Source organism: Populus nigra, chromosome 6, assembly GCF_951802175.1.
Source record: "Populus nigra chromosome 6, ddPopNigr1.1, whole genome shotgun sequence".
In the NCBI taxonomy this organism is placed as follows: domain Eukaryota; kingdom Viridiplantae; phylum Streptophyta; class Magnoliopsida; order Malpighiales; family Salicaceae; genus Populus; species Populus nigra.
Genome location: NC_084857.1, coordinates 12,024,010 through 12,094,511, shown reverse-complemented (window position 1 = coordinate 12,094,511; position 70,502 = coordinate 12,024,010). Strand labels below are relative to the sequence as shown.

Below are 70,502 nucleotides of genomic sequence, written 5' to 3'. Positions count from 1 at the left end.
CAATAGAACGTTATAAGGCTCGACTAGTAGCGAAAAACTACACTTAAGAAGAGGGAATTGATTATGAAGATACATTCTCACCAGTTGTGAGGATTACTTCAATTCGCCTCATTTTAGCTATAGTCGCACATATAGACCTAGAGTTATATCAAATGGACGTTAGAACTGCGTTTCTCAATGGAGAACTAAATGAGGAGATCTATATGGATTAACCTTTAGGATTTGAGACTAAAGGATAAGAGCGCAAAGTTTGCAAGCTTAAAAGATCTATATATGGTCTTAAGCAAGCCTCTAGACAATGGAATGTTAAGTTTCATCAAGCTATCCTTAAGGATGGTTTTACAATGATGGAAGAAGATCATTGCATGTATTTAAAACGTTCTAACAATAGTTTTATAATATTGTCTTTATATGTTGACGACATCTTGATAGCTAGAAATAACAAAGAGATGATTGATACTACTAAAAAGTGGTTATCATCAAACTTTAAAATGAAAGACATGGGTGATGCCAGCTATGTACTTGGTGTGAAAATCATAAGAGATCGCACTAAAAGGCTTTTAGGTTTAACTCAAGAGACTTACATCAAAAAGATGTTAGAGCGCTATCACATGCAAGATAGCAAACCAATGGACACCCCTGTTGATAAAAGTTTGAGCCTAAGCTATGATATGTGTCCCAAGACTATAGAAGAAAAGGAGAAAATGTCCAGAGTACCTTATGCTAGTGTTGTCGGTAGTTTGATGTATGCAATGATATGCACACGTCCCGATATATGTTATGCCGTTGGATTGGTTAGCCGATATCAATCAAACCCTGGTCAGAAACACTGGATGGCAGTCAAAAGAATTCTACGATATCTGAAAGGAACTTCAAATTACATGTTATGTTACCAAGGAAAGAAAGATTTACGATTGATTGGTTTCTCTGATGCTGGTTAGAGAGGAGATGTCGACCAATCCAAATCAACTTCAGGATGTGCTTTCTTGCTTAATGATAGTGCAATACTATGGAGAAGCAATAAACAATCCTGCATAGCCTTATCTACCATGGAGGCTGAGTATGTAACTTGTTCTGCAGCAACACAAGATGTTGTTTGGTTAAAAAATTTCCTGTATCATTTGAAAATTGTCAAATCAGCATCAGACCCAGTGACAATTTACTATGATAACACTGCTGCAATAACTGTGGTCAAAGATCAAAAATACCATGGAAAGACCAAACACATCAAGATGAGATATCACTACATTAGAGAAGCAATTACTGAATAAGATGTGATCCTAAAACACATTTCTACAAATTATATGGTTGCAGATCCACTCCAATAGCAAGGGATGCATTTGTTAGACATGTGAGATCCCTTAGCTTATGTAGAATGTAATTAGTTTCAAGGATCATACGATAGCTTACAGTGATTGAGTAATGAATAAATGCCATTAGAATACCATTTTATTCATTATTTGTTTCATAAATTATATTGAGTATCGTATAGTACAATTTGTTAAAGTATGTCGATAGACTTTGATTGGCTCACTCACATGAGCAATCACCTCTAACACTTGTAAGGTGAGTAGAGATGAGACTATTTGAGTTTTAATGCTCAATAAGCGACTTGAGCGCAGTGGGAGCAATTTTTAACTCAAAGTGATTATTAAAAAGTCACCTTGGCTGGGACCAGGATGAGGTTCTTAAATAAAAGAATCGACATGAATGAATTCCCGCCATTCATGTGTCTATTATGATTGAAGCCGAGTATGAAATTATTCATCTGCCACTAATGAAAAATGAGCAAATGAGAATTTCTAATTTGAAGTCTATGTTTTTAGCAACAAGACTAAGACTCGTATAGTGTATTTCCTCTAACAAGAAGAGCAACGACATACACTCTTTGTTTTAAGAAAAGAAAAGAATAAGCTCCACTATAACATGTATTTCATACTACTTGTGCTAGCGACCATTACAGGAATAAAGAATGGATCCTTGCTTCTTTATTATATGAGTCCTGAAGATCATATCTAAGATCTCAAAATCTTACCCTTTGTTACTTTTGACTATATCATGAGGTGATGTATTAATGATTGCTACTTTAAGAGTATATCCTATGGTCATGGAATGATTCGACTTAAAGGAATACTCTTAAGAAAGCGAGTTAATTCAGATTTGATTGATATGAGAGTGAAAGAAAAAGTAATTTTAGTTCTACACCTGTTACTTGTATTCACCGGCCGGGATCATATCACTTGAATAGATTTGATATGATTTAGAATACTTGTAATTGTAAGGATGGATTGAATATGAAATTCTTGAGGGATTGAATTATATTCAGTTATGTGTAACTAAAAATGCTTGGGGTATATTAGTACACTTTAAGGAATAATTAATTATGAGGTTGATGTCTCCTATATGGCCTGAATTAGGTTTATATATTGGAGCTCCTTTCACTGTGTGCTTCAGGTCGCACGGTCCGTTCGTCAAATATGAAATTCTTGTGCAAGTTTGAAGAATAATGTATTAGAGAGATTCAGTCCTTCATAGGTGAGTGGGAGATGTTGGTTATTGGGTTAGGCCTGGTCCATCCATGATGGATGGGCCTGGTCCAATTTATTAGAGAGTTACTAAAGAAAATAACCGCCTCCTCTAATCATATATAAAGGGACATAACCCATAAAGAAATAACAAGTTTTTCATTATTGAAAGAACATAGTTCTCTTTTTCTCTTCTCTCATCTTAACTCTCTGTATTAACTTGATAAGATTTACAAAGACGTTCGTACTGTATAATATCACTTTGGTTCTAGTAATTAAAGTGACACTGAAATAATTGATCCAAGAATGAAAAAACGAATTCTCACAATTAAGTTTTCCTTTCTGATCTACAAAGATTGTGTCATATATTTCCAGTAAGGTGATCTGGATGTTAGCACAAGGAAAATAGGTACAAAACTAGGGTCGCTCAGAGTGCCAAGAATTCCCCTGCAGAACACTTGAACGTCTACCACTAGCAGCTCTCACGTACTCTTCAACATCACAAATTCTAAAGCCTGTGAAGATGGCGCGGTGGTGAGTAGCAGACAGGTCACATCCCCACGAGAAGGAAACATCCCTAACCCTTGCTGTGTCCAATTGCCCCATCAACATCTCCCAACCCCATTCTTGATCGTTTTCTTTCTAACCCTTCTCTCTTTATAATTATCCCCGTCTTAGCCACTCCCAGCCACGTCTTCCCTAAACACTCTCTCACTAAGAAACATACGCTTTTTATCTTTTGATCGTCGGCTTGAGTGAAGATCATATTAGAATACAAGAAACGAGCAGTCCTTGTTCTCTTGATTTTTAATGCCCCAAACAACTCCTCATCTAGTCAAGAAAGTGACTCCCACTTGAGATAATCTTGAATGTAAGAAGAACACTCCAATTCACAATGCAGTACTGGCCTAAGTTGCGAGCTAGCTAGCTAGTGTATTTTTAAGGGGGTCCTGACACACGCCACGACCTAACCAAGTGAAAACATCATGTATCTAACTTAAGTGGTCCGGTGGTCATTTCTTGGCCACAATATTCCAGATACAGCCACGGGGAACAATAAGATATTTGGTTTTTTGCTTAAAATATCTCTGTACCTGCCCAAATTCCCTTACATGCCTTTTTTACTTGGTAAAGTTGTTAAATCACGAGTCTTGTTCTCGCGGGCTTGATGCCAGACTGTTTGGAAACGCATGGCAGCTTTTATTTTTAAAAAATTAATTTTCTTATTAAAAATTAATTTTTTTAATATTTTGGATCATTTTAATAGTTAATATTAAAAATAATTTTTTAAAAATAAAAAAATATTATTTTGATGTATTTCAACATGAAAAATACTTTAAAAAACAACTGCAATCATACTTTTAGACATACTCTATATATTACTGATCCTTATATATAACATTAAAAGTAGTATCAAATTAAGGTTGATCGATAATTTAACATGGAATAAAAATTAAGTCACTGCCTCATCATTTTGAAATTAAGCTACTAACTACCTGTCTCAAAAGAGTTCCTGTGTGCAGTATTGGTCAAAGGGTGCGTGTCTACTAACCTGGCGGCATTTGTTTTAGGGTTCCACATGTTCTTAAGAAAAGGTCTTCGAAATGATTAATTAACATTTTGATATAGCTTTGCGAGACACAAATCATATTATACTAATAGTGCATATGTAAATAACTTGATCAGACGAATTATGATCATGCATTGATCTAGTTTTTCTTCATCATTTCAATATGGTCTGGCCCTACAGATGCAATATATGAGGATCTTCCCTCGCAATAATAATATTCCAGATGTTGGCGAACCTGAGACATTGAATACCATGGTGGGGGCTGACCGGTTCTCTTTGCTTGGAATGTTCAGTAAAAAATTAGCCTGGCCAGCCTGCCAGACCAATTACTTGATTTTCTCTTTCTCTGGCCTAACCAACGCGGTTTTATGTCAATGATCGATAGCTAACACTTTTCTATATAAACAATCTGATATAATTGATTACAGGAAAAAAATCAAGTCAGCAAAAGCTGTAGTGTTTTTTTCTTTTCTTTTCTTTTCTATGCACAGCTTGAGGTAACTGGTGATGATATGTTTACAGTCCCGGAATGATTACAGAGATAGGACAAGATAAACGAATTCCATCCTGTTAAGTGAACGGAAATCGAGAAGCGGATACCAAATCCACTTGCGGTTGACAAAAAGGATCACAGAGCTTTTTTAAAGGAGATAAAGCGAATCAATTTCTTGGTTACAGAACTTTTACGCTACCTAAATGGATCCTTTTTTCTTATTCTATTCAACATGTTCTTACTTATTTTACATTATTTTTATTTTGCTTCATCATGGCTCAATGCCACCTTGCAGACATGCGGTTTCTCTAAAGATTTGAATATACACGGGATCGATCTTTAATACACAAATGTCGGCTTTTACTTGTTTAGCTACCATTTTACGGACTGTATTTCTTATATTGAAATGGGTTTTAATTAGGTTATCATCACTGGCTTAAGTGATTCCACAATATTGCATAGTTACAACAATAATAAATATAGCAGAAAATCAAGGAAGTCCATCATATACGTTCTTCCAAGGGAGTTGGGACGAACTTCCAGCATCAGCTGGTAGATCAGTATTTGCATGCATGCAGACCCAACATCAAAGATAAGCTCAAAGAGACAACTAGATAAAATATATAAAAAAATACTTTCCTTTTAATATATATATATATATATATATATATATATATATATATAAAGAGCAAAAGTGACATATACCTTGATAATGTACGGAGCCCAAATTTGGACCATGAACTAATGGTGAATAATGGTTCGAAGGCCCTGCCCAAGGGACCCATGTTGCCCATCATATTTCTCGCAATAAATCCAATATCTGGAAACTAAATATTCTGCTGCTAATCTAGTTTTTATATGCTGCTAATTGACCTTTTCATTTTTCCTTAATCGATCACTATATATAGCCGACAACCCTGACATGACGAGACCAGAGTTTCATAGGGTCAGCACTGTTGTGCCCAGTGGCGGAGCCAGGGGAGGCTGGCAGGGCCGGGTCCTGCAAGAAAATTTTTTTTAATTTTTTTTTTTTGTAAAATAATTAAAATTGTATTTTTTAAAAAATATTTATTTTAATTTAACCTCTTTATTTTTTTTCTTCTTGCTCCGCCCTGGTTGTGCCAGTGATTATCCTGTCCGTGCCAACTCAGTAACTTGTTTTTATAATTCGTATGGTAAACAAGCTACTATTTCTTCTTCCTCCTATTATTTATTTATTTATTTATTATCTAAACTCTGAAGGCTAGTAAGTTACTTCTCTTCTTGTTCGCTGATTCCACAGCTAGCATATCCTTTTGAGTTAGATTTTCTTCTGTTTTTTTTAGTGTTCGTAACTCTTACAATAAATACTCCTCCTTTTCTGCTGAAGCCTGATTTTCTTCTTTTTTTCCTTGAAAATAAAAGGGATCCAAAAAACCAAATAATAAAAGACTATTGAGCTGACACTCCTTCTCTACCTAACATTACTCGAAATACGTAGCTGATCCCATTCACTGCTTCTTACTGATTTTGATTGCCTTTCGCTTTCATTGTTTTCTAAAGTTATCAGCAACAGTCAGACTTTTCATTTCATGTCTGTCAAATATTTGATCGAATAATGACTCGAAATTGAATCCTTCAACCTTTTTTTATCGTACATGGTAAGATCAATTATGAGCCTCGTAGTGGCATTTAAGCCCACTTGTATACTTCTGAAGCCCATTTGAAACCCTCCTGGTTAAACCTTTGATGTTTTTTGAGTTTTTTTATTCAATTAAATAGGTTGTTTTTACTCCAAATAACAATCCAAGTGCCCTATCTTTCCTTTGTATGTATTGGTAAAATAATATTTTGGGCAATTCCAGATGAGAGCTTCGACATAATTCATTATTCATTCTGTTTTTATTGAAGTCTGAAAATAGGAGTAGAATTAAAAGAAAACATAAGATTTTATCTGCACTGCTTAAACAGATTCTTAAACTCCATTGTTTTTTTTTTTGTGTGTGGTATATATATTTTCCATTGTTACCGATAAAAGGGTTTCGATATCAAACTTGGAGAGGACAAATGAAGAGCAAAATAGGTCCAATACATGGACGATCATTCATATTTCATGGTGTTGTTGCTTGGCAGCTTCATTTGGGTCCTACTGTCTCCGGCCATTGTTAACAAGGGAAGCCATCCTATGAATGGTCTTTGATAGACAGACGTGGCTTCTCCTGCTACAAGCATTCCTGGTCTATCTTCGAAGTAAGAAACACAGACAGATAACTTCGACGGGCTAGCGAGATCATCTAATTTTCTGTCAATTGATCAGACCTAACAACCAGGCAAGCCTACCTCCTCCTCCTCCTCTTATTCTGATTCTGATTCTGATCATCTGATCCATCCCACCAGACATAAGCACACGTGTACCTGCTTATTAGGCTTCCTATCAACTTTACTCGGTGCTTGAAATCTTCTTGTCTGAAACTTGCCTTAATGTCACGTTGGGAATTTTGGATTCTAACTTCCCATTCCCGACCACAATGTCACGTTGCGAAGATTATCCAAAGAAAATCATTTATCTCGATTATTGTATGTATAAAAAGCTAGGTTGATGTACGTACATTTATCAAAATACGATAAGTGTATGTATCTTTGTCCAACTCTTGTGTATAAAAACTAAATTCCTCTCTACTCGAATATTTTCAAGTAAGATGAGTTGGTTAGATTTGAGTATCACCTTTGTCAAAATCAACTTTGATAAATTTGTATCACAATTATCAAAATAATAATCAAATTTAAAATTCCGATGACACATGATTTATTAATAAAATACTAAACAATATGGTTAAAATATTCTAACCACACCAATAAAATATTATTAATTAAAATAGTGTTTTGTGTTTCTTTTTAAATTTTACCTTTCAATAACTTAATTGTTTTTTTTTTAATTTTATCATTCAATATTAAATTGTTTTAAAAATTATACTTAATAATTTATTTCAATTTATTTTTATGGGGTTATTCTGATCTTTTTACCTTAATCATGGTTTAGCAGGTTGATCCTATTTATTTTTTTATACTCTTTTAGTTGAATAATTTTTTAATTGGGTTTCATAATTTTTTTTTATTTGCTTTATATGAGGTTATTCTAATCTTATGACCTGGATATTTATTTTTTTAGTCATTTTTTAATTGAATATTTTTTTTAATTGCATCCTTCAACAACGGAATATTTGTTTTTTAATATTGAGTTGATTAAGAATTGACTTTCAAAATTCATCTTGATTTATTTTCTATAAAACTATCATAGTTTCATGATTTAGATGACAAATTTAGCAAGTTAACCTGAGTTAATCTAATATATTATCATATCAATAGTTTTTTAAAAAAATATCATTCAATATATTACCATATTACCGTATTAATATTTTTTAAAAATAATAATTAATAGGTATCATATTTAATTTTATAATTAAAAATATTGAAAATGATATTATTTATTTTAAATTTTAAATTTAATAAAAAAATTTAAAAAACCTCTCAAAAATCATTGATGACTTTTTAATTCATTGATGATTTTGTTGATAGATATAGCAAGGAAATATTTGATTGGATAAAATTCACTGTATATATATTTGTCAGCGTACATCATCATCAAGGTGCCTCATGCGATTAATGTTTGACAGACGTATTTAGAGGGCGAGGTGGGTGGGATATTGAGCAAGCCATTAAACACAAGGTTTTGGTCCAACAATGATTATGGTGAAATACACGAGTTGAGGTGGACATCCGAAATATTAAATATTTGCAAGGAAAACAAAGGTGGACCCTTTTTCTAGTGCAAATGGGGTCCTTCGGGGGTTAGAGGTGAATGTACAAGAGTTCGAAATTAATAAGAGAAAGCCCACGGATTTAATGCAGGGAAAGGTGCCTGCCCAATTTTATTTTTCTCAACTTCTCCTCCCGTCGTCGGTGGGGGACCTGTGGGTTTCTCATGAGTTGGATGACTATTTCTATTTCCAATATGTGGTGGCTTGTTTGGGACCAGTAGTACTATACTCTAGCTAAGCTGTACTGTCGTTTTGCCGACGTTGAGTTCATAGGTATTCTCGAAGCTAAGAAATTCTTTCCACCTCTTCAAGCTTTCACCTGGTCTGGTTACTCTTGGACATTGACTACAGCCCATAATGCTTGTTAGAGTCCATACATATTCATGCTTAATTATTAATCTGTTTCGTTTTTTCGAGGATAATTAAGCAGCACCGATTATGCTACACTAAAAGAGCAAAGATCGTCCATCACCGACTTGCTAAGAGAGCATAAAATCAAGCAATCCAGTCCATGCCATCCTGTAGCCTGGCCTGGCGTGTCTGTTTCATTGTAACCACAAGATACATGTATTATAATCACGACACTGGAGAATATGCAAGGAGGACAGTACATGCGTGTTACTATAAAATCGACGAATACAAACAGAAATACCGATGCCATTCTATAATCTGCCCTGGCGTGTTTGTTTCATTGTGGCATATTCCTAGTACCACTTTGTTATATCTAAAATATATCTGCGTAGATGAGGAAACGCCTTGATCGTGGACGTACGAAGATGGAATACTGATGAGCACAATGCACCACTGGTTGCTCTCGTATATGTCCTTAATAGGACATAGAACTAGAACGCTTGCAGCTGGTTGTTCCTTCTACGAATCAAGTTTTTTATGTGCATGCATGTGCAGTCTTATTCTTTTCATTTAGCTAGGTACAAGGAAGTTTCACTGGGTATGATTATAACATATAAGCCCAGGTCCCAGGCACTCAATCTGCTTTGATTGATTTGGAAATTTCGTTTTTAAGAAGTTGCAAGTTCTAATCCTCGGATTTTAGTTGCATCGTCACAGTATCGGAAAGTCATGTTTCCATAAAAGAAAAATGCACAGAACACGTTTAGCAGATCAAAATTATTGGTTTTGGCTGGTATAAATGATCGTGCTTGATCACTGGTTGCTGCAATGAATTTTTGTATGTATTTCACGGGAATTTCTCATTTTTCAATGATATTGTATAGTAGCCAAGTGGAAACCCGAGAAAGTCTTAAAGGCTGCACCTACATTATAATAAACACAGTGTTTGTTTAGCGGAAGAGACTATATATTTTAAGAAATTTGAAGAGGGAAAGTCTTGTCTTAAGGAGGAGGAATCTATTGTTGTCATGTTCAATGCATCTATGCTAATGCAACAAGCAGCAGTACCAGTAAAATCATCTTGTCCGGTCCGCAGTAGGCTCGTATATAGCAAACTCATGTGTTGTGTTTCTTTAAAAAAAAAAAAAAACAAATTAAACATGCAGGCAGCAAAAACGCTAATTTTAAATTTTTCAGGATTCTTAAATAGTTTAGGGTTATATGGGGTTTTAACGAAAATTAATACTTTCTTCCAGGTTTTGATAAACTCTTCAAAATTAAATTCTTATGAATCATCATAAACTATTAAATTATCTAGGTATCAATTTTTTCTTCTAGCTTTTGATTACTTCTTTAATATTGAGTTGTCGCAAATCACAAGTTATCTAATTGTTCAGGTTCTAACGATATTCTACACGAATTACCAGGTTAAAAATTTCCTAAACTTTTTTATAAGAGAGGGATTGTTATGTATTAATTACATCTTAGTCTTCAATTTCTAAAACTCATTTATAATCGGGTTGTAAATATTAACCACTCCACTTTAATTTCTTACCAATAATTATTAATATGTGTGATCCATTAAATTCATAATAAGTTAGTCTAAATACAAAGCATAATCGTAATTAAAATAAGATTAAATAAATTAAATAATTTAAGTTCTTCTCAATTCTATGAATTAATTGATTTATATTTAAATATTAAGTGTGATGTCTAGAAAGAAATCACAATTTCTCAAGTATTAGAAAAGTTATATTTAATTTAACTTGACCTTTTAGTAACTAATTTTTCAATATAACTATTATTATTTTATCTAAAATGTTTTAATTTAGAAATTTGAGCATGATATGCATTTGTTCTATTATATCATATTTGTTCTCAACATAATAATTATAGATTATTTGAACAAGATTGATTTTTTTTTCAAATCTCATTCCACATTACATAAGAATTTTATAATTAATATTATTTAAGAACATATAAAATATTTATTTTCTAATTTACATGGGTAATGAATTGCCTCTTGATTATTAAAATATCTTTATATAGTTTATATTATATCCAATATCTTTATATTCATTACCCTCAATTAAAGCAACAAGTAATAAAAAAACATAATATTTTTTATATAATATAATTTAGTGATATGAATAAAAAAACATAATATTTTTTATATAATATAATTTAGTGATATGAAGTGAAATAATTACTGACACAGTTGTATGCGAGTCTTTCAACATAAAAGGTTATAATTATTTTATAAAATTTATTTTACAAAATACTTTTATTAAAGAGACTTTATCTCTACTGGTGAACCTGTTAATCATTAAAGATAAAAGGTTCTTTTATAAAATTATAAATAAAATATATTTATCACTCAAATAAAGTAAAAGTCAAGTATATCTGTTTGTAGCATGGACACTAACAACAACATATGAGTTCGGTACAAATTCAATCATGCCTAACTTGAGAAGTTCAAAATGGTGATGATCACGAATCTCGTGTAAAAAGTGAAAGATGTTTTTTTCTTTCTTGTTAAAAATCGCTCTCTAAGCAACTGCACCGGGGTCCAAGACCATGACTTGTAATAAAGCTGAAGGCTAATGGTTAGGTATTTAAAAAAAATAAAAATAAAAAACACTGACAAAACAATTATGCTAGATTGGATGTGTTATAGTTATTTTTTAAAATATATTTTATTTAAAAATATATTAAAATTATTTTTTTATTAAAAAAAAACATTAACATGAACGTATTAAAATAATCTAAAAATATTAATTTAAAATAAATAAAATAAAATTTTCATAAATATTTTTAAAATACAAAATCATACATCAATAAATCTCGATACCGATCACTGCCACTCGTCTATTTTCTAACAACCAGACATGAATCAGAATCCGTGGGCACCCCATATTGTTGTAAGGGTCCATGTCATAAGTACTCAGTCAAAGTTTGCCGGCCTGGGGCCCTTCTCCATTTCATTGATAAGTCATATCATACACATATCCAACCTCGAAAAATTGTGCGGATTAAATACTTCAAAATAGACCCGAACTAGTTTATTATTATTTTTATTTTAAAAAACTAATATTAAACTATAAAATAAAAAAAATAAAAACTATAATAATGATCCTAATAGTAGTAGTAATAATAATATTATAGTAATATTATTATTAAATGATGTTTTACTTTTAAGAAAAACAAAGTCATTTTACCTTGCATAAATATGATAGAAAAATAATAAAATTCCTGAAAAACTATTAAATAAAAACTATTAAATAATAAATTAACCGAGAAAAAATATAATTTTACTTTAAAAAAACAATATTTAAAAAGTTTTTTCAAGAATAAAATAATTATTGTACTGTTACAGTCTACAAAAATATATGATTCTTCTGTTGGGCATTGCTATCCAGGCAGTTACTCCTCTTGATTGTCCACGTGCCGAACACAGAGTCGATCTGGTACCACTAGATAGTGCAAGCTATCAAACAGCTTTCATATTTATTGGTCAATGGTCCTGCACCACAGAATTTAGCGAATTTTGTACAGATTACATTGATGTTGCTGTCCAAATCAAGACAGTAGACACTTTCCAGCTCAAACATTTGTACTGGCTTATTAATGATTCCTGAATATAATAAGATCTTTCGAGGTTTGAAAATGTTTTTGGGATAATTACTAAAAAAACAAATTATCTTTTCTTTTTTTTATGATCGATCCAGGTCCATTTCTCAATCCACGTGGTAGACCATATTGAGGAACTTTGGATATATTTCAATTGTTTTTTTTAATATATATATATATATATAAACATATACTCAAATAATAATAATAATAATGCATGCATTTATATCAAATAATAATAATAACAACAACAATAATAATAAAACAGTTATACACATATGCCCAAATACATCAACATACTATGCGTCAATATATAATTAAAATTAAATACCTTAAAGTCATTATGTTTAGAGTCAAACTAGTTATTTAACGCGCGTTTCATCACGGATAGAATAATATTTTTTGAAAAAAAAATAATATGAAAACTTTTTAAATTTTTTTTTACAATAAAAATTCAAATTAAAAATTAAAAAAAATTTATGCATGAATTTAATTAAATAAATCAAGAACCATCTATGTTAATAAAAACAAAAAAAGGTGTTGATACATCTATTCAATTTGCATGGCTGCAAGTAGTATAATTGTTTTCTCCTAACAAAAATGAATTAACGTGTAGGTGTTATTATCATGTTTTTTTATAGAAAGTAAAAAATATAACTGTGAATCAAAAAATCAATGCTTACATATAATGAAATATAGTGAAAATCATATATGTTAATAAAGACGTGTAAAATTTCAAGCTTATTTTTAACATAGTAAAAAAAAAAGGACAATATTGCAATTGCTACATTGAAACATTATTTCTTTAATCTTTTATAAGGATTTTTTGAAAAACAAAAGGTGTAAGGAACAAAAATAAAAAAAATTACAAAAAAATAAAGACAAGAACAAAAAGAATTGTATAAAATAGCTAAGTGTAAAGAGATAAATATTCAAAGTGTAAAGAATAAAAATAATATTATTTACAAAAAAGAGGAAAAACTAAAAAAAGATTACAAAAAATGAAGATAAGGAAAAAAAGGTGATGAATAGGCCAATTGTAAAATGATAAAAATATCAAGTATAAATAGAAAATAAATATAAGAAAAACTTGTTTTCTAAAAAAAAGAAAATTACAGATATTCCACCACTATTGTACCTGCTGCAATGAAAAATTTGGAGAAAATTTCAATCATGCCATTTTCTACCGTAAAAGTGTGTTTTCTTTTAGTATATACTAAATTATTGGCCCGTGCTACGTTGTTTGTCAGGTCAAATTTTTTTTTAACATAAAAAATATATTTAAGCATTACTAATGTTTTTTCTACTGGAAAAAAAAACTATGTGGAAATTGATCCGATGTTACTCAGTCGTCTTGGTGGGTCTAAACTCCAAAGACAATTTAAATGACTAGTAAAAACATAGTCCGAGTCAAAAATAAATATTTAAGATTAGATTCTTTTAATAAATATTAAGATGACAACATATTGGATCGATTTTGGTCAACTCAAGTTAACATATCAAATTGTATACCGAGTCATGAAATCATGATAACCCCATATAAATCAAATCAAAACAAATTAAGAAACTTAATTTCTAATAAACCTCATATTAAAGGATGGATCTGAAAAAAAAAAAAAACAAAAAAAAAAACAACCCAAGTCAACTCGGGTTAACCAACCAAACTCACATCTCGAGTCATGAAACCAAGATAACCTAATAGAAAAAAAAAACTGAAATAACTTATGAAGCTTAATTCTCTATCAACCCAATGTTGAAAGATAAATTTGTAAAAAAAAATGATAAAAAAAGATACAAGAAATGACTCGAGTCAACCACGTTTAACTCGCCAAACCCATAACCCAAGTTATGAGATAGAGATAACCTCATAGTAAGTATACCAAAACAAATCATGAAGCTTAATTCCTAATCAACACAATATTGAAAGATGAAATTGAAAAGGAAAAAAAACATCAATTAGAAAAAGGAAAAAACATTGAGCTAACTTGTTAAACCCACAGATTAGGTCATAAGTCTGGAATAACCTCATAAAAGATTATTTCAAAAAGTTTATCCCACATTGAAAAGGTATTTTTTTTTAAGTTGAAGTATTTAAACCAATTTAATTTTTAATCTCACATTGAAAAAACACAATTTTTTTTTTGTAAATATAAAAGATATATACTAATAAACTTTCAATTCCACATTGAAAAAATATATATATTTTTTTGTATTTATATAGTAAATATTGATATGAACTAGTAACCAACAAATAAAGAGTAATAGGCTTACGCGCATAAAGTTGGGCCGAGTAAGAAAAAAACCTTTGATTCCCTTCCTAGCACACACGAGGCAATGCTTACCTTTCATCTTCGATAGTAATCTATTTTTTGACCCTAAAATTGAAACCACATTGTTTTAGATGCTTTGTTCTAGGGAGCATACACCAAAAAAAAAAAATTATGTGACTTCTTAAAATTTTGAATTTTTTTGCTTAAAAATATATTTTTTAATGTTTTTGAATTATTTTAATATGCTGATATTAAAAATAAATTTTAAAAAATAAAAAATATTATTAAATATATTTCTATATAAAAAAATATTCAAAAAATAATTATTATCATATTATTAAACACGCTCTTACAATTTTTAAAGCATATATTAATATATCTTTTAATTAACCTGGTTATACAAACTTTAATGCCATGTTTTTCTCAACAATTGTCTCTAGGCTTTGAAGGCAAACCTATATTAAACCACATTACTTGCAATACTTGTCCATTACAACAATAAATTACGTATGTCGAAGGATCTTCTGTAGCCTAGCCACTTAATTGTGAGAACTTCGTTTCCTGACAAAGAACAAATAAAGAGCTTATCCATGTATATAGTATGGTCTAATTAATTAGCAAACACACACACACACACACACAAATACTTGAACTTTATAAAAAAAAAAGAGCATAAAAAATTGCTTTCACTTGTAATTCAAATTTCAAGGAACAAAGAAAAAATTGGAAGAAGACAAAAAATCAAGATGACAATTATTGAACAACATTTTAAGGCGCACGGGTGGTGCAGCAGCAGGAATGGACCCTGATGTTGGTAATCTGCAGAGCTTGGAAATGATCATCCTACGCACAGATTCAGACCAGTGGACCGAGTGGGACTCACCCCTCCGAGCCCAAACGGGGAAGCTGCTATTATGCTGCACCCTGGAATTCTACACTCTTTAATTTGCTTTATTTGCAAACCATCATTTTTTATTAGCTGTGAAATCCATAAGTTAACCAGAACACGTACCACAGAATTATTATGTGGGGGCGTTGAAAAGCACTTCACAACTTCATCTTATGCTTTTTTTTTTTTGTTTTTAAATTATTTTTAAAAATGCTTTTAGCTGTTTAAAAGTATTAAATTGATGTTTATTTTAGTGCTAATAAATGATTTTAATATAGGGATGTCAAAAATATAAAATAATATATTTTAAAATAAAAAATATATTTTAAAAAGCATCATAAAACGCAATTCTAAACTGCCCGTTAACTGCATTTCAAATTAAAACATCCCAAGAAATCATGATGCTGTTTGCTGAGAAAAGATTAGCTAATAATTACATCATGGTATGGTCATCATGATGGTAATGTGGAAGGTTTATATTAAAAGAATGAGCTGCTTTGGACTTTGAGATATTTAAGCTAATTATAATTAGACCCTTTTGAATTCACTTAATTACTCAAGGTTCTCATATTCTTTTAGCTAATGACACAAATTAATCAATCATTACAAAAGGCATATACTACTAATTTTTTTATTGGGCATTAATAAGAGGATGGCTGACCATGTCCACACGATATCCTACATGTCATGTAGCCCACAACGCATCAAATTCCAACCCCCACATGGCCATACCATGTCCACACCGACCTAGCCATGCGGACCCCATCGCCCACATGGAGCTGTTTCCTCATCTTTTCCGTTCTAAGGAGCCAACGTTCCTGATTTTCCTCCCACAACCCCCGTAACTCACCTTGACCGTTCCCGTTTAAAATTTGCTCTCAAAAGTCTTCCATATGGGCGGCCGTGCTTGTCCCACTCTTGTCCCCTGAATGCATGGACAAGTTGCCTCAAAGGTGCTGCTATTGCTACCGACAGGCTTAGCTTGCCTTTGTCCATAAGTCATGCATTTGAAGAGAGAATAACAAGGCATTTCTCTCAACCTCTTCCTTTTGTATATAAAATACACTTGTTTCCATTCACACCTGCATCCCCTCACAGATAAAACTAGCTACCATTTCTCTCAAGAATCATTACCAAAGGAAATCACAAGAGCAATTTCCAAGTCTTGTATACATCATCTCTTAACAGTTCCTGTTTTTGAACAAAGATTGGAAAATATGGAAGGTGGTGTTGCATATGAGAATGATCTAAACCTCAAGGCAACTGAGCTTAGACTGGGGTTGCCAGGGACGAGCTGTACTAATGAAGAACAAGCAGTTTCTGGTGCTAGAAACAACAAACGACCATTGCCAGAGACCAGAGAGGAGCGTGGAGCAAAAGGCAAATCTGATCCTCGACATGATGACCAAGAAACTGCCCCTGCTCCCAAGTAAGTCAGAAGTTTTCTTGTTTTTGGTTCAGGGTCTTTCATTTTTTTTTAGATCGATTCACACTTTGTGAATTTTCTATGATGTATTGTAGCACTCATTCATTTCATGTACATGCAACATGCAGGGCACAGATAGTGGGCTGGCCACCAATCAGATCCTACCGGAAAAACACCCTGCAGCCAAAGAAAGATGAAGCCGAGGCTGCAGCTGGGATGTACGTTAAAGTAAGCATGGATGGAGCACCATACCTTAGAAAGATTGATCTCAAGGTTTACAAGGGATACCCTGAGCTCCTAAAGGCTTTAGAGAACATGTTCAAGCTCACCATAGGTAAGAATATTTTGATAAATATGCATGTGCAGCTTTATGTTCTTATTATTCTGATGATGAAATCTGTAACTATGCCAGGTGAGTACTCTGAAAGGGAAGGCTACAAAGGATCAGAATATGCACCTACTTATGAGGACAAAGATGGTGACTGGATGCTGATTGGAGATGTTCCATGGGAGTAAGTTCTGCATGCCTCTCTCTCTCAAGATCATTTGAATCCATTTCTGTATGTTATGTGATAAATTTTCTCACAAGGTTTATTCTTATTTGCAGTATGTTCCTGTCATCCTGTAAGAAATTGAGAATCATTAAAGGATCAGAAGCAAGAGGTTAATTTGGGTTGTGATGTTTGAAAAACCCACAGGCCATGTTAACCCACAGGATCAGGGAGAAGAGAAGATTCATCCCTTGAGAAAATCTTTCAGCTTGGGTTCTCCAGGAAGAAAACTCAAATCTGAATCTGGGTCTCTCTCTTGACTGGGGTTTCTACAGATGGCTGGAAGTTTTATCCTAGGGTGTGGCAGCGAGATACCTGGTTGTTTGGACATCTATGGTGTCATTTTGTTGGTCCTTGAATCTCACCAAACCAAAACTGGATACAGGAAGTTATTATTGCTTCAATGCAATTATGTAAAATCAAAACAGAAGAAACATATGGAAATTAAGACAGGGTCGTCCATGTTTTTGCCATGTAATGTTCTCCATACACCGCTAAAGCTAAATACAAAAGTGTGTTTGACAGTTCTCTAACATATCCTGTTTCTGACTATATTTTTATCTTACCCAGCTAAAAGATGTGATTGATATGGTTCTGTGTTCTCTAGTCAGTGTGAAACAGCTTGATCAAGTCCTTGAGTGCCAATCTCAACACAAACCACCCAATTAATATTATGATTATAAACTCTACCACAAGCAGTGGGATCTCCATGAAATCTGATCCAAATTTTGTTTATTTGAAAGGCAGCATAAAGACTCAATGCAATCAATACGAATACTTTCGAAAAAGAGAATGAGGTCTGGTCCATGGAATCTTGATTTACTAATAATGCCAGAGAGCCGGTGTTAAATAAAGATTTTCACTAAAAGAACAAAGAGAAAACAAGTTTACAAGAACTGATATAATTGAGTTATATCTCAAATAGAAGCAATAATTTTGTCAAGGGAACTAGATACTTCCTTGATGATATCTTTCCCAGTTTCCCTCAATATTTTGGAGAAAGAAAATGGGAATTTCCAAACTAAGGGAAGACTTCTTTAAATTTCTCCCCCAACTTCTTCAACAAACCATAGAAAAATTGAAAAAAGTGATCACAGGTATATTATTTGCATCAAAATGGAAATTAACCAAAGATAAATTTCAAATAGCTTCAATACCAGGAGATATCAGACATCATCGTAGTCTATTATCCATCCAATTTAATTAACATAATCCTAAACTTAACTACCAATAGGGAAGTCCAAAAGGTATTCGACGTAATCCAGCTGACATCCAAAGAAAAGGTAGAGCGAAAAAATAAAAATAATAGTATGAGGAAGCTTCAATTCATGCGCATGGCCTTGTGTGCTCATCAGCCAACACTACATGGAATTGCACTAAGAGCTTTAGGGGAGCTCTAACTAGAGGACTAGGATTTCTGGTTGTGTGTGAAAACCAATCACAATGAGAGAGTAAAGGGAAAGCAAAAGGTGCCTCAAAAGCATTACCTTTCAGCTAATAAAGATGCTCGTCTTTAACACTTTCAGTTTTCTTTAGCAGAGCCAAAGACAACGAGAGCAAGTCACCTTGGGAATAGTGAAGACCAGAAATATGCACATGACACATGATACACGATTAAACACTGTGCGTGTGTGACACAGAGAGAGAGAGATGGTCAACACTCAGAAGTCTAAAGTAGCAGGAAACTGTAGCTTGTCTGGGAAATTAAGCAGTTACTAATAAATTAGATTCCAATTCAAGATAGCTATCTTCTAAATTCAATGTGGACTAATTAATCCAAGGAGTCGGTGCAGAGTTTTTCAAAAGTGAAAATGTTGGTCTTGCAGGAACATCATTCTGTGCGCACACGCAGGTATTCAGAAGGCATCCAATCTGTGTTCGGAACAAAAGTTTTTGTGGAATTATAGCTGATTTAATGTGCATTTCTGAGAAATTACCTTCTAATATCTGGCTACCTAAAAAATCAGCAATCACTATAAATGTTACCATGTTAGTTGGCTGTGTGTTATCACTGATCTAGTTTGGTTAAGAAAATATTATCGAGGAAAGAGCGAATTTTTGGAACTTAGTAAAGATTATCTTGTCTAATATGCTTTTGGCAAAAGGTGATCAGCTGGGAGCCACATGCTATAAAGCAAACCTATCTCTACAATTTTCTGGTTCATAAGATAAAGAAATCTACAATTTCACCATATATTTATGTGTCCTCCATGCAATAAATTTATGCTTTTAATACTTTATCTTTCCCAACTTTCCATTAAAAAAACTATAGATTACAGCATTCCATGGGATTTATTAAGTCCAGTTTCATTGCATTTGTCTTAGAATATAAGATTTACAAGGCAACTTCTTGTAGCTAAACTGTTTGCAAGGCAAATTCTTGCAGATTCACACCATCCATTATTAAATATCAACATCATCATTTTTCACTCTCCTCGTGTAGAGCTAACTTGATAAATAATAACTAATTAAGGATTCAAAAAACAAGATCCGACACAGTTCTTGTGATTCTTATCTCATACAATTGTCCATGTGTTGTCTGGAATCAATTGCAGCAAACCAGAAAAACAGTCTGATGTTGTTATCAAAGATCAAGGAAGCTCACTGTCGATCAAGATTGACGTACTAGAAAAACCAGTCCTCATCTTGGACACAGATATGCATCATGAACGGTTACCATTTTAGGGTAGTAGTTGCTACTGAGTGAGCCTCAAGCACGTACTTCGACAGAAGACAGCTAACTTGCGCTGCTAGAACAACTGTCAGCAACACAACGTTGTTGCTTGCCAATTAGCAACATCTTTCATATGCATTCTAATGATGTTATTTCCACCAGCTGGAACGCCTATTGCCTTTTTCTCAACTTTCACTAAAAAAAGCATTTGGCAACAAAGGTATTGGCACAAAGGGAAGAACTTAGAAGTGCCAGGGAACATAAATCCTGAACTGATACGTCTTCCTAGGATAACAAGGGATCATGTCATTGTCTTAGAGAGCACAAGATCTGCACTGCTATAAATGCAGTGATGGAAGTTATAATTGGACTATAATTTTACTTCTCATCAAAAAGAGATACCTGGTTTTTTATTATATTCTTCTTTTTTCTCACTGATTTTCGGTTTAAACTTTAAACAAATATATATATAACACATCACATAGACTAATAGCATGGTTCCTCGAGGCCCAGTTTCACATCAGGGAACTTAAGCTAGCAGAGCTATCGCCTAAAACAGTCTTGCCTCCTGCCCATGGCAAGATCGGAAGCATCTAGCCACATTAATACTTCCATCTCGATTTTTTTTTCTTTTTTACATCAGTTATTTGCTTTGTTCTAATTAAGCTGTCCAAGCCAAGGTGCGGTTAGCTCTTGTTAGATGGTGGTGAGTTCCAGACTTTGTAGGCCAAGATGGAACCAAAAGAAAAGGAAATATTCGCACACGCCTATAGATCATTATTCAGTTCAGTTGTACTTATGATGCTAAAATTCAATATGGCCTAGATAATGTTCAAACAGTTCCTCTCACCTGCCCAATTTTTTGACAGTTGGCTTTGGGGCGTGTGCAAGTGGTGTGGTAATGATTTTTTAAGAATATATTAAAATAAAATATTTTAAAGTGTTTTTTTTAAATATGTTAAATAATATTTTTTTATTTTTAAAAAAATATTTTTAATATTAACACATTAAAATAATTTCAAAATATAAATAAATAAATAAATAATATACTTAAATTTTTATGATATATTGTTTAGAATACAAAAGAGTGTTTTCATCAAGAATACATTCATAAAAAAAAAATTGTTTGAGAATATAGTAATGTTTATTTTTGAAGTATTTTTTTATTTTTAAAATTTATTTTTAACATCATTGTAATTTAAAAATATTAAAAAAATCAATTTAAAAAATTAAATTTTAATGAAAAAACAAGTTAAAACTTGTCTCGAACGTATCACGAACACAGCTCATTGGAAAAAAAATCATCTTCATAAACACTTCGCTTTGAAATATGTATTGAAACTGGTTACATTCACAAAGATTGCAAGCTGTCCCGCAATAAATAAAATGGATGATTTTTCCCAAATAAGTATTAAATCGTACTGTTCATGTGGGGAAGTGAGATTTATCGGGGCTTGATCCTTGAACAGTCTACGTCCCATTTCATGAGCTACGAGCCACTTTTGTGTTGATCTATAATATTAAATGAAAGGTCATCCTTACAATTTTTTGAAGAGTAAGGAGGCCTTTTACTAGCAGGGGATCAATAGGAGGAACTGTGCATATGAACATGGCAGTACTATGCTGGAAAATTCGCGTTCTTGTCTCTATTTCGCACCAAAATGCTACAGGATTACATATCTGAAGGGCAAATGGTGCAGGGAGGAAATACTTTTTTTGGGTTTCCATAATACATCATGAAGACATTTTAAAAATGCAAGTAGCCTGTAAATATGATTTTTAAATTAGATAATCGGCTAATCAATTAGTCCTACTAATCTCATATATTTTTTATAATCAAGGAAATTGATAACTTGTATTTGATGCTTTGTAAACCAATATGGCTTTCGACTAGTATCTGTAAAAGATTTTTTTTATGGAGATGAGAATTATTCGATGCTTAAATAAATATTTTTTTTGAGAAAAAATACAATAATATTCTAAAGAGAAATGCTCTGAAAATATACATGCAATAGAAAATGAAGATTTTGAACCTTTGTTCTGAAGATCTCATGGTATATTTATAGCCCATGAGTCTTGTCATTTTATGAAGAAAAGGGTCTGGAGTGTAATTTTACCCTGATAGCATTTAATGAGGAATAAATATCTCTTACATCTATATGAATGTTTGATGGGAATATTGTGGGTCTTTGGAGGACTTTTATACACCTAAAAAATATAAGGATATTATGATTTAAGACGTCAAATGTAGTTAAGTCTATAAAGGTTGAGTTCTTCCTTAAGATTAGGCCTAAGGAAGGATGGTCGTTACCTTAGATCTAACTACCAAGTCCAAGTGCTTTGAGTCTGACATGTTTGCGAGACCCACGCTGTTTTAAACTTGGCGGACTACCAAGTCCAAGTGCCTTGAGTATTGAATGTTTACTAGACCCACATTGTCTTGGACTTGGTTGACGGCAAAGTCCAAGTGTCTTGAGTATGACATGTTTGTCAAATCCACGTTACCTCATTCCATTGGGCTTGTCAAGAGAGGATGATCATTTCTTTAAGCATTCCAAGAGAGGAAACACACTCTCATGGGCGTGCCAGGAGCTTGGCAGTAATCGCGGTTGGGTTTGGCTGGCACCAAACCCAGCATGTCAAAGCTTGGCACATTGTGAAGCCCAATCACGACTGGATCTAACTAGTGCCAAATCCAACGTGTCGGGGTTGACACACTGCTAAGCCCAATCCCAGCTAGGTCTTGCTAGCGCGAAACCTAGCGTGCTCGAGGATTGTCACACTGCTAAGCCTTCACTCGGGGCATGCTCATTCTCTTGAGCGTGTCCAAGGAAGAAGGGTCATAAGGGTTTTTTAGGCTCGCTAAAAATAGATTTATCACAATCAAAACCTTTGGATTTGGCTAGTGTCAAACCCAACATACCAGGGCTTAGCACACTGCCAAACCCCTACTCAACGCATGCTCATTCCTTTAAGTGTGCCCAAAAGAGAATGATCATCAGGGTTTTTTACACCCGTTAAAAATAGGTTTATCGCATCCAAAACCTTCATATCTTTTCCAAGTAATTCTAAGATGGATTAGATGTTATCTAGAACAAAATGAGAAGTATCTCTCATAAAAACACATGGATAACACTTCCCAACTCTATCGGCTGGAACTTCTGTTCTTTTGAACTCGGTTCTCCCTGGTCATTGCTCTCACTTTAGCAACATGATCCCAACTTCCAGCAGCTGCATTGATATCAGACAAAAGAACATGATTGCCAGAATAATCTGGCTCGATCTTGAATAATGCAGCTCCTGGAATTTCAGCCAATTGAATCTAGTGATTCCCTAAAAGCAGCAAGCATAGCACCCCACACAATTGTAGTAGGTTCCACTGGTTTGCTATTAACAAGGTTAATATGCTTATTCAAGGCACCCAGCATGACCAAGAAGGTCAACAACATAGGCATGGTGCTTTTCCACCGACTGAATTCCATCTGGGTAATTTGCTTGAAAAACCTCCTCCCTCTTTCACAACTCACTAGGCCCCCGAGGTTACAAGCAGTCAGAACCACGAGAAAGCAACTATATCAGGTTTTATATTCTCTCTATAAATTTAAACCGATAAAGAATGCTACCTTGACTCAACCCATGATTTGCAAGGGCAGTAATCGTTGTGCTGAACAAATCATTCTTAAAAGCTTTCATAGCTCTTTCTATGCTTCCACTTTCTGCATACACATGCACCTAACTGGCAGCCACTGTGAAGAAGCTGGTATGATTCCCAATATAAAAGTCCCATATACCTTATTCCTAAAGCACCCATACAAGTCCAAAGCATTATGAGGCAGCCATTTTAGCATCCAGTCAAAAGACTCTTCTGCCGCTTCCAATCCTCTGCTTTACATAACCCCAGAACCAACATCATGAATTAGAATAATTTCTAAAATATTCCAAGCATAAGAACCTATCGCATTCAAATAATGCGACAGGTCTTTCATAGCCACTCCCTCAAAAAGAACCCATGCTTTCACCATTATTCCAAGAAATCACTTTCCTGTCTTCCATCCATAACATATATGTTGTCCAACAGAAACTCTTCCGTTTTCCAAACCCCAAAAACCATTGAATTCTTCCAAACAATATCTCTCTCTTCCATCTCATCAAACACCTATATCACAGAAAACATTTCTCCACTCATCATTGAAAATAATCACAACCTTTGAAAAATCGAATCAAATCCAAAACCACAATTCAACAAAAACCCATATTCCACATCCCCATCTTTCACTCTCCTTAGCTCAGTTAAAGCCTTAAGCACCAAAGCGATAGTAAAATTCAAATGTAAGAAGGACTCTCTACATATTTTCATATCAACAGCTTTCAACAGACCCACTAATCAATGAGGTCCAAAGAAATGAGTTTGATTCAGGAATTTCATCTAACAGTACGTGAGCGTAAGGGTGACACTAAAACACAAAGGGAGAGGGACAGCAGTCGTTAAAAGTCAGGTCCGAGATGATGGTGGTAGAGCCTAGATTGCAAGATTGGCACCTGCTGAGAAAGTATGATAGAGAGAGAGATTCATCTCGGGGCGCCAAAATTAAAACATGGTGGTTTAACGGTTGGGTACAGTATCTTCTGTGTTTAAATACTTGAAGCCTGAAGGTTTTGAAAATAGAAATGGGCTTCGATAGAATGGGCTATTGGAGAAGGTCAGGGCCTATTTTGGTCTAAATTCTCTATGGCCTAAAAAGTAGATACTCAAATTCCCTATCAGCCCACCTCGCTGGGTCGACAGAGGAGAAATGCACCGATGTCATCTGAACGGGATCGGCCCAGCTAGTCATAGTGGAGAAATGGTGGATCGAGACCTAAGATATCTTCTTCTTTCTTTGTTTTTTTTGAATGAATATGCATTGAACGGAGAGAAATCATGAAAATTAGTTATTGCATCATGCCAACATGGATTTGTAGTGCAGGAAATCCTGAAATACATGCGGCGAGAGAGAAGTTTAAGCAGCAGATAACCAAAAGACATATAAAGCAAGCACCGTTTAAATGAAAAATTGCTTACAACAGCCGGCATTTTTGCCTGGTCCAGCTTCACAGCATTGCATGATCCAGCTGTTTACTTTAAGACCCGACCCGGTCTAGAAACGAGGTCGATGGATATTGACCATGTTAACCCGATGGAAGAGTTTCCTGCGACAGTATGCGGGCAACTGCCTAGAATTAATCATAGCTGATTTTGCGTTCTTCTTCTTTTTACTCTTCTGTTCCATTGCATTATTTCTTATTAGTTTCATTTCATTGCCTCATTTAACCCACAAATTTGACTTATTATTTGAAAGATGTAATAAAGATTTGACGTCATTTGGGTTATAGTGAGGATGATTTTTGCAAATTGATTTTAGTTATTTTTAGCTTTTAACTCTGAAAAAAATCTTAGAAATAATTTTTAATTTAAATAAAAAATTTATTACAAAATGTTAATTTATAGATTCTGATTTATACCATGTATTTTATTTAAAAAGAAGCTGATTTGAGTTATTTTTTATCAAATATATTCGAAACTTAAAATCTTTTTAACTCATTTTGTATAAATCATTTATGAGAAATAACTTTTGATTCATTTAAGAATTATGATTCAAAGATCATCTCAAACCAACTCCCAATCCACAAAATTTGTAAATATTTGTAAGAATAGCTTGTGAGACCATAGTTCAAATATCATCTTTATGATATGCAAAAATTCCCCTTTCTCATGCTTGCTGACCATCAACTGGACTCATTGTCTCACTTCGATTAGCAATCTTGTTAAAATACCTTTCCCCTATCTCGAATTTATCCATCCTACTCGATGTGAGAGTTCCTCGTCTCAAAAAATAATAAAAAAAAAAGGGTTGACCCCAGACACGTATTTCAAGCGAGCGCCACGGGAACTTTTTTTTAAAGAAAAGGTTTCAAGAATGAGAGCGCCGAGTATTTATCGCTGGAAACCACTCAAATCCCTTGCAAGCCATGTTCAGATCCAATTGCCTCTACCACAATATCGCCAAGATGCGGCAACATTCAAGTCATACAATCCATTATAAACAAAAGGGAGGACGGGTGAGGGAATAAACAAACCAGAAAGTGAGTTTCTGTAGGAAAGAATTCTCAATAACCCTAGCACTTCACAGGCGCGAGATCAAGTAAACATTCAAAGGGCAAAAGGTACAGATTCCTGACTGTTTAGTGATAAAAAAAAATTGAAAAATATTTGGTGGTTACAACAGACCTGCAAAAAATAATAATAATAGATATCTGATAAGCTACTTAAATTGATTGTAGTGCAGTTACATGTATGCTGACTTCATCCATTTCAGGCCTGCAAATAGAGGAAGAAACAAATCATGTGCCCCAGAAGGTTTGATAATTAAATAAAACAGTCAAGAGAAGCATGCTACTCCATAAGATATTATTATTATTATTATTAGGTTTAAACCATATGCACAAACTTGCACTCCTAACAAACTCAGTTCATGAAATTATTTTCAACATAGTAGATTTCTTTTTTAATGCAGAAGTTACAAAGAACACCAGGAATGTCTCACTCTCTCTCTTCTCCTCTTTTTCCTGCACACAAACCCATATGCCTATCTAGGGCTTTGTCCATTTTTAAGGAATAAATCCTCAGAGAAAGACTGTTATTCCTAAGATACTTAGCCCAACAAATGCTAATCCGGCAAATGACAGAATCATTATAACAGAAATAAGGAGAGAAAATGCTGAAATGGACAAAATAACAGTCAAGAGTAACATACCTGTTGCCTTTTCCTCTTTGGCCTCCTCTTCCTTCGGGGTTTATGAGCATCAGAATTTGAACTTACATTTGAACTTAGATTACTACTGTGTCCTGTCCTTGTACTTGAAGACCCCCCAGCCCTAAAGGAAGATCTACTTCTGCTACTTGATGTATTGCTAGATGTAGAAATCTCAGCCCTCTGTTTCCATGAATTTTTACTAGTTGAAGCTCCAAACTTTGATTGAGCATGCACTGAATTTGCATGCAAATTGTTTGAAGGCCGCGGAGGAGGCATTAGAGCTCTGGCAGCAGTCTGTCTTGATGGGAAAAATTGAAGTCAGAAAAAAAAAATCATTTTCAAGGGAAAAAAAAAAAGGAAAAATAAATCACTAGTGTATATTTTCACATGAAAATGCAATATTTGGGTTTAACAAGTGACCTGATTTCTTTCATCACTTGACATTCCAGATGCTGCTTTGCCAGAAGCACTAGAAGCTGGTTCCCTGAAAAATTATAATTTGCACCTTTTACAGTATAACCCAAATGACAGCATATGCAAAACTATATTATGAAGATCTAAATATAGGACCAAATGGGTGCACAGAGCTTCCAGTCCGAAGTGGCAACAGAAAGCTAGCAGAATAAACAATTGTACATGCATATTTATTTATTTCTATCTTGATCCAGCATGTGACTAATAAAAACATTAAGGAAATATAAATCCAACCACAAAGATAAAATAGCCTGCCCAATTGTAAGTGTAAATCTTGAAACTAGAATCTTCACTCACAATTATGATATATACCTTGTGCTTTTATCTGTCCATTCATCATCTGCATCAGCTTCATCACTCGAGGTTCCAGTTAAAAAGAAATCATCTTCACTCAGATCCAGAAGTCCATCATCCTCACTCCCTGTCTCTGTTAACAGAAGTCCAATAAAGTACAAAGTACATCACCATCACAATAACAAGAAGATATCATAACAAAATTACTATGATGAGAATGTATTAGCATGAATAGATATATAATCCATCCACCAATCAAAGCCCTTTTCAGTTTGGAAAGGATTAGTTGGTGGTGCCTGCTCTTTCTGCTTTTGAACCATATCATTTATTTGTAATCAAATTTATCCTTCTAATGATCTGCCCACGGCCCAATAAATGGGAAGCCAAGTCATATCTACCAGGAATAAAGGGTGGGTCCCCATCATTGGCGAGAGCACACACAAAAACCCTTTTTTCTTCATCTTGGCTATGTAAGCATTCACAATGGATTGTGGCGCACAGAATTGTAAGATAGGGTAAACCATTCTTCATATGATAACCAACAGTGTAGTCTTTATTACCACAGATACACATCTAATTGTATATTTTAGTTTGATATTTTGATTTCTTGAGGACAACATGATTTTTCTAAACACAAATGTCTACAAAATAAACTTAATCCACGGAGCAGATCCACATGCATGTAATGGTGGATAGATTTCAAGAACTATATACAAGAGTGCAATACCATGCCTTGAATCCAGTATCAAGGAAGTAACTTCTTTCATAAAACTTTATTTAGAAAGTTGCAGAGGTAAGTAAAAGAAAGAAGATACCTTCCAAATCCTTGCCGCTGGCTGCAGCAGCAATTAAGTTGGATTTAATCTGCTTGCGCAATCTATTTCTCCTATCAACAATTTCTGGATCTTCACCTCCAGTAAATAAAGCTACGTATTTCTCAGTCTTGGGGAAAAACTGTAAATTCATAAGAAAAATAGCAATATGAAAAAAAAAAATTAACAAAAAACAAGAAGCAGGACAAGCTGAGTTAATGCTATTTGTTTACAACACTTCTCCAAACTAAATACACAACAGTCAACATTTCATTCAGCTTATCTCACACTGTACAGTAGACCGTCTCTTAAATTTTGATTACCTTAGTACAGAACTACAGTAAATGCCCTTTACATATTACCGAAGAAAAGGGGAAAAGTTAAGAGTGCAAAAAACGTACAGAGCAGCTTACCCTAACATATTCAAGATCTTCTTTCAATTTAGAAAGCTGGTCAGCAAGATCAACATCTTGAGCAGCCTGACCAGATGAAGCACGCTGCAGTTTCTCCAGACGCCGTGTTCTTCTTTCGATCTTTCTTCTCTCTGAACAAAATAGAGGGCATGACTTTGACGATTCAGCATGAGACTGATTAATGAACAAATTTATTTCATTGAAAAAACTGAAGGAGTTACCAAAAAACTTAATCTTCCTATCACGCAAGAAAATTTTGCGTTCAAGAGCCAAACGAGTATGAATTTCTTGTTGCTTCTTCAATTCCTCTAACCTTTTCTCTTGAGCTTCCCTTACTTCAGGCGGAAGTTCCTTCTATTACAAAGAAAATTAATTAATAATCAAATGGAAAATTGATTGATTGAAGACAACAAAAACCCTAATTAAAAATGAAATTTGAAGTTGGAAGGTAGTAAGGACCTTGCGGAGCATGCGCTCGACGGAGCGGATTTGGTTCTTGAGAGAGACGGATTTGGGCTTTTGTTTAGGCTTCTTGTCTCCGCCTAATCCTTTGGAACGGCGGCCTACAGGGGGTTTGCGCTCAGCCACCCTCCGCTTGCCATAGCCACCGTGGGCCATGTTTCTCTTCGAAAGCTGGAAGATATGCCTCCCTCTTTTCTTCCCTTCTCTTGTTGCAGCCCTCTTTTTTTTTTTTCCCACTCACTCGAGACGATTTGGAATGCTCTGCTTTCGCTTTTTTTGCCTCCCTTTTTCTCTTTTTTGCCGGATCACTACCTTTTGGTTTTTTATTTTCTCCCTTTTTTTTTTTTTTTTTTTAATATGGCTCTTTTTTTCGAGAGATTATTAAGTACATTCTTGGTGTATACTGTTCTACTGAGGCGGTGTTTTAAGTGTCCGTTTGAGGTATTTCGTATGGGATTTTGTCCCAGGCAAAAGTGGTTAAATTATATTTTTTTATAAATTAAAATTTTTTATACTTTTTAATTATTTTAATATATTAAAAATAAATTTTAAAAAATAAAAAAATTATTATTTTAATACAAGATTTAGGTTTCATATGGGATTTCAGCCCAACAAAAATTGGTTAAATTTTACCTTTTGTTTTAAATTAAATTTTTTATGTTTTTTATTTATTTTGATATGCTGATATTAAAAATAAATTTTTAAAAATAAAAAATTTATTATTTTAATTTACTTTTTAATAAAAAGCATTTTAAAAAGCAATTGATACTATATTCTCAAACACTTTATAAAACATTAATAACAATTATTTTTTTAAAAAAATTTTACTTAAAAAAAATTTAAAATATATTTTTTATTTTTTAAAATTTATCTTTGATATTAGTATATTAAAATAAACCAAAGAAAATTTTTAAAAAAATTAAAAACTTCATTTGAAATGAGAGTTCAAATGCCCTTAGTAACCTTACATTTCATTCCCCCCTTGCTCTTAGCCATAAAAAAAAAACAGAAAAGAAAAAAAAAAGTTTGCTTTCCTTTTTCTAACCATATATATAGAATTCATAAAAATTGCTGGTATTTTTTTTCTTTAAATAAATTAGTATTGAAAATGTTTCAGAACATAAACAGCGATCATCCCATAGTTCATTATACATGAGAAGAAAAATCTAAGAATGACTTGTAAATTTAAGAAGTTACATGATTTTAATTGAAATTGATTAAAATAAATAAATTAAAAAAGATCATGATGTTTTTTTAGTTAAACATCATTTAATTTTTACTTGATTTTTTAAAAATAAAAATTCTAATATTAGCACGTGTTATTTTTTTTTAGAACCCTACATAGTATTTCTTTCTTGAACCTGATTCAATTATTTTTCCATGCAAGTCTATTTTTATTATTTTTTAATTAAATAAAAAAATTTAATTCTAAATAATAAAATTATTAAACATAACTAGATTCATGGTTTTGGTTGCTAGATTTATTCTCAACTTTCCCTTTTAATCTTTGATTATTATTAATAATTTTTTTTTATTCAAACATAAATAATTTTTGATTTATTTAACTAAATACATGCATTACCCTTCTAATTTTTTCTTGATATAAAAAAACACATGGAGAACACATGCATGTTCATTTTATTGCATTAAACCTTTTTTGACCTAGCTCTCTACGAAAGACAGGCATATTAGCTGGGACAACGAGTAGGAGAAATGGAGGTTTAGGCTCTAGAGGGATTTGGTGTTTCTCTTATGAGAGATGCTTACTTATAAATCTGATCATATTAGAGCTCGTCAAGAAATACTTGGTATGACAAACAATACCTAAACCTGAGGATGCTAGTAATAAAAGAAAAGCCAGTTTAAGATGCAAAAGGCACTGGATGTTTTCGCGTGGCTGACTATAGTTTTAAAACCCAGTTTGACGGGTTGATTCAGGATCTGACCGATCCGGGACTGAAATCAAATTAGGTTGAAGAAAAAACAGGGGAAGGAAAAATCCGGTATGGCTCGGTGACCCGGTTAACTTGGCAAGACCCGATCAAAATTTAAAAAGCTTTTGCATTTAATTTAGGGATTCTATTGTCTTTTGCATTTAGTTATTTGATAGTTATTAGATGTCATCAGGAGCAGCATGATAATTTCATAAATAAACAACAATAAAAAGATGAAAGCGCGTAAACAGTGTCTTCCAGGTTCGGACGATGTGTGTGGTGTCGTCTGGTGGCTAAAACTTTGCTTCTAAGGCGATGGTTGAAGAATCTCGACATCGCCTCTACGTACAAGTGATGCTTGTGGTTTAATTGTTGCCGGTTTAGCGCATTTAGTTTTTTTTTCTCTCTCTCTCTCTTTCCTACTCAATTTTCGTGTTGGCCTGAAAAAAATATCAAATTAGCCCTTGAGGTTTGTTATCCTTAAGATTTCATCCATATTTTTTTTATTATAATTTTTTATTTAGAATATTTTATAAATTAAGTATTTTTTTCAATTTCATCCCTAATAAATATTTCATTTGTCAGATTTAGTTCTCATTTTTATGATCACTATTTGTTTTTATTTTAGATGGTTTTTGAAAATATTTTTTTTTTATTGCTATTTTTTTACCTTGCAATTCTTTTTTTTAATATTTCATAACATTTTATTGGCCAGTTGTTTAGCTTCTTGGTTGTATTCCGATCTAGAATTTAATGGGATGCGAGTTTAAAAAATTAACCCCGGTTATGAAGTTGACATAAACTTCCTTGATTTTTCCCTTTTTTAAGCATTTTTTCCATCCTCTGGCATTTGTTTTCTTTTATTAACTTTGTATGAGATTTTATAGTTGTTTTGAAAATAACACGGGTTACTTAGTTTTTTTCTATATCTTTGTTAAATTTAGATTTTTTAAAGGATTTTTGTTTTTAAATTAAATTAAATTAATTAATTTCATCCTCCAACATTTAATTCTTCAGGTGTTGAGCTTCTGGGTTGAGTCAGATCAATAATTTAATGGATTGCAGATTTAAAAGTTTAATTTGAGTTTACAAAGTTCATTCAATCTTGCTTGTTTTTTTTTTTTAAAGTTTTTTTTTATGATTTCATCTTACAATATTTTTTTATTCACTTTCTACAGATTTATCTTTCTTTTTAAAATAACAAGGGTTATCTAAGGTTTTTTTCCGGTCTTTATTAAATTTATCATTTTTAAAAGAAATTTTGTTTTTTAATCAAATTAAATTTATTGATTTCATCATCCGACATTTAGTTTGCTGGGTGTTAAGCTTCTTAGTTTAACATAGGTTTACAATTTAACGAGTTACGGGTTTGAGAGATTAATACGGGTTTACAAGGTTCACCTAGGCTTGCTTGAGTTTTTACTCTTTTTTTTTAAGTTTATTTTTTTTGTTTCTTCCACCAACATTTTATTATTTCTATGAGATTTTTATGTGATTTTAAAAGTAACAAGGTTAACTCAATTTTTTTTTAACCTTTGTTGATCTAGTTTTTATAAAAAAGAATTTTATTTATTAATTAAATTAAATTAAATATATTAAAGTAAGCATAAAATGCTATTCGCTTTTTAAGTCACTACTCTGATAATAAATTCACCCTCTTTGAATTTTCAAATTCTTAGATTTTTCTTACTCGTTCGAAACATTGATATTTCATCCCAATTCTTTTTTTATGCTGGCAAAAAATTAACCCAGCTTAGAGCATTGCTTAGACCATTTATGAAAGCAAAAGTGATGGTCACCCCAAAAATGATACATTTTGATCCTCTCAAACACCATGGATTCGTCCCTGCCATTCAGCCTGACTGGTTGATTGGATATGCTTGTGTGCCACCAAAATTTGTTGCTCTCAACTCATGGTTAATATAATCCCAGCCTTGCAAAAAATATTTAATTCTGGTTAAAAACCAATTTGAAAATTTTCAACCTGCATCACCTTCCATGCCAACCAACCTCCTACAGGCCAAGGGGTTTTCCTGCAAATTTACACCTTACACACTGTGTGACTCAGTTTTAGCTAGCCATTTTTGAGTCAAACTACCATTAATCCCATCTTTCATCATTTTCTTTTATTTGGGATCATTTTGACACAGTTTGTGCTTGTAGGACAGTATACACATTAGACAAAAACAAGATGCCCCGCAACAATGGAAAAAGCGATAAAAGGAGCAAAGGCAGATGATGACTAAGGTTCATATTTTACAAAACAATGGGTTGTTCTCCTTCAAGCTCGGATATAACGATTAATGAGTCTGTCGAAGACAGGGAAAGCGGTTCTGATTTGACAATTGGATTGATAACCTGCAAGATTAAGGTTAATGAGATGTCTAGATCAAATTGGCTAAACCTTAACCAAATGCCACTATACCCTCTTACTCGTCTGTACCTTTCTAGTATCTTTCAGATAGCCTATAGCAACCTCTCGCCGCAAATATGCCCTTTCAGAGAGCTCTGCGAATGAAGGATGCTCCCCCTCCTTCATGTATAGGGTAATGTCCTGCCAGAGAAACACAAAAAAGGAAATAAAGTAGCTAAAATGGGTTGGTATTGAATAAACTCGATACTAATTCCAGAAAGGGTAGTTCATCACCCAAAATAAAGTCTCAAGGAAACAATAGCAGCAGTGGCTAGCATAAAATCTGATTCCTCACAGAAATAGAAAAAAGCAGCCCCAAGTCTCATTCCCCAACCGAGTCACCCTTCTATGGAAAATACGCCCAACTCACCTAAGTTGGTTGGTTCCAAAGGATGCTTCACACCAAAATGCAATACAAGGAAGAGGAATTTACCTTCACATATATTTCATCACCCTCTGCATTCAGAATGTCTTTCCACACCTCATTCATTTCACTGTTCTCTGCCACTGTATGTAAGCAATAATTACTGTTCAAATTGAACATGGTCTAAAATGGAAGAGTGTAACAGCAAGTAGAGTACAATGATCAAGACCTTGAGCTGTCACAAGGCTCATTACTTCCTCTGCTGCTATGTAAGTCAGGTTGGGCTTGATTCTTGTAATCTGAAGAGATCGTATGATCTAAATAAATACCCATACAAAACAAGAGTGTTCTCGACATAAAACTGAACAAGTCTGTTACAGGATGCGTTACTTGTTTGCCTAATTTTGAGTCGACAATCTCTGCAACTAGATTTTGTACCTGCAGAACAGTTGATTGTTATATTGATGAGTATAAGTGGTTAGTGTTAGAGAAGAGGGGAAGTCCAGCTTAATACCCTCTGACAGGGTGTTAATCTGACCATTACAGCAAGGATGAGGGGCTAACTTTGGCCTTTTTTTGCGTGGGGTGTAAACAAGTTCGATGTTCCTGGCTTCGTTAGAAATTGAACCCTGGAACTCTTGGTTGCTATCAAGAGGTCACTACCACCTGAGCTAGAAGCTCATTGGTAAACAGATATAGCAATTCATTGTGACTAGAATTCTAGGATTAAAACTCTCGAACTAATCTTCAGAATTAAAAAGCAGGGATCCGTACGATCAATTGAATTTAACAAGGATCGTATTCACCTTCACTCCAAGTTTGATGCAGATATTTTCAGCAAGAATAAGAGAGAAAGCAGATTGCTTGTCTGCCCTGGATGGATCTGGAGAAAAGAACGATTATGCATTGCCACTTCAACCGAACAAAGCTTCACATATTGTTACCTCCAAGGCACGTATTATTACCTCCAATAAGCCATTCTCTATCAGATATTACCACAATTGAAAAGGAAATATCTTCATCTTTCTTGAGAGAATTCTGAATATCCAATATGGTTTCCTGTAAGGCATCAAAATTCATGGGGTTTCCAATCTGCAATATTTGAAAGATCATAAACCATTAGTTCCAATGAAAAGAAGGTTTCCAAGAAAAATAAAATGAAGAAATGACATAAAATGTCTTTTTTCAGTTTCGGCTCAATTAGGCAGTACCCTATGGGAAACCCGGACGTTTTCAAGTTTTCTTTGACTAGCAATGCTGCTGGTCCTCATCCTCTCATCTAATGGCACATCTGATAATATCTCCTGCATATATTTGTAGAGGTGGTGAAAGTAAACTAAAGATTAACAGGTATACAGAAGCTTAAAAGCATGTCAAGTGTGAACATTAAGTTCTTGTATATCAAGTTAAAAAAATTACAAGTCATTGGGGACGACAGACTTAAATTGTCCAATATCTAATAAAATACTAAATTCCAGAAGAGACCCAACAAGAAGAAGATGAAGAAGAGGAGAAGCAAAGCATGGAAAGTTATGTTTTGACTATCAGAATTTTCCAATGGGACAGACAACTAACAAGCACTTCGATCTTATTCAGCAAGAAATGTAAATTGACTATAAAACTTGTGGTAAAATCCTTTGTGAGGTGAAAACAGGAAAAGTGCAACAAAGGAACCCTCTTGGTGACAATCTGGTTTCAGTGACAAACAAAATACCAAATACATGTACATCACGCATTTCTGATAAGATGCACTTGTACATTACGCATGTCCTCATTATAATTGCTCGTGTGTAATTTAATTCTAAAACTTTGGTAAGGAAAACCAAACTTGAAGAGCAATTACTATTTAAATTAAGATGTATGAAAATGGACCACGAGAACAAAATTGTGAACAGGTATGATTTAAATAAATAGGTTTAAAACTCTAAATTGTATAGCAGCATACCAATATGCTCCCAGGTCCAAGATAATTATCATACTCTTCTATCATTTCTACAACGTCCGGGCGCCATCCAAGAAAAAGAACGCATTCCTTCGGTCCTAGACTCCAGTCCGATGCCTGCATAGACAAGCAAAACAATCATACAAAGTAACAAATACAATCCAGAATTAAAGTGTTGATTGAGCAATTGTCTCTCGGAAAAGATACCTTTGACCCTGATCTGTTGGGACGTTTTACAATATTTTTAAGTCGTGTTTTTCGCAATTCTGTAGGAAGATTTAAATTATCACTGTTATCTTCCAGAGCTTCCAGATTTTTAACAAAGGCAGCTCCTTCTTTGAAGACACTAGAATATGCAATTTGTGGGTTCCTTTTACCATGAACTGGACCAATGAACAATATCTATGTAGAAAAAGTGAACAAATTAGAGAATACATAAATAGGATCAAGAAGGAAATGTAATCAACCCAACAACATGAGTGAAGCAGACACACTTCAAACAATATATTGGTGAGCAAACATATCTTACCGTGTAAAGAAGTAGCCATCTATAATTTATAATGAAGTGGATGAGATTACAACTTAAGACAACATGATGGCAGGACAAATAGAATATAATGCAGAACATAAAACCATTGATATTTATAAAGTAAAACATGAACTAAGAAATGGGTAAACCGGGCAACCATACAATTATATGCAGCCAGTGATGGTTGAAAATGACAGACAGTGACCCTTCATACACTGGAAATTGCTTTAATTTATAGTATTTATAGATGCTAAAGCACACAGTATCTTTTACAGGAAGGCAGTAACTTAACTCATCCATTGAACCATACCGCGTCATTGACTTCCACTTCATGACACAGGTTTAGTTTATAGTTATCATCTGTCCATTGACTGATCCAAATACAGTTAAATCCATTGAAGTTCTGGCAGCAATTTGACTTCAAGTTTTAATCATGCATTCATCAAATAGAGATGGCAACAACACTATTTTGCAGCCACAGTCAATCAACACATTGACATATGAGGCCAAGGGCCCATTTGCACGTTCTTTCTTAGTCAAATTTTGAACCACTAGGATTTATCCTGACAGCAAAATAACTGCGCAGCATGTTCTGAAACTAATTTTTTCCCTTTATATTTTGCCTGGTTGTTAATTGGATCTGCAGGATTTGAATGTAAATTAGCTCCCAATGAAGTATGTAATAAGACAATATGAAACAATAAAAACAACAAAGCACACTTAGAAATTAATAAACCACAAAACCAATATATGATTTCCAATTTGCAACAATATCTAATAATCATTCTGAAGTTTTCCGAGAACAACTTCAGCCATTTACTTGTAGGGAGAAATCATTTAAATAGAAGTATTTTTTAATCTGGTCGGATTGAAAAGATCAAACAGTTCAGATGGCCATACTGGCTGACATTTCAAGTTCCACCCTATGATTTCATATAGGAATTAGAAGTTTCACTGGATTGCATCTTAAAGTTAGGATTCTAAATGTGCAGGTCCACTATGCAAGTACAGAAATTTATAACATCCACATACTTTGTCAGTTTGCTGCAGGATCTCATCATCATTTGGGTGGAAGTATATTTTCCCATTCCGGTAGAGACCACAAACCACTACCTGAAGAAGAAAAAAAAATCAAACTTAGCAGATTGCTTGAAGTTCTCTTCTAGCTGAGACTAAGTTCATCAGATGGCATCACCTCTTGAAATCCACGTCTTAGTTGCCTGTACTTAATTCCAGCTAGAACAGGAAAACTGCAGAGATTAAATACATTTTCTGCAATGAGTAAACATGATACTGATTAGTGTTTTTCTGTACAAATACAAAATTGGGCAATGGAAAAGATGTAAAACTTTAAATACTTGTATACAATAAAAATATTGAGGTGTCACTATTGAAAATGATTCAACTTCTAGGGGTATTAAACAGGGATTTGTTTCGCTAGCCCAACTTGTATAGAACCATTCTAGTATAAACCAAAGCCGATTGTGTTTAAAATGAAATTTTCTTTTTTTTCTTAGGAAAGTGGGTTTGGGAAGGTTCAAGTGGTATTTTGTTGGTGCTGCTTTCTTTCAATAGGAAATAGCATATTAACCCAAACCCTCTTTCTCTGTCTCCCACAGACAATACTGGTAGCCTGGAGTAAGACATCAACTTATCAATAAGTTTTTGGAGAAAAGCCCGACAGGAAATATCTGGATTGGAGAATTCTCAAATTTTGTCTTAGAAAGAGAAAGTTGTGATTCTATAAGGAAATTCAAACAGTACTTCGATAATTAAGCAAGTGTTTGTAGATCTTTATAAGCCCCTTCTGTCGAGAACATTGAACAAATAATTTGGATGCAACATTTTCCACCGGCTCCACTTTCACTCCTGAAACTGATTTTAAAAGCTCACATGTATTGGTATTTGAAACCTGTTTATCAAAATGAAACCCATATTCAGTTAAATTGTGCACAAGGAACTTCATTAAGTAATCAGGAAAAAACTGACATACCTCAACAATGGTGGGAACAGCATCCATCTTTGTAATAGGTTGAAGGGCTAGCACAGATAGAAATGCGTTGGTGTCAATTTCATACCTAGTCAATCAAATATTTAAAATCAATAGTGCTGGTTTTTTCTAGTCTTGCTTCTGCAATCAAATCCTGAGAACATTAAAGTGCTAAAACAAAGATGATTTGTTGATTAAGAAAATAAGCAAGATTCGGATTCACAAAATTAGGCTTTGTAATGGCCAGTTCTATCGTTCTTAAAAATCAGAGGCCATTGGATCCAACATCCTTTTATACTTCCCCATAACCCTTATATGAGCTACAGTATTTCTTGGTCGAGCAGAGCCCTCATTGACCAACCACATCAACAAAAAGGTTGACAGTGATAATAGTGAAAAGCAAAAGCACTAGTGATGACTAAAAATGAACAAAAGGGTATTAAATGCAGTCAATTATGTCAAATGTAGCATCTTTGCAGTCAATGTAGCATCTTTGTAGTTTCTTAGTTGCTAATGACCATACTCTTTGTACGTTTCTTTGTTGCATAGTGAACAAAAACTAGGAAGTATCTTGGCGGTGTCTAATTTAAAATACAAATATAAGCCTAGTTCATCTAAGACTGAATGTAGACATCAATTGATATAAATTCAATTCTGTAGAGAAAAGTTTAGCCTATATAGTAAGTTCCAATCACCACCAATTTTGACAAAGACACTTAGGGATCTATCACTCCTCTATCAATGTAATTAAGTTACCAGTCACTACTACAAAGTATCAAGGTATCATGGCTCATCATTGCAAGTCTGAAATATAATTTTTGGACCAAAATCCAAATATATAATTCACAATATTTACAGGTTAACAGTTAAGATTATAAAACATCCACCGTGGTACTAACATCTCTTCAATAACAAAGCAACTCTGGTTCTTGTCCATGCACTACAAGATGATTTCCATAAAAAGACATTATGACAAGCAATTTTCTGTGACATATATGCTATCAAGTCAATTAATACAAGTAGATAATCCTATAAATGTTGCTTTAAAATTCTTACCGATCTCCTTTTGTTGGCAGTATAATTATGGCACGTGCCTTACCAGCTGCAGCTCTTTCAAATGATGTTGTTAGGCTAAGGCTGCAACTGTACAAATAAGGAGCTGGAAATGTGAAAACTGAACCGAAACAATCATGGATAGGTTATTAAATTTCAACTATAATGTATATGTTCTGGTTCTTTGAATTTATAAAATAATTTTATTGATAGATTTTTCTTAAAAGTTGTTGAGAGAAAAGTCCTCCTGGATGCTTGATGTGCCTTATAAAGAGAGAGAAATTAATACAAAATGAAATATTTGCATAAAAAATAAATCATCGCCTGAATACTCAACTGTCACCACCAAAGGACGATGATAAATGAAGGAAATCTCGAAAAAGTCCCAGGGAAAGAAAAGAACAATGGTGAGGAGTGATTTTCCAGGAGTCCTGAAATTAGCAAAGAGGATTTGCTTAATACCATACCTTTTAGTGAGGACATCAATATGGCTAAGATCTTTGGCAATATTGTCAGCTAGCCTGTCCATCTGCTTCCTTGGAAGATCAGACATAAGAAGAATTCTTTGCCTCCTGTAAAGACATAGAATGCATAAATCAAAGGTACATATAGCACAAAATACTGGAACAGAAACTGTGCTGGCAGATGAGAATTAATTACCTAGCTGTAGCAGTACCTAAGCGGACAGCAGACTCATGGTACTTGTTTAGTTGCTTTAGTATGAAACTCAGATGACTGTTTACTCCACAAATAATGATATGATCTGTCTCAAGAACTTGTACTTGCGCCCCTTCCCTGAGCCTTTGCATGTTATGCTGTCCAAATAACAGTCTTAAGAAAGGAACTTAAATACAAGCATCAGCAAGTAGATGTTTCAATAGCATACCCTGAACTGTTCTGTCATGGTGCTCAGTAGCCGAGAGTAGAACAATATACCCCATATAGTAAGAACAAAGCCAATAACGCGTTCAACTCGTGTTCTTTGCTGCAGTTCCATATATTATGGTCTTTAGATTCAAGAGGTGTAAATTAACAATTCTGAAAGTAGGGGAAAATTTTCAAGTGAATAATTACAAAGGCAACCGTTAAGCATGTATGGTTGGCAAAGGGAGGTAGTGTAACAACTCTAAACAACCAACATCCATAATAAAATTTACACAATAGTCACTCTTGTAAGCGTTCACCTCTTCAACGCACCCTTAAATGAGTAGAAGATGAACACAGACATGCCCAAGCTTCCCAGAAGCAATCCTCAAGAGAATGGCTACCCCTGTATCATTGAACATATCACAAGCCCAGAACAGCAAACAAGCAAGAGTACTAGATGCTGCCAGAGTCAATTAAGAGAAGAACCAAATAAGCACCCAAAACATAGCTAGAGCAAATTCCTTGCTGAAGAGAGAATAAGCTGGCATAGATAAAAGGGGAAAGGATTTTACTAAGAAAACTCACATAGAATATTTTCAGCTTATAAAATGGCAACTTTACATCTGGTTAATGATGATGTGCTATAAACAGATCAATACAGAAGAGACCCTCTCTGATGTCTGTTTCAAATAGATAAAAGAGACAAAATACAGGATGGAGGCACCGATAGATGGTTCTTTATGCAATATTTGCACATTTTTCTCCATTGTTGATGAACTTGTAAATAGAGCACATAGAAGAAAACAACAAGAAGGCACCGAAAATCCAATGTAAACCAATTACGGTCTAAAAATGTGATGATAAATATGATATTTTGCTCCTTTAAATACCAGTTACCTTGTGATACAGTCAATGATAAGTTCTATGACAATTTGTTAGTATTGTATTCTTAACTTTTTCATTGACATCTTCATAAGAAATCTACATAAAAAAGATGATAAATTGCAGAAATGGAGGCAATGGCTGTAACTATATCAAGTCTGAGGATGCATTATACTGTATTCTTCAAAGGGGATGGTTGATAGGTTACCTGAACTTGAAAAACAGGAAACCTCCAATGACAACGAATGAGAAGCAAGACACAAGTAGTACCACAAAGGACCTACAACACATTTACAGAAAATTTATTGATTAACCAGGAGATGTCATGCTAACATTCATGAAGTAAACAGCAAAAAAGCATAGGGCCCATGCCACGTTTTACATGGTGACAACCATAATTTGCCCAATCTAACCCAATCAGTGATGCTAAAACTTTGAGGTGTTTTACTTTTCCATGGGACTTTAAACTACGGCAAAGATTTAACTGGCACTTTAAGCAGACTATCATTTTCCAATTAAGGTTTCACTGAAATACTCTAGTGCCAGTGTTCCTATCCTAATAAAAAAGTTCCTGGACGGGGCAAATTTTTGTTTAACATACAAGATACCTGAGAGATTTAGCAGGTACTTTAAGCAGGCTGTATTTTTTTCCAGTCAAGGTTTCAATAAAGAACACTAGTACCAAAATATTAACCCTGAATGTCAGGTTGTGCACATATTTACAAAACCTAGAACTCGTTTGCAAAATCTATAGTACTTGTTTAAATATCTATCTCATACATCTAGTGCTGACCTATTATTACACTCAAAAAGATTGTTATTGCTTCCCAAGCAGCCAAGTTTACCACAAATGCAGAATAACACAGTTGGATTTAAGTGTGTATAATTGACGGATAAAAACTAGAGAAAACCTTCTTGGCACAATAGGTGATGGGTAGACCATTTGATTATACAAGCATACTTGGAATGTGCGCCATTAAATCTCTATTTTTTTTATAGGAGAACAAAATAGATGATTTTTTTTTCACTTTTTCCTTAAATGCAGCCACATCAATTTCATATTGTAATATCCCAATGACATCTAATCTTCTGATCCCTCAAAACATAAGGGATTTCAGTTCAAAAGGAACTATCAAGATTTCAACTTAGCGACACACAAATCTTAATGAACCAGTTGGTAGCAAAAAAATCAGGCACTGCGAATCGGAAAAAAGAAAATTTTCAATTCACTTACATAGCGACATTTCTTTCAAGTTGCATGTTGAACAAATAAAGCAAGCGTGATAAGCTCCACTTAATATCTTGAAGTGCGGGCAAGGACACATCCAACTGCAGAGGTGTTGGTTTGTTCAAGGAATTAGACATACAAGCAAACGGGGAGTTTGTAGCTCCAAAAGTCCCAATCAGGAAAGGAAGCAAGTCTTGGACAATCTTTATCAATGTATTTGCAGACTTTAACTGTGTCAATAAGCAGCACATAGCAATTGATCCAACTGTAAGTTTGGCTTGGCAATCCTGCACACACAGTAGATCACTTAAACATAAACACGACAAGTTTCAACAAACAGACACATTAAGTTTTCCACAACAAGCTAAGCAGTGATCTCGTATATCAATTTAGATCACTTTTCTTTCAGTGCCAAATACATGTCAAAAGAGTAAGCCATGAACCAAATACGTAAAATTGTACACACAAAGTAAAATAAAAATAAATAAAACCAAACCGTTCTTTTATTTTCTCATTGAGAAAACATCACAACGGAAAATTAAGCATGTTAAAAATCTCATAATGTATTACATGTATCCATTTTTTTAACTTTTTCCAAATTCAGGTTCTTTCACGTAATGCTTACCTCAGAGCTACTATTTGGCTTCATACACAACTCAGGGTGTGAACAATCTGGAAGATTTGTATACACCACACTATCGAACTTATGCCATTTGGTTTGATTATTGGCTTTCCAATTCCCTGAAAATGTATTTTTTTAGATAAAATGTTGTGAAGGTTCATCTAAAATTTATTGTGAAAGAATCAACAAAAGGATCAAAATAGCAGGGGGTGCTGAAAAATGACACAAAAATTAATGCTATAATTATAGTTTTAAAATCCGATCCGGTCGGACTGAGATATCAACTTGGGATTGAAACCAGGGCTAGGTTTAAAAAATAATAAGAAAAGTTAAAAACCAGTTGACTCATGGCCTATTTAAAAATTTGTAATTGAATATTTATTTTTTAACAAAAATAATATTTTTTTTAAAAAAATCAATTCAAAATAATCTAGTAACCCAGTAAAAACCCGTGATCCGGCTTGTGCCAGGCGACCAACGTGCACTTTAAAAAAGAAAGTAGATGAGAAATTCTTTGTCGCCCTCCATAGAAATAACGGCCACTAAATAAAAAAGCAATTCCTTGTAAAAAACAGAGAGATGAAAAAACAGAATACTACTTTTAACTAAACAGAACCCCCGATCTAGCTACTGTTATGACCTTGGTATCGTACTAGACGAGTAGTCGTGTTAGTGCTTCAAACTCACCTCCAGTACTTCGTAATCGAAAATTCCATGCACCCAGAGCTGAAGACTTTGACCACCAAAATTGGCATGACAACGATTTTCTGTAAAAATAAACTGTCAAGGTGAATTTGTTGATATCATCCTATAATAACAAAGCACCAGCAGCACATGAATTTAGCATAACACTTCCTGTCTGTTCTGTAACAGATCATGTTAGAAGTATCCATCTTAACTGGCAAAATTCTGTTTAACAAGAGCAGCAGAGAGTATAGGAGGCTCTTTGCTGCTTTTAATATACTAGAAAACATTCTTAAAAAGACTCCTCTTACAGAGTATTTGGTATCCATGCATATCAAATAAACCCAAACAATCCTCAACAACTACGAAAACAATGTCTTCGACATTTACGTAAGCGATATTCACAATAAAATGTTCATACACTCTCTCTTGGCTATCCCAATTTGCTAAGCCTACTTTCTGTTAAAACAGCCTGACGACTTTGAGTTTAAAATGCTACATACATCGACTCAAAAGAATGTGCGCTTACAGAGAATGAGGATGAAGAAGAAGTAATGACCTCTCTGGTGAAGAAGAAGAAGAAGTTTGCTTCAGTGTGGGGATTCGAGGTGGTAAAATCCATGGGTGAGAGCTCTGCAAGTGGCTAAGAAGCATCTCTCTTTTCTGGTGTTTCTAATTTGAATATCCAGTGTTTGATGAAAGTACTGATATAGAAAGAAAAGGAAGAGACCAGTGAAAAATAGCAGAAAGCGTGTAATGTTTTTTTTTTTTCTATCAGTGGAAGAAGGGGCAACTTTCTGTAGAGAGAGAGTTCCATGTATTCCAAACTAGGATTGCCAGTGATTCTGATTTCCAACTTGCCTTTGGACAAAGGCATTGTGTGGACCTATTATATGGTGAGTGGCCACCTGTTTTTTTGTTTCCCTTGTTTAGTACTCTCGGGTCTAGTACCCTGTCATTGGCCCACTCCATTCAGCTTTTGAATGAGACATCTCTACCCTCAAGGCAAATTCTATAAGCAGATCAACCATATAATTATGAGGATTAGGTGGGATATCAGCTGCTAAGCAGCAATTAGCACCTTTAAAGTATAACACCTCTCTGTATTATTGGATTAGATGGTAAATGGATTTATTTTTTTTACTTTGCCTGCCACTGTAAAGAAAGATTATGAGAAAATAATCTGTTCTGGATCCATTAGTCTGACTTGATTATGGATGATTTGTGGAAAACTACACATACTCGGTCTTGAAATGTAAAAACCAACAAAATCTAATATAATCTCTATGACAAAAAAAACTTATAAAATATAAATAAATGTAGAGTTTGGTTAGAATTATACATGCTTAATAAGATATGATATTTCTTAACTCATTAAAGTTCAAATATCAAACTAAAAATAATTTTTTTTGAATCCCATTTCAACATGATACATAAATATAAAAAATAGATTACCATGTATACAAAAATAAAAAATAAAAAGTACCGCCACGCTCACATACCTAACAAATATTGCAACTTGCAAGTGCGATGGTGAGATATATATTTTTTTATTAATATAAATATTTAGATTAGCTTACATATATTTTAATTAATTTTATAAGTTTTGAAATTAATAATTATATAATTTTTAATAATTTTAAGATGACTTGAATTTATAATTATTAAGAAGCAAATTTAATTAAATTATTTTTCAGAACCGGGGGATTTTGAGATATTAATAGAAAAATTTATGGCATTACCAATTAGAAACGTGGGTAATGTGGAAAATATTTAGGTTTAGATTGCCATCAAGGCATGGTAGTCTGGTTACGAGGGCAGAGTGAAAAGGAAAGGGGAACACCGGAGGAGCCTGCTCGGCATATCTAAACCAAGCAAAACACTGTCAAGATAAGATGTTGACTTCTTGCAAAGTTTTCATGGACCACCGACGATACTGGTATGAATTTATCCAGGTTCCAGGTTCGTCCACTGAGTCACTATCCTTTGTCGAACTCGTCATGGTTTCCTTCCCTGTATTTGGAGTGAATTCAAGAAAAGTAGGAAAGAAAGAGTAGTTTTTATCAACAGGATAAAAAAAAAATGTTTTTGATTTTCGAAATCATTTCCTCTTTATCTATTAAACTATCATTCTTGTAATAAAATTAGTAATATGCTAGATGACCGGTCGAGCTCCGCTGTGGATGGAGCGGAACTTTCTTCAACGTGTAGAAAAATATTCAGGTGGCGGGAAACTTTGTCAGTGTCCATTAATCTAAAATGGGTTCCTAGGTGAAACTTAAAAATTCTTGATTTGATTTTTTTTAATTTAAATTTTAAATTAATTTATATAAAACTTGACTTGGTATGATATTATTAGCTTAATGGATCTAAAGAGGAATAAAAATAAAAACAAGAAAAAAAAACAAAAATCAAGGGTAAGGAGTAAAAAAAACAAGATATACCACCAACAAAAAACGATTTGGATTTTGAAAATAATATTAATTAATTAAATTAAAAAAACCAATAATATTCATTATAAACAAAAACTCAATGTTAAAAGTGAAAAAAAAATATGTTAAGGCTTGGACCTGAGTAACCTAATATACCATGGCTTAAAAGAATTTAGTTGTTTTTTTTTTTGAAAAAGTGATTTGTTATTTGTTGGGGAATAAGATATGTCATCTATAGTTACCCAGTCTACCATCTACACTTGTCACTATGATGACTTGAAAATTATGAGGTGTGATTTTTAGGTTAAAAATCTATTTTTCAAACTATTTTCATCTAAATACACGTATTTAATACTATAAAAATCTTTCTAAATTATCTATTAATATCAAAATAATCTAAAATTAACCAAGAAATCTGAAATCAACCGAACTAAAAGAATTACAATGAAACTTGATCTTTTTTTCATACATATTTGGAGAGAAAATCCACCAACATTGAACTTTCATTATTGAATGGGACCATTATATCATAATTAGAGAATAAAAAAAATAAACTTTTGAATCAAAATAAAAATTATTATAAATTTAGGGTTAGTCATATATTCTCTTAATAGTTTACAATTACATCTTGTTTCTTTTAATCTGGTAATTATATCATAATTGCAATACTAATTTCATCTAGCAAGATAATAGAAAGGAAAAATAGTTTGAAAAATGAAAAAAGAAGGCAGGATAAATAGTAAAGCTATGTAAGCTTTCCCAGATCTTCTGGATGTATTAGATAATAGGTAAAAGCAACCGCTTGGGGATCCCCATCCATCCAATGATGTGCGTGGGATGAATTGGTCAATGAATCCAAAATTCAAGGAGCCTCCGAATGCGTTGCTTTCAACATTTTGCCTGCGACTGTGGATTTCAAGCATTTAAAGATTTATAACATACCGCACCGTTCCAAATTTTACGGTGCTTAATAACAAGAATACGGCTTTTTCTGTGCTTAATCATGTATTCATTCTATTATATCTGTTTTTCATAACAAATAAAGGTAATAATTTGATGTAAAAATTATATTACTTGCGAAATATTTTTTTTTTATGAATATGAAAATCCTCATATATTTAAATTACTATCTGTAAGAGGAAAGAGTATAATAAATATAATAAAAAAACATTAAGTTTTAAATTGTATACTCCTTGAATCTTGTTTCTGACTTGAAAAAAGAGGTTAGAATAAATATTTATTACTTATATATTAATAAGAGATAAATATTTTTTATACAAGTATTAATTAAGGGATAAATATTTTTAATATATAAATTAATAAAATAAAAATATGATTGGAAATTAAAAAACTCTTGTACATCTAGTATCTAGGAGCGTAAGTGAAGTTTGCACCTTTTGAATTGGGATGTTGCATTACAAGAAATAAATCAAGGAATATACAACTCTTCAATGGTAGAATGCCTAGATTCCCTTGGCACTTTCGATCCTGGCTAAAAAGCCTGGTTCCATAAAAATATCTCAAAGGATCGGGTGTTGGGCAAGGAGACAAGCCTGGGCCCAGGTCGCGATGTTTGGGCGCGAGGCTCCCGACACTAGACACGGGAACCTGGGCACTAAACCTGTTTTCGGATTCCCTAAGGAGTCGGTCCTTTGTAAGAAAAAAATGCGCTCTGGGGTAAAACAAAAAAATTGTTTAAAATATACTGATAAATTGTCACATTCTTGCAAATATGCGAAATTATTTGCCTGGTTATACATTTAGTTTTGATACTCACATCAACTTGGTGGGTCAACATGAGACTTAGCCGATCTGGACTTGAAACAAATCAAAATCTAAGTAAAAATTTGTTGGGAAGTTAACCGGGTAAAATTCAATCGACCCGAAACCTGGATAATCCGGATAAACCTGGCTGAGACCCTGCTTATATATATATATAAACATGAAACTACGTCGCTTGCTGTTGCCTCTTGTTCAGTGGAAAGCCAGAACATAATAATTGATAAAGCTTATACTGTACTCTCATCCAGCACTTTCTTATCAACAAAGGATTCCTTGTCCTCTCTTCAAGCTCAACTAGAAGAGTGAGAAGACACTCAAGAAACGGACAAATTTTCCAGTAGAGATGAGTGGATTCATTCTTTATTTACATCAGTATTTATAGCACTTCATCCTCAAACACGCATTCCGAATATAAGAACAACACTGTATTTTCTCATGATTGTGTTCCTTAAGGGCTATGTTACGCCGCTCAGGCGTTAGGTTCTCTAGTTAACAAATTGGATCTAAAGACTAGTGGAACAGAGTATTCAGGTGGTTGTACCTTTGAAGAAGCAATGGATATAATCTTGGTAAAAATTTAAGTTCTTCTGACCATGTTCCTGCTGGGAGATCTGGTACAGGCTATTGGAGGGAGACATGTAACTTATGCCTTGGTGCTGCAAACAATGGTTTGCTTAAAATTCATTCCATTGTTGGGTTGACATGGATCGGGAAAGGTTTGCTTTTGCAGAGAGCCAGAGACATAAACCGTCGTGGTGGGCTGAAGATATGGCAGAATTAGGCATAGACCTGTATTGGAGAACCATGATAGCAGTCAAGTCCGGTGGAAAGATACCATCTAGTCTCATAGGGGAGGCCTTGAAAATTTACGCAGCTCGATGGCTACCTAACATATCAAAAGAAAAAAATGTTAACTAGTCTTGTAGATGGAAAGATGCCATCTCTCTTTCGTCTTTTCTTTATTCTTTGCTTTTTTTTTTTAACCCGGGTCAATTTATCTTACTCATAACCTGATCAAATTCGATCAATCACCGGATCGGTTTCAAAACTATAATTATCCGGTAGGGACAAGCCCAGCCGACCAGATTTATGAAATGACTGATGAGTGCACGCTGCCTCGTCTTGCTTCGACTTGTCTTCTTCAATCAGTGCTTCTGTCCGTGTCTTTGTCTTATTATATTTTTCATATTGAATTTCGTCAAGACTCTGTCTTTTATTTACAAACACGCGATGAAATTAAGTTTTCTTTTTTCTTCTTTTACTTCACAGGTAATTTACCAAGCATGAGCTATCCTTTCTGGAAAAAAAAGAAGGAAGCTTAAGCCTCGTTATCTCCCTTTTAATTTATTTCATTGAGCGTTCATGATCGGTAAAACACTAAAACCCATATCTTTTATCTGTTTCTTAAGATAGAATACACTATCTCATCAAATTTCATATAAACCATGCACTTCAAACTCCTTAATTTGGGATATCAAAAAACCTATCAAATTCACAGTGGGTTTGCACATAAATTGCTACGTTTATGCAAGTAATCACTCAGCAGGTCAAATGGTGGCTATAGGCAGATGTGGGACAGGCCCACTCTCGCATCACTCAAAGAGATCCAAAGCTGATCAAGTTTGTAACAGAAATCGTGACCTGACATTGAAGGACCAGCTGTTTCTACATGTTCCAGGCCAACCATTCTAGTGTCCAGCACAAGAAAAGAGAGCAAGAAAAATTTAGCATTCTTTTTGCGCATTTTGGGTATAGCATTAAATTTGAGATGATGTTTGTGGGGTCAAGGTGTTTTACTGTTTTCTGGGATTACAATGGGTTGTCCTCAGGTTAGAAGGACACAAATGACTAGTTTTCTAGTTTCAAAAACTAATTAAAAAAAACTGAGAAAAGAACGTAAATAGAACAAAAAAGATTAAATAATTAGTTCTTGAAACAAGCGAGACTAATTGATTTATTTCTCAAAACTCAAATAATTGCTTCATCTAATATAGACTAGCATTGACAATTTTGTAAAAGATTCTAAACGACAAGCCTTGAAATCATTGACTTTGATTTTGTATGAGTTCTTAGAGAGCTTGATATGCAGATTAATTTGCAGGAGCCACTGCAGCAGCTGGCTAGGAAGAATGCCAACTTTTCTTCAAGGTAGATTCGGTGCAAAGGGTCTTAAAAGGAGTACGCCCATAGGCTAAAGATGCCTGGAACAAGGGATGGACAAGAAAAACAGCACCGCCAACTTCAATTTGTTCAAGAACAGGGTAGCATTACAGGGTTCCTAATCCCAAACGCCTTTTAAACACAGCAAGGTCCATTTTTGTTCAGGTACAAAATGGCATTATACGGTTCCAGAAGATTTTATACAACTAACTTTGTAATCATACGTATGTTACATCATATTATCAAAGCTCATATATATACATATAAAATCCTTAACCACCAAAATCTTATCTCCAGATCCTAAAAATGATAATAACTTATCTTGCCATTACCTGAGGGTCTGACAATACGTCTTCTGAGATGTCAAAAAACAGATCATCAGTCTTACACAAGGCATAAACAATATCCACCATGCTGGGCCTCTTTGATGGATCTCTATGCAAGCAAGCAATTGCAACAACCATTGCATTCATTACACTCTCCATTAAGCATGACTGCTCTAATAGAACCTTATCCATCCATGGTGTCAATCTCTTCACCTTCCTCTCTTCAACATTTCCCTGCAAAATTCCACTAGCTTCTGCCCACAAAACCTTGCCTTCTTCGTCAATTGCTTCTTTGCCTGAGATTAGCTCAAGCAAAACCACACCAAATGAGAAAACATCCATTCTTGTTGACACCACACCGTCAGCTAAATATTCAGGTGCAATGTAGCCTTGGGTGCCGACAATGTGCATTGTTATGGCATTGTAGCCTGATTTTGCCAGTCCAAAGTTGGCAATTTTGGCTCTCATGCTCGAGTCTAAGAGAATGTTTCTGCTTCTAATGTCTTTGTGTACAACCCTTGGCCTAGTGTGCTCATGGATGTATTGGAGACCATTTGCAACGTCAATTGCAATGCGTAACCTTGTTTTCCAGCTTAGTTTTTCTTTCTCGTTACCATGCAACCACGAATGCAGAGAGCCATTGTCGATGTACTCGTAGACCAGATAGCAATTTGCATCCTCAGGGTCTATGCAAAAGCCTTCTAGCTTCACCAAGTTGCCATGGTTTACCTTCAAACAAAGGAAACAGTGAGTTTTTTTCACGTAGCAATATGAAAATGTATTTTCACAGGAAGAGAAAAGATCCCATGAATTACAAAAAATAAATAAACTTTAATTTGGTAGATACTTGGCAATTATATCACTGCGCTATTTTAAGCATTTCAGTCTAGATCTCTCTGAAATAAACTTCACCTAATGCTTATCATCCTTCCTCGTCATTTCAAGCTTGAACATGGTCAGGATTGTTGCATTCAACTAATCAACATCTTTTTTATTATTGGCAAGGAAATTGTTTCATGGCCATGAGATGGGGCCAATCCTACATCCAAGTTCTTGCTTTTGGACAATTAACAGTCTGGAGCTGTTTAAGCTGAAGATATGATATTTTACTAATGGTTATTTTTCATAATAATTTTTATAAAAAAATACATTGATATAATTTTTTTTATTTTTTTAAATTAATTTTCAACATCAACACATTAAAATAATATAAAAATACTAAAAAATTAATTTAAAACAAAATTAATTTAAATTTTAATAAAAAAATAAATTGAAACTCAATGCTAAACAGTATAAAAGTAAACAGCCGAAGCCAAACCAAACTGTCCACCAATGAAGCTAAAAAAAAATAGCTTATGAATAAAATATATGCGAAGCTATTACAGGAACTTGATGGCAATGGGATTATTCGTTTATTTATTTATTAATTTCAAATATTTGCAGTTAGGTACATTCATTTATCTGCAGAATTAGTCATATATATATATATATATATATATATATATATATATATATATATATATATATTATACAAGATATAATAAATATAATTAAGAACATGAGAGCATATTGAAAACTTGACCATGGATTAAGACATCTACTCCAATTATTAAACAGCTGAAAACAAATTAAAATGCCACCCCATTTTAAACCTTAAACCTGCTAAATACAAACGTTACTTCACCTAACCAATATAAAATTAGACAGTTGCAAAATTTAATGAAAGTCATACACCGGTGTCGTTATTTTATTTGGATGTTTCAATTTTTAATCCCACATTTTTCTATATTTCTCATTACAGCCCCTGCATTTAGGTTTATGCTACAATTTCCTATTGCACAACATATCCATGGCTACACAAATCAAACAGATGAGATCATGGACATCATCATCATCTATGTTGCTACTTGGGAGTTTAGGTCAAGACCAGAAGTTTATCATGCTAGGGAAGGGCCAGAACTCTGCTCTGCTGGAACTTGAATCGCTAGCATGAATTGCGAACTTGTGAAATATAAATTCTAACTCATCTTTAATTGTGCTATAAACGCTGAATCCTTGTGAACTGTAAAAGTATGGAAACAACTGAGGTTCATGCAACTGTGTCCCTGATCCTACTATTTCATTGGAAACCAAAGAAACAGTGAAGGCTGGAGTATATACAGTAATTAGTGAAAAAGATCTTACCTTCTGCAATATCTTGAGCTCCTCACAGGCATCCCACTTCATCTTCTTGATGGCATAGGTCTCTCCATTTATGGACCCTTTAAACACAGATCCTTCAATCAAGCAATTCTCACCGAACCCATCAGTAGCTTCTTTCAGTTCATCAATCTTAAAGACCCTGTACTTATCCAAGCAATCTGAAACATCTGCCATCAAATTCACTTCTATATCCTGCAACCCTTTCCTTCCTCCATTGAACTGCATCCTCTGCTTCTCCTGATCATCTCTCTCAAAATCCCTTCTCTTCTTCAATACACCGTCTCTATAAAAACAAACCCCGCTTACGAAGACCAACAAAAGCCCGGCAATTCCTAGTCCAACTGCTAATCCTATGATCAAACCTTTCCTCTGAGTCTTCCCAGAAGGCGCCAAAGAAGGAAAAACCGTAGGTTGTGCCAGTTGTGGAAGTTGATTTACTGGTATGAATATGGTATCAAAAGGCTTTATGTTATTGCCATTAGCATCCACAATAGATTGTGTTTCGACTCCAAATGTTGAAGCAACTGATGATAAGTTATCAGAAGGCTGAAACACATAAGATACCAGATAATTCACCTTGTTTTGCAATTGAGTTTGATTAGGACACTTGCAAAATATTGGAAAGATCACTTCTACTCCTATTTGGAGTAGTGTGGGGATAAGCGTAGGGTTAACAAGTTCAACAGACTGGTAGGTAGTAAGGTTTCCGAAGTATTCAGTTGAGACAAGGTAGAAAGTGTCATTTGGCTTTATGGTATATGTGATGTTTGCAAAGGAGATACTAGTGCCATTCATGGTGTTGCAAGAACATGATAAAGGGACAAACAAGGGTTGATTGGGGATGAGAGGAGAGGCTGGAGAGGAGATGTTACTTGGTTTTGATATCATAAGGCGGCTAACCGAGAAAAGGTCACCGATTGAGGAAAGGTCAAGGAAGTTAGGAGCTGTAGCCCGGTAGAAGGCATAGGTTTGGCATGGAAAGGAACTCTGATTGGCTGTGCAGGTGAATCCTTCGGTGCTTGGTTGGGCTTGCAAATGGTGGAGGATAGTACTGTAATAGATAAAAAAGAGGAGAGAGAAGACTAGATGGGATTTGGCTGTCATTTTTGGCTTGGTTGTTCTGCCTTTCTGCCTTGCAATGTTTTGTATTAAAGAAGACACAGATTTTATACCCCGTAGTTTCAAGAGATAGTGGAAGTGCAAACTCTCTCTTTGTCAAAATTGTAGTCAAGATTTTAGGACAGTGAAATGGGTCCAACTGCCTTGTGGATCCCACCTTCAAGGATTTTAGGTAAGCTTCATTGGATGGACATGGGCATCAAGCTCAGGGGTATGTATCCACCAGTTTTGTCTTATTTTCCAACTAATTTCGAATCGAAAGAAGAAATTAAGCGCATAGAGAGCTTGATTCGAGCTTTCAATTCATAAGAGAAGAAAGATAAGATAAGAGCCTGGTTTAGGACAAACTCTAAAACATCCAGACCCCCTATGCAAACTGCAAAGCTACATGTATATGGCTTAAGATGGCCGAATTGTATGACCTTGCAGTGGGGGAAACGTTCAAGCTGAGGGAATAATACAGTAAGCATTTGGAAAAGTAAACAAGATCAAGTCAAGGTGAAATTTGCAAACTAAATCATTTTTAAAATTCATAAAGATAGTTACAGTGGTTTAACCATTTCACGCAACCGGATTTTCAAACTACATAATTTTCAAAAACTTGAAATAGATGGGAATCTGAGCTGACAACAAAAGATAGCGTTTCAAGATCGGTTTTAAGTTCTCGACTTTAGCTGGGAATAATGTGGAAGGCATTCCAGTGAGTGATAAATAAGCGAAGCAGAACTCAAAAGATAAAGACTACACTCAAACACATCCATTTCTAGCATGAAAGGGTACAAAATGTAAGATTTAAGGAGATTCTACTGCAAGCAGCTAACAGTAACTGCAAATAACAGCAGAGATTTCTGCTCTAAAGAATCTACACATCCTCAGCTGAAATAGCTGCTCTTTGTTTCCCCAAAGACACTTTTTCCAGGGCTAAGTTTTGGTATTTTATTGAGAATACTAACAAGCTAACAAAATTCAAAATAAAAACTACAGCAGTCGCTCCAACTTCAGATCTCAGTTTTGTGGCATCACAAGTGCCGTCTTGTCGTCATTTTCAATAGAACACTTCCCGGGGTAACTTTAATGCTGCCCCACCAAGGACAACGAATCTTGATGATTAAAAAAATGAGAAATCATGATTATAATTAAAGATAGCATAAAAATTCCGAGGTAACTGCCTTCTGGAGAAAATGGTGGTGGAATTTGACTCTTGAAACGTCAAAGCCACTTTTTCTGACTTCCTACCCCTTAAGAACTCTAGCGTGTACCCATGGTCACACACGTAAACTCTTCCATATAAAAACATTAACCTAAAGCCAATTTATAACATGCTTCTTCTTGGTTACACATTAGTGAATCTCAACTTCTTTAGGACAAAATTCAACCAATCAGTGGTAGAAAAATAAACGTCTGAATTCTGAAAAACCGACTTCTCTTCCATCAACACACTCGCAACAAAAAAGGAAAGAAATCCAACACAAAAAATATGGGCATTTGCTCTGTGTGTGTTCATGTGAAAAGTTAACATCATGTTTCCAAAACATCCTGACTTCATTCACGGCTTAAGTAACGTCATAGGCCATCTATATACGAAGAAACAGTGGAATAAAATTGGGAAATATAAACTATACCTTTCAACAATGTCACTTACTTACAGAACGAATACAATGACAATTCTTGCTGCCAAGGTAAAATTATCTCTTGGTTATGTCTTCCCTTGTTATGGTGAAATCCCAGAGGTCTCCGTATTTCTCATTGAAGTCCCATATGCTCATGGTATTATAGTCATCTATTAACTTGTCACGAGCTCCTCTCTCCATATTGTATATCTGGGGCTCAAAGTTGTGTGGCTTGTCGGGTTTATCCATCTCAATCACACAGAAAATAAACACAAATAGACCTGCTCCAATGAACAGATACTCCCCCTGAAAGATAAGATCAAAGATTAATTAACTGTGTCAATCATAGAATTGAGGTCATGTTCTTAATTTTTCATCCTGAAGAAGCCTGTCGACAGTAGGTTTAATAATCAAATCTTGCATGGAAGCTGAGTCTGAATTAGATTTTACCGGCACATTGAAATACATCCCAGCAGCAACTGCTGGAAGGAAGATCCATGAAATAAACCCTGCAAGCCATTAATGGTGAAATATCAAGCCCAAAAATTTACACCTGAACAGTTTACATAACACCTTTAAATTCTAATCTACAGGACACTGTAATCCAAAATTTTGTGGCATTTATTATACCTTGAAAACCCGTTGGGGGCTCTGTTGAAGTATATTCTTCTTTTAGTATTTCCCAGTATGTTCCTGAATAAACATCCCATTAAGAATTAGGTATTGCTTATATTTTTAATACATTAAAAAACGTAATCATGCTTTTGTTATTGAAGACCAGACACGTAACACCCCTAATTAATTAATTCGACTGATTCAAACCCTTAGTAAATCTTAGCAAAAATCTCATACAAACAAAAACATACTTTTGTCTTGGCCTTCAAAGTAAGTATGATGCCCATCCCACTCTCCATACTTGAAATCTTCCTGAAAAAATTATAACAACCAGCTGTATTAATTAGCAAGACCAAACATACAGACACAAACTAAATACACATACGCTTAACATAGAAGATAAAACGACGCATACAGCATCAACACCAGGAGTGGCCCAACGGTCTCTAGGATCTTCATTGAGGTCAGGCTCAATCTCAGACAACCCAGCTGCATTCAATCTGGTTCTTGAACCATATTTAGTTCCCAATTTCTTGATGGTTCTCTGGTTAAAAGCACTAACCATATTTCCAATTTGGTTATTACAGCTGATTTTAGGGACTGGATTTGCCAACAGAATTGAGAGTGATGAAGTCGCTGCCATTTTTTTTTTTGCCCTCCCTTATCCGCTTCTATGAGTTGAGCTTGAGCCTTTTGAATTAAATGCCCGCCATTCATTTTTATCTCGTTATTTCTGTTAAGAAAAATGATTGAGTTACTCTGCTTCGTAGGAGTTTGCGTGTACAACCTAGGATTCTTTGCAACACGTGTTCATGGAGTTTCCATTGTGTTGACGTGGCAGTTTATTATTGCAAATCGCGATAATCAACCTATGCTCAAGAGACCGATTGTTTTTCGGTGTAACAGCGTTTTTTTAAAAAAAAAATTAATTATTTTTTAATGTTATATTTTAAATATATTAAATTAATATTTTTTAAAAGTGTTTTTGTATTATTTTATTGTTAAAAATAAATAAATTTTATTTTAATAAAATTTTAATTGAAAAAACACCCTGAACTACCGAACCTGCATTAACCTTGGAGCATGATCCAGCAAGTATTGTAAGCAATCGTTCTTCATAGTAATAAATGAGCAGTACGCCCAAGTAAATCTATAAAATCTGTTTTAATATTTTAATTAATTTAAGAATTTTAAGCTGATGAAATAAAAATGAATCAATAATAATTGTGAGAGTTTTTTTAATTTAATATGTATTGTGCGGTATTTAACACCATGTGTGTATTTTATGTTTAAGTTTAAATATATCCTATGAATACGTTTAATTTTGATTAATTGAAAAACCAATCAATTAATTATTTACAAAAAAAAAATCCAATTATAAGAGTCAATAATTGGAAGAAGGTGAAAACGACCTTGAAAGGCTCCCACGTAAATAAATATTAGAAGGATGGTGGGCGGGTGCTTAATCTTATTTAATAGGCCTAAAAAATCACAAAATAACCATTGACTATCTACCGAGAAAACAATTATTTTGAAAATAATAAATAATGGAAAAGTAAAAGAATAGGAAAGGAAACTAGGAAAGGACGGGAGGAAGGTGAGGCACGGAGCGCGTCATGCCTACGCAAATGGTCTTGGGATGGATGCGCACGACCAATCCATAAAAATTGTGTGGATCCGATAACAAAGGCGAACGATGCGTCGCCGCCTTTACCAAATGTCGCTGAAAAATCAGGGGGCGCTGGTTTTGCCCTTCCAACCCTAATTTCTATACATTTTTTAACCTCCAAACATCTTAGGATTATCTCAAAGGACATTTAATAATTAATCTTGAACCTCAAAATATATTTTAATCGATCCTAGAAACTCAAAAAATCTATGCTCTCCTCGGGATCCTATTTTAACACATTAAAGTTTAAGGACCATTTCACACAAAATTAAGGACCAAAATGAATTCATATTTACGAAAAAAATAAACATTAATGGCTAAAATGAACTCATATTTATGAAAAAAATAAACATCAATGGCTAAAATGAACTCATGTTTTTTTAAAAATCACTTATTTTTTCTGGAAAACAGCACCGTTTTGTGTCAAAATATAGGATTGAGTTATATGTTTCCTGGCTTCAATATATGTGTATTTTAATCTTAATTATGAGAAGGGTAATGGTTCGGGTATGAAATGAATACCTGCTCTACTTGGTCCTCTCTGATAGGTATTAAGGTTATATATATATATATATATATGGGTTCCAGGTATGGGTATCAATTTTATACCTTATTAATGTCCATTCATTTTTTTTTAATTGACATGGAGGGACTTGATTGCACAAAATCTTTTAAGCAAGGATTAAGATGTTATTATGAAAACTTTGAACATAACAAATTCCAGAATAAGGGACTATTTATTGAAAAATAAAATTAAGGACCAAATTTAATTTATTTAAATTTACAAATACTGAAATTAAACTTTTTGAAAAGTTATTTGCTAGTGGTACAAGTGGATATTAAACAATATCACATGGGTGGATATCGGGCAAGTATAAATAGATTGGTGATCCACATGGTGTCGTGGATTGTATCAAATTTTTAAAACTTGAAAAATAATATTCAATAGATGGTTGTGTTTTTTTTAGTAAGAAAAAAATATTAATCAAGTTAAAACCTTGATTAATTTAATAATTTGATAAAAAAAACAGTAACAACAATAACAATAACAAATAAATTAAAAAATATTATCTTAGTTAAAACTAGTTAAACATGCGAAACTCGTGACTTGACACATGAGATTGCAATAATCTTGTAAAAGGATTATATCAACAAAAATTATACGTAAAAAATGGTATGGAAAAAAAAATTTAAGCCAAATTAACCTAATTTTTCAAACTCGTAACCCAAAAATATTAACAAAATCCCAATCAATAAAATATCAAGGGATGAAATCGATAAAGAAAGTTCTAATAAAAAAGAATTAAAAACAAAATAAATAGCAATCAAAAGAATAAGGATAAAATCTAATATAAAATAAAATATTGAGGAATGTAAAAAAAAATTAATTAAGAAAATGATATAAAATATCAAGAAATATAATTGAAAATATAATATAATTAAAAAATTAAAAATTAAAAATTAAAATTAAAACAACGAATACTAAATTTAAAAGGTGAAATAAACCAAACAAAGATTAAACTGAAAGAAAATTAAAAAACCATGGGAGAACCCGCGCAACCGCCTTTATCAGATTAAGTAATATTTTTTATGCAAAAATACTAAACTATCCCTGGTCAAACTTTATAATTATAAAAAAATCAAAATGAAAAGATACAAGCATGTTTGGTCCAAGGTCATTGTATTTTACCGCGCATCTAAAATGAAAAATGCTGAAAGTGCCCCTGCCACGTCAAAGTTTATTTTTTTCCCTTCGAAGGCATATCAATAATTTCACCATGCAAATAACTACAAAAAGATTACTATACCCCCGCTTTCAATACCAATTACGTTATGTGGGCAAAATCGCATTTTCACTGTTATTCTACGTGAACAGTAATAAATGTACAGTGAAAGTTGGGGCCTTTTAGTTTCTTTTAATTTATTAATGAAATGGGCCGGACAAGTTTTTTTTAATGGATCGGGCAAGGGTTTGACTTAAGGGGCCGAGTGCCGGCCCATTTCCATCCCTACGTAATTTATAACCCTGTTCTGGAGCAGTTAGAAGTGGTGGCGATATCGAATCGCTAGATGAATGCACTAACGTGATTTTCGGGTTTTGGAGGCATGGCAAGACTGAAAGAAGGTAAGAAATCACAAGGTCAAGCTCGAATAATCTAAACGATACAAACGTAACTGCAATCCTATGGTGCCAATACACTTGAGAGGTGTAGTTATCTTAAACCCAGGAACAATTTGATGATGATCTTGGCTAAAAAATGTCCAATTTCCCACTGGAAGGAAACTATGAACTATTCCGATGGTTTTGCACACCAATGCCAACGACTGTTTGGTTCATCGGCAAAGATCTTTTTCTCATCGTTCAATGCGTGTTGCTTGGGTTCAACTCTTACCATAAGCATGGATTGATAGCAAAACTCTACTCTTCCTCCCCACGTGCTCTTCTTTATGTACTGTGGGTGATTCAGATAAATTACAGCAGTGAGCCATGTCTTTGCTTGATGGGCTACCCAGACCCAAATGTATTCCAGATAATGGAATGGGCCACTTGTAAAAGCGTCAAGCATCAGCACCAGACCAGAGACCCGACTACAACTCCAAAATCTTACCCTTCCCTTCTCTGTCAGAGAAATTCCGATTTTGTAAAGATAAAATCCTGCTAAAGCACTACGCTGAATCCCGCCAACACCCCCACTGTATTGCTAACTACTAATTTTTCTTGCTCCGTAAAATTTCATAGAATTTAGTGCTTATCTTTTGTCAAAAAGAAACAATGTTTGTAAAACTGCAATTAGATGCCCGTTGTTTTAACATATTGAGCTCCCCCAGGACCTCACCCATCACAGGAGCTTCAGTCTCCACAAACACAGGAGTATCACTTTCTCCACTAGAAAAGATTGAAACTGTCAAGAAACGCAGAGAGCAAAGCCTTCTTGAAATCCCCAATAGACGAATTCCCAAGAAGTTCAACACAGATCACAAACTTACTCCAAATAAACCTAGCTTCAATAAAAACCCAGATAGAGAACCGAGAAATAACTCAAGGAATAGTACTCGAGTTGAAAATAAGAAGAGTTTTGGGGTTGGTTTGGAGAGGCTCAATGGTAATGGCTCGGTTGATAAAGCGCACACCAAATGTTCGAAGAAATGGGCATATTATGGAGGTTGTATTCCATCAATTTTGGAAGCTCTTGATACGATTAAAGACCTTGACGAGGCATTGAAGCCATGGGAGGATACTCTTAGTAACAAAGAGAGGAGCATAATTTTGAAGGAGCAGTCTAGTTGGGAGAGAGCTTTGGAGATTTTTGAGTGGTTTAAGAGAAAGGGTTGCTATGAGTTGAATGTGATTCACTATAATATTATGCTCAGGATTCTTGGGCGAGCGCGAAATTGGAGCCATGTTGAATGTTTGTGTAATGAAATGAGAATTAAACAGATTTTGCCTGTCAATTCTACATATGGTACTTTGATTGATGTTTATAGCAAAGGTGGCCTCAAAGAAGAGGCACTTCATTGGCTTAAGAAGATGAATGATCGAGGAATGGTACCAGATGAGGTTACTATGGGAATTGTTATACAAATGTACAAGAAAGCTGGCGAGTTTCAAAAGGCGGAAGAGTTTTTCAAGAATTGGACACTGGGTGAGTCTATAAAGCATGAAGGAACCAGTAAAGCAAGTGCTGGGGTGCAGAATGGTGTGCAGGTCAGTGTTTCTTTGAGCTCATATACATACAATACGTTGATTGACACTTATGGGAAGGCAGGGCAACTTAAAGAAGCATCTGAGACTTTTGCAAAGATGCTTAGAGAAGGTATTGTGCCAACAACTGTAACTTTTAATACCATGATCCACATTTGTGGTAACCATGGCCAGCTTGAAGAAGCGGGTTCACTTATGCAGAAGATGGAGGAGCTCCGATGCCCACCAGACACAAGGACGTATAATATTCTCATCTCCCTTCATGCTAAGCATGATAATATAAGCATGGCAGCTAGCTACTTTAAAAGGATGAAGGAGGCTAGATTAGTGCCAGATCATGTGAGTTACCGCACACTCTTGTATGCCTTCTCAATAAGGCATATGGTCAGTGATGCAGAAGACCTGGTGTCTGAGATGGATGAAAAGGGTTTGGAGATTGATGAGTATACCCAGTCTGCTCTGACTAGAATGTACATAGAAGCTGGGATGCTTGAGAAATCATGGCTTTGGTTCAGGAGATTTCATCTCACGGGGAATATGAGTTCTGAGTGCTATTCTGCCAGCATTGATGCATATGGGGAGCGCGGCCATATTTTGGAAGCTGAGAAAGTTTTCATGAGCTGCCAAGAGGGGAAGATGCTGACTGTCCTCGTGTTTAATGTGATGATTAAAGCATATGGGTTAGCGCAGAAATATGACAAAGCATGTCAGTTGTTTGACAGCATGGAGAGTCATGGTGTACTTGCAGATAGATGTAGCTATAGTTCTATCATACAAATTTTGGCTGGTGCTGACTTGCCAGACAAAGCAAGACATTATCTGAAGAAGATGCAAGAGGCAGGATTGGTTAGTGATTGCATCTCCTATTGTGCTGTGATCTCAAGCTTTGTGAAATTCGGTAAACTGGAAAAGGCTGAGGGGCTTTATAACGAGATGATAGGTTTTGATGTGAAGCCAGATGTTATAGTTTATGGTGTACTGATAAACGCGTTTGCTGATGCTGGAAGTGTTAAAGAAGCTCTTGGTTATGTAGATGCAATGAAAAGAGCTGGTTTGCCTGGAAATACAGTCATATACAACTCCTTAATCAAGCTTTATACCAAAGTCGGGTACTTGAAAGAAGCAGAAGAAACATATCAGCTGCTTCAGTCGTCAGATTCTGGTCCTGATGCATATTCTTCAAACTGTATGATAGATCTCTACAGCGAACAATCCATGGTCAAGCAAGCAGAAAATATTTTTGAGAGCTTGAAGAGAAAAGGGAACACAAATGAGTTTACTTTTGCAATGATGTTGTGCATGTACAAAAGACTTGGGAGGTTTGAGGAAGCCACTCAGATTGCAAAACAGATGAGAGACTTGGGACTTTTGACTGACTTGTTAAGCTATAATAATGTGCTTGGGTTGTATGCATTGGATGGCAGATTCAAAGAGGCTGTGGGAACTTTCAAGGAAATGGTAGAAGCTTCCGTTCAACCCGATGATTGTACATTCAAATCTCTTGGAATTGTTCTGGTAAAATGTGGAATATCAAAGAAAGCTGTTAGCAAGCTTGAAGCAACTACGAAAAATGATTATCAGAAAGGTTTGCAGGCATGGATGTTAGCTCTCTCCACTGTAGCTGATATAGATGATGATTATGACGAGTAAATTTAAGTTGTAGTTATGGGCTGTATTCCTTTTCTCTTGCTTCTAATGTAGTGGAAGTTGCATACTGTTGTAACGTGTAATGGGCAAGATCAACAAAAGTGTAAAGTGTATAAAACCTGTACTTTCTGTATTTTTACTGTGTTGATAAAATATGTCAAATGTTCAACAAGATTTGATTCAATTAGAGTTCGATGACGTCTCAATGGGGTTTCCATCTGTAGTCATTTTGGCTGGGAAACAGAGCAATGGAATTTCTGCAAGTCAGTGCCTGTGACCACATCAGGTTGCTAATTCAATGGATCCTTCCTCTTTCAGAGATGAGGTAAAGAAATAGAATTTATCACATCAGCTGCATTAGTTTACTGCGTCTGAAATTTATTAATACCTTAAATATCATTTTTCAAATCATCCATCTGGTTGGTGCCTTTGACCTCAACTGTCAGTGTCTGTGCTGCGTATGTGAGTTAAGCTACGTGCGGCATGCGTGAGAGTTGACTCCATTTACGTTTATTAAGCTATTGGTTTCTAGAACTCATCTTTTAGGGAGAGTTTCAGCCTTTCAGGTATATCTATTGTCTTCACCTTAATTACAACAGTTGAAATTGATCGACTGAGATCAATGAACCACAAGTGGTAACCTTACCAAAAATATTGAAAAATGCATTCTGAACATTAGTTGTGAGTTGTGACATCAAACAATGAAAAATTCTTTTTCACAAACATGACAACCATTGTTTTAAGACAAAAAACAAAAGCGTTACATCAAAGCCTTCAATTAGAGAATGTTACTGTATAATGGCAGGCAGTATTATTTTTAGCAGGCAGTCGCGTCTTTTCCGTGGGTGTTTGTTGTAAAACTTGCGTGTCTACATTTGTGGACACACAACACAGTCTGTTTCAGTTTCAGAAACAAACAATGTTAACAACATCCTAGTATGCACTTGTAGCTTGTTTGTACATTGATAAACATCTGTACCTCTCTGTGTCTAGAGCTCTTCTCTGTTCATTTCAATTTTCTTTCCGTTTCAGAAAAGATTCTATAAAGAATATGGGACAAGTTCTTGGCTGCGTTCAGGTCGGTCAGTATACTGTTGTCATCAAGGAAATCTTTCGAAAATATAATGATGTCTGGAACCTGGATGGCACTTTCTGTCTTGGTGTTTTGGTTGTCAGCTAGCCGGTCGCCTCTCTTTACTTGTGAAACAACTGGATGTTCATTGTGAAACCAAAACGAAGGACAAAGATTTTCTTACTGTGGTTGCTTCTGTTCAATACCGAGCCCTCGCAGAAAAGGCTGCTGATGCTTTTTATAAGTTCAGCAACACAAAAGAACAAATTCAAGCATATGTATTTGATGTTATATGGGCAAGTGTTCCAAAGTTGGACCTGTTTTCAGTCTTTGATGTTTGAGAAGTCATGGCTACGGTTCAGGTCTTCAGGAGATTTCTCCGAGGGATATGAGTTCAGAGTTCTATTCTGTCTACCTTGATGCTTATGGGGAGTGTTGAATGTTTTTGAATCTGATCTGCCGTGAGAGGAAGAAGCTGAGTATCCTCCGGTTAAATATGGTGATTAAATCTCAAGGGTTGGGGCAGAATCTCTGTTGTTTGACAGCATGGAGAATCAAGGAGGAGTTCCAAACAAATTAGCTCTAGTCCAATCATCCAGGTATTGATTCGACTGGTGCTGACTTGCCACCCAAAGCCAAACATTTTCTGAAGATGCAAGAGGCACGACTGGTTAGTGAAGGCGTCCCATATTGTGCTGTGGTCTCAAGCTTTGTAAACTAGGTAAATTAGAAAGGAGAATAAGAGCTGGTTTGCCTGGAAATAGATCAAGCCCTCTATCCGAGGTTGCTGCTTTGAAAGAAACAAAAGAAGACAAGCAAACTGCTTCCGTCTTCGGCTGCTGGTCCTGATGCGTATCTCTTCAAATTGTGCGATAGATTGCTGCAGCAAACTATCAATGGTCAAAACAAGCGCAATATTTATATTTTTTAAAACTTGGAAAGAAAAGGGACTTCAATGAGTTTACTTCTGCAACCATGTTGTGCTTGTGTAGAAGACTTGAGAGGGCCGAGGTCCGAGGAAGCCATTCAAATTGCAAAACACGTGAAAGAATTGGGACCTCTTACTTCTTGAGCTATAGTAACGTGCCTGGGTTGTCTGCATGGGATTGGATAGAAGATTCAAATTGGTAGTGGGGACTTTCAAGGAAATGGCAGAAGCAGCCTTTCAACCAATGATTGTAAATTCAAATTTACTAAATTGTTTAAATAAAATGCGGAACATCAAAGAAGCCTGCTGACAAGTGGGAAGCAACAACGGAGAAGGATCATCAGAGTGGTTTACAGGCTTGGATGATAGCTCTCACTACTTTAGCCGAGGTAGATGATAGATGATAATTAACATCTCATCAGAATTTCGGTGGAAAAATTAAGCTGCGGTCACAGGTTGCACCCTCGCTTTCTTCAAACAAGAAAGATAAAAATAAATAAATTAAATTATTAGTTTTTTAGAACAAATGTGATTTTTTTTCCCTTGTTTTTTAGAAGGTGTCACATTCAATGAGCGGGAGTCTCATGACTTGCAGGGATTTCATCAGTGTTTGTTTTTTCTCGCCAGTGACCTTACCTGGCATTTAATTCAATTGATGAATGTCTAATCAACAATCAATGGTGTTAGCAGTAAGAAGTTTCAGGGTTCATGATGCTAACACTTGGAATCTGAGAATCTGTTTCCTGCTACAGAAATCTCGAGTCTCATAGAACTGACAGTTGACAATGCTATGCCAACTGAAAGGAAAACCAACTGAAATGGAAGATGACGCCACGCCACCAATAATGAAATAGCAGGCACCGTCTATACAGTTCCTGATGCAAAAAAAAAAATCTTGCATATTGTCAAGCGCTGGTTTTGTGCCATGCCAAATCAAAGAACACGGATATACATTAGAGAATCGAAAGGCAAACAAAGAGAATTAAACCCAACTTAATTGAGATCATCACATTTACAAGTTAACTAGCTTAAGCCAGGAAATTAAGATCACAAACCAAGCTAACACACAAGTAAAAGTGAAAATTATTCTACAACTGATAAAAAATAAAATTCATGTACAAAGATCAGCTAATGTTTTCCATTCCCAAATAGAGCAATAATAACCATACAAGCATCCACCGAGAACAGGTAATTGGGCTCACTGTTGGTAGAAACATGCTCGAATCTCCTCAAATCCCATTGAAGAACGACATGAACCTCTCTTCACATAGCATCATCATTCCATTGAAGCACAACATCTCCAAGCCCTTCTTTCAGTTCTCCCCAATGAAGGTCCTCAAATTCCACCCCACCACGCTCCACCACCTTAACTTCCACCACCAACAGCTTCTCCACTATTTCCCACATCTCAAACACCAATCCCACCCTCCCTTTCCCCAACCCTATAGCACCCCCAACCTTTCCTTCCTCCACTCTATATCCCAATCTCCCTCCAACCTCTCTCACTCTCTCCGTTACTCTTTCCACCGTTTCGCTTGATGTAAATCTTCTATCCCTCGCATGTTTAACCTCAAACAACCCTGACAAATCCAACCCTGAAGACAGAGATATTAAATCAAACGCATTAATGCCCCCAGCCGCACTCTTATCAAATTTACAATATTCTTTATAATCCGACTCGAACACACTACTTTTAGTTGGTAATTCAAACTTCTTCAAAAACCAAGGATGTTTCATTAACGCTTCTATGCTCATTCTTTTATTAGGATTCGGGTCGAGAAGTTGGTTTATAATCGATTTAACCGACTTTGGTAAACAAGAAGGCAATTGATATTCTCCTTTATGAATTTTCCTGTACATAACTGCAAGATTACTGTCATCAAAAGGCAAGGAAGCCGATAATAAAAAGAACAAAATGACCCCACAAGACCAAGCATCCGCTTTAGATCCATCGTAGCCCCGCCGCGCCATAACTTCCGGTGCTGTGAAAGCCGGAGTCCCACAAGCCGTTTGAAGCAAAAAACCACCATTAACACCTTCATTCTTTAACGCCGAGAGTCCAAAATCAGATATTTTTAAATTACCTTTACCGTCAAGGAGCAAATTATGAGGCTTGATGTCGCGGTGAGAGACACCATTTTGATGGCAGAAGTGGATGGCAGACACAAGTTGTTGAAAGTAACGACGTGCGGCTGGTTCTTTAAGTTTGCCCATCTTCCGGATCTTAGAGAAAAGATCGCCTCCCGAGGCAAGTTCCATGACGAGGTAGATTTTGGTTTTCGTAGCCATAACTTCGTGGATCTTGAGAACGTTTGGGTGGTGTTGGAGGCGGTGCATGGCTGAGATCTCGGAGATAATGCGGGGTTCCATGGCAGCATCGGTTTTTGTTTTGTCGATGATTTTGATCGCTACCAGCTGTGTCTTGTCGGATAAAGAACGGGCTGCATACACTTTTGCAAAGCTGCCACGGCCTAATAATCGGCCTACTTCGTATTTGTTGAGAAGTGTGGTCGGGATCGAGGAGGTTCTTTGTAGTGGTGGCGGCGGCAGGGTTTGTGGTGGTGGTTCCATGTCCCTTGGGTTGATGAGCGGAGGGGGCGGGGTGGGGAAAGAAGGGGGTGGTGGTCAGCAATCAACCCAAGAAACGGTATGGGACAGGCTTTTAATGGTGCAGAGGCTTGGTTTTATAAGGGGGCGATCGTGTGCCAGTTGGACAAGTCTGTCTCGTTTAGGAAACTAGAATTCAGGTGTATTCTAATTTTTTTTGTGCTTGCATTTTTTTTCATTATTATTATTTTATTTTATTTTATTGCACAAAATATGACAAAAACATTGGAGGCACAACACAATGCTTGAAATTTTCGTTCTTGGAGCTTCGCATGGAAGCTGTCGTTTAATAGTTGATAAGTATGGAATCTTATTAAATAATTAAAAGAATGGATATTCATATAGAACACCATTTTCTTAATAATATTTGTCCGTAAAGTAGTTGGATTAATTGAATTGAATTATAATATCATTGATGTGAAGTTTTTGGAGTGTAATGTTAGTTTGATCAGATTCAATTATTATATATGTTTTTATTATCTTATGATATTGTATGGGGTTGGTGATTCAACTCGTCCATACTGACAAATTAAAAGGTCAAGTTGATTCTTAAAAAAAGACAATTAGTGTTATTACATAGACGTTTAAACTAGTTTTCAGTTACTCGTTTATGTTACTGTTTGGATTAAAAAAAATTAATGTAACAAAAACATATTAAAACTGTAGAGAATTTTTTGATGTTTTAAATCTAGTTTAATAAAATAGGTTAATTTTAAAATTTTTACATGACCTAGTCAACCTAGACAGTTTATAAACAACTTAGTCAGCTAGTAAAAAAAATTTCATAACTCAACTTCTTACTTAGATCATATTTAAAATCAAATCGTGTAAGAGTTGCCTGATCAACTTAACAAGTCCAAAAATAATCTGACCAACCATTAAAAGAAGTTTGAGGATAAAGTTAGGAGGAAAGGATAAAATTGATAAGAAAAAAAATCTATTGACTCTACTGGTTTAAAATTAAATTACATAAAAGTTGCTTTAGCATGATTCAATTAACTTGTTCGGTTTAAAATAACATGATAGGTTGTTAAAAAATTCTAAAGTTAAAATTGAGGAAAAAACATGATGAGATTGAAAGTAAGAAAAGTAAGAAAATAAAAGGATTGAATTGAAAAAAAAAATCTTCATTGATCATATTGTTAATTGTTATGATGAATCAACAATGAATCTGATCAACAATGATAAGGGAAGCTCCGCAAACTTTCCCATGTTTTTAGTCGGCAAAGCCCGGAGTGTTCGAAACTCACCCAAAAAAGGTAAGAAAAGAACACAGCAGATATTTAGCTAGATAGTAGCAAGAAATAGAGTCGGTGATGTATCCAAGAACCCACCTGGAACCTGGAGAATCTGATAGAGAATATATATTGATTTAAGCCTTTTCCTTCAAGGTTGAGTGCCGAAAATGTGAAAGGGACTCCACCACTTTGAACCATTAACACCTTTAATGGCTACGAGACGCCAATAGCAAAGTGCCTGCGCTTATCATACATAAAATAACATACATTTCACTGTAAGGAAAAAGGGAGTCGAGCCAGCTAATGCTCATCCATCGTCTTAAACGAGTAGAAAATCTCACGGATCCCTGACTTTTCCACCATGGGAGAACCTGCTGGGATGCTCAAAGCATCTAAATCATCAGCAGGGTTTAACTGGCTCTCACTAACAAAAGCAAAGAAAAGACAGCCATGGGGTGTTTTCATTGGAGGAGAGTCTCTATTTTGTGCAATTTGCCTCCTTTTAGTCAATTTAGAATACTGGCGTGGGCCTCCATCGAGCCACCTTCAAATCTTTCAAGAAATTGCAACTGCATATTTTTTCAATCTTCCAAGAAGTTCAACTCCAATTTATTTTTATAATATTTTAAAAAATTAAATTCCATTTAAAATTGAATTTTTATCGTTTAACAGAGCTACAAGCAGAGTACATGATCCCGTGAGGTCAAACGAATCGTATTTGCTAGATTCCCATTGGTACTTGCGCCATTTGACTTCGTCCTGAAGGCAGCAACGGCAGGCAGGCTGACAGCTGAGCTGGAGCCCGTGGATTCGTCACGTTTTGGTGGCGTGCGCTAAGAAGTTGTGGGTATTACTACTGTGTTGGGTTGGACGGTTACTGACGTGCCACGTCGGCAAATTCGTGCCCTGTAATTTGTTTTGGGTCGGGGTTGTGGGGCCGCAAGTCAAAAACACGAACCCATACAGGCGAGCTTGAAATTAATTAGGCAGGACATGTAAGTTAAATTAATTAAACTCAACAAACGAAGCACGCATGCTCTTCACAAAATGAAAACAATTCCCAACTATGAAGGTTAGGTCATAGCTGCGTTAAAATTAGAAATTTAAGTTATTTTATTCTTCGTCGTCGCATGTGTCTTGCTTGGTACTTATCTAATGATTAGATAATGATGATTGTTTTATAAAATATTTTTTATTTAAAAATATATTAAATTATTTTTTTAATTTTTAATTTATTTTTAAATATCTATAGTCATTATACACACCAGAAGAAATGAAAGTCACGCATGATTGAGAGTATGATACACATAAATTATTTTTTAAAGTATTTTTTTATTTAAAATGCACATGTTTGGGAGTGTGGTACGCAGAAATTGTTTTTTAAAGTGTTTTTTTATTTAAAAATATATTAAAATAATATATATTTTTTTTAAAAAAATTCATTTTTAATATCAATGTA

At 34.5% G+C, this 70,502-nt stretch overlaps 7 protein-coding genes across 11 annotated transcripts; 2 read left to right on the top strand and 5 right to left on the bottom strand.

Moving 5' to 3' along the window:
• Positions 1 to 16,528: 16,528 nt before the first annotated feature.
• On the top strand, positions 16,529 to 18,037 carry LOC133695810 (auxin-induced protein 22D-like). The gene is made up of 4 exons (XM_062117754.1): positions 16,529 to 16,954; positions 17,080 to 17,285; positions 17,364 to 17,463; positions 17,559 to 18,037. Exons 1-4 carry the CDS (start codon positions 16,743 to 16,745, stop codon positions 17,617 to 17,619), a joined length of 579 nt encoding a protein of 192 aa, XP_061973738.1. The 5' UTR covers positions 16,529 to 16,742; the 3' UTR covers positions 17,620 to 18,037.
• An 8,267-nt stretch (positions 18,038 to 26,304) lies between these two features.
• Positions 26,305 to 29,768, bottom strand: LOC133696164 (rRNA-processing protein EFG1-like). Of its 2 annotated transcripts, none has more exons than XM_062118261.1 (8): positions 29,423 to 29,768; positions 29,185 to 29,314; positions 28,964 to 29,094; positions 28,554 to 28,692; positions 27,757 to 27,871; positions 27,391 to 27,454; positions 26,971 to 27,264; positions 26,305 to 26,534 (listed from the first exon to the last, which is right to left on the bottom strand). In XM_062118261.1, the coding sequence occupies exons 1-8, from the start codon at positions 29,579 to 29,581 to the stop codon at positions 26,529 to 26,531; spliced, it is 1,038 nt and encodes a 345-aa protein (XP_061974245.1). In that variant the 5' UTR covers positions 29,582 to 29,768; the 3' UTR covers positions 26,305 to 26,528. The 2 variants fall into 2 exon arrangements, with proteins under 2 accessions (XP_061974245.1, XP_061974244.1); XM_062118260.1 differs by having other exon boundaries at positions 29,185 to 29,317; positions 29,423 to 29,767.
• Positions 29,769 to 33,454: 3,686 nt separating this feature from the next.
• LOC133697531 (putative ion channel POLLUX-like 2) lies at positions 33,455 to 44,804 on the bottom strand. 3 transcript variants are annotated; one of them, XM_062120158.1, is made up of 24 exons: positions 44,463 to 44,804; positions 43,937 to 44,016; positions 43,253 to 43,368; positions 42,634 to 42,914; positions 41,608 to 41,679; positions 40,848 to 40,920; positions 40,537 to 40,635; positions 40,311 to 40,465; positions 40,118 to 40,222; positions 39,654 to 39,740; positions 38,601 to 38,685; positions 38,372 to 38,519; positions 37,803 to 37,879; positions 37,640 to 37,720; positions 36,286 to 36,480; positions 36,082 to 36,195; positions 35,348 to 35,440; positions 35,102 to 35,228; positions 34,943 to 35,019; positions 34,527 to 34,574; positions 34,366 to 34,435; positions 34,206 to 34,279; positions 33,803 to 33,913; positions 33,455 to 33,717 (listed from the first exon to the last, which is right to left on the bottom strand). In XM_062120158.1, exons 1-24 carry the CDS (start codon positions 44,585 to 44,587, stop codon positions 33,616 to 33,618), a joined length of 2,595 nt encoding a protein of 864 aa, XP_061976142.1. In that variant the 5' UTR covers positions 44,588 to 44,804; the 3' UTR covers positions 33,455 to 33,615. The 3 variants fall into 3 exon arrangements, with proteins under 3 accessions (XP_061976142.1, XP_061976143.1, XP_061976144.1); XM_062120159.1 differs by having other exon boundaries at positions 44,493 to 44,803; XM_062120160.1 differs by lacking the exons at positions 43,253 to 43,368; positions 44,463 to 44,804 and having other exon boundaries at positions 43,937 to 44,008.
• Positions 44,805 to 50,361: 5,557 nt separating this feature from the next.
• LOC133696766 (serine/threonine receptor-like kinase NFP) lies at positions 50,362 to 54,158 on the bottom strand. The gene is made up of 2 exons (XM_062119041.1): positions 52,818 to 54,158; positions 50,362 to 51,362 (listed from the first exon to the last, which is right to left on the bottom strand). Exons 1-2 carry the CDS (start codon positions 53,937 to 53,939, stop codon positions 50,625 to 50,627), a joined length of 1,860 nt encoding a protein of 619 aa, XP_061975025.1. The 5' UTR covers positions 53,940 to 54,158; the 3' UTR covers positions 50,362 to 50,624.
• Positions 54,159 to 55,477: 1,319 nt separating this feature from the next.
• On the bottom strand, positions 55,478 to 56,890 carry LOC133696594 (photosynthetic NDH subunit of subcomplex B 5, chloroplastic). Of its 2 annotated transcripts, none has more exons than XM_062118816.1 (5): positions 56,565 to 56,890; positions 56,431 to 56,491; positions 56,195 to 56,257; positions 56,015 to 56,073; positions 55,478 to 55,870 (listed from the first exon to the last, which is right to left on the bottom strand). In XM_062118816.1, exons 1-5 carry the CDS (start codon positions 56,820 to 56,822, stop codon positions 55,640 to 55,642), a joined length of 672 nt encoding a protein of 223 aa, XP_061974800.1. In that variant the 5' UTR covers positions 56,823 to 56,890; the 3' UTR covers positions 55,478 to 55,639. The 2 variants fall into 2 exon arrangements, with proteins under 2 accessions (XP_061974800.1, XP_061974801.1); XM_062118817.1 differs by having other exon boundaries at positions 56,595 to 56,888.
• A 3,476-nt stretch (positions 56,891 to 60,366) lies between these two features.
• On the top strand, positions 60,367 to 63,382 carry LOC133696108 (pentatricopeptide repeat-containing protein At3g23020-like). The gene has a single exon (XM_062118157.1). The coding sequence runs from the start codon at positions 60,622 to 60,624 to the stop codon at positions 63,199 to 63,201; it is 2,580 nt and encodes an 859-aa protein (XP_061974141.1). The 5' UTR covers positions 60,367 to 60,621; the 3' UTR covers positions 63,202 to 63,382.
• A 2,783-nt stretch (positions 63,383 to 66,165) lies between these two features.
• LOC133697664 (CBL-interacting serine/threonine-protein kinase 4-like) lies at positions 66,166 to 67,860 on the bottom strand. The gene has a single exon (XM_062120378.1). It carries the CDS (start codon positions 67,767 to 67,769, stop codon positions 66,462 to 66,464), a length of 1,308 nt encoding a protein of 435 aa, XP_061976362.1. The 5' UTR covers positions 67,770 to 67,860; the 3' UTR covers positions 66,166 to 66,461.
• Positions 67,861 to 70,502: the final 2,642 nt, after the last annotated feature.

What these genes read in the sequence shown, in the direction of transcription:
- LOC133697531 (XM_062120158.1), bottom strand. Translation starts at nt 44,587, where the DNA reads ATGCTTCTTAGCCACTTGCAGAGCTCTCACCCATGGATTTTACCACCT. An exon ending in CTGCCAACAAAAGGAGATCG is followed by an intron (nt 38,686 to 39,653) that starts GTAAGAATTTTA and finishes TTGATTGACTAG; the next exon opens with GTATGAAATTGACACCAACG. An exon ending in TAAGACGTGGATTTCAAGAG is followed by an intron (nt 37,721 to 37,802) that starts GTGATGCCATCT and finishes TTTCTTCTTCAG; the next exon opens with GTAGTGGTTTGTGGTCTCTA.
- LOC133696164 (XM_062118260.1), bottom strand. Translation starts at nt 29,581, where the DNA reads ATGGCCCACGGTGGCTATGGCAAGCGGAGGGTGGCTGAGCGCAAACCC. An exon ending in CAGCGGCAAGGATTTGGAAG is followed by an intron (nt 27,872 to 28,553) that starts GTATCTTCTTTC and finishes TTCTGTTAACAG; the next exon opens with AGACAGGGAGTGAGGATGAT. An exon ending in CAAGTGATGAAAGAAATCAG is followed by an intron (nt 27,265 to 27,390) that starts GTCACTTGTTAA and finishes CCATCAAGACAG; the next exon opens with ACTGCTGCCAGAGCTCTAAT.
- LOC133696108 (XM_062118157.1), top strand. Translation starts at nt 60,622, where the DNA reads ATGTTTGTAAAACTGCAATTAGATGCCCGTTGTTTTAACATATTGAGC.
- LOC133696766 (XM_062119041.1), bottom strand. Translation starts at nt 53,939, where the DNA reads ATGACAGCCAAATCCCATCTAGTCTTCTCTCTCCTCTTTTTTATCTAT. An exon ending in AGCTCAAGATATTGCAGAAG is followed by an intron (nt 51,363 to 52,817) that starts GTAAGATCTTTT and finishes CTTTGTTTGAAG; the next exon opens with GTAAACCATGGCAACTTGGT.
- LOC133695810 (XM_062117754.1), top strand. Translation starts at nt 16,743, where the DNA reads ATGGAAGGTGGTGTTGCATATGAGAATGATCTAAACCTCAAGGCAACT. An exon ending in CATGTTCAAGCTCACCATAG is followed by an intron (nt 17,286 to 17,363) that starts GTAAGAATATTT and finishes TAACTATGCCAG; the next exon opens with GTGAGTACTCTGAAAGGGAA. An exon ending in ATTGGAGATGTTCCATGGGA is followed by an intron (nt 17,464 to 17,558) that starts GTAAGTTCTGCA and finishes TCTTATTTGCAG; the next exon opens with TATGTTCCTGTCATCCTGTA.
- LOC133697664 (XM_062120378.1), bottom strand. Translation starts at nt 67,769, where the DNA reads ATGGAACCACCACCACAAACCCTGCCGCCGCCACCACTACAAAGAACC.
- LOC133696594 (XM_062118816.1), bottom strand. Translation starts at nt 56,822, where the DNA reads ATGGCAGCGACTTCATCACTCTCAATTCTGTTGGCAAATCCAGTCCCT. An exon ending in CTTTGAAGGCCAAGACAAAA is followed by an intron (nt 56,258 to 56,430) that starts GTATGTTTTTGT and finishes ATGTTTATTCAG; the next exon opens with GAACATACTGGGAAATACTA. An exon ending in GCCCCCAACGGGTTTTCAAG is followed by an intron (nt 56,074 to 56,194) that starts GTATAATAAATG and finishes AATGGCTTGCAG; the next exon opens with GGTTTATTTCATGGATCTTC.